At 39.6% G+C, this 54,335-nt stretch overlaps 4 protein-coding genes across 5 annotated transcripts; 3 read left to right on the top strand and 1 right to left on the bottom strand.

Annotated features, from left to right (window-relative positions):
• Window positions 1-8,265: 8,265 nt before the first annotated feature.
• FGG (fibrinogen gamma chain) lies at window positions 8,266-13,375 on the top strand. Its single transcript, XM_059844427.1, has 10 exons — window positions 8,266-8,405; window positions 8,501-8,545; window positions 8,971-9,154; window positions 9,261-9,354; window positions 10,314-10,444; window positions 10,855-10,988; window positions 11,147-11,331; window positions 11,974-12,251; window positions 12,593-12,762; window positions 13,145-13,375. Exons 1-10 carry the CDS (start codon window positions 8,334-8,336, stop codon window positions 13,157-13,159), a joined length of 1,308 nt encoding a protein of 435 aa, XP_059700410.1. The 5' UTR covers window positions 8,266-8,333; the 3' UTR covers window positions 13,160-13,375.
• Window positions 13,376-17,862: 4,487 nt separating this feature from the next.
• FGA (fibrinogen alpha chain) lies at window positions 17,863-24,295 on the top strand. The gene is made up of 6 exons (XM_059844426.1): window positions 17,863-17,971; window positions 19,761-19,889; window positions 20,750-20,933; window positions 21,218-21,363; window positions 22,038-23,076; window positions 23,438-24,295. The coding sequence occupies exons 1-6, from the start codon at window positions 17,921-17,923 to the stop codon at window positions 24,145-24,147; spliced, it is 2,259 nt and encodes a 752-aa protein (XP_059700409.1). The 5' UTR covers window positions 17,863-17,920; the 3' UTR covers window positions 24,148-24,295.
• Window positions 24,296-26,028: 1,733 nt separating this feature from the next.
• On the bottom strand, window positions 26,029-32,912 carry FGB (fibrinogen beta chain). Of its 2 annotated transcripts, none has more exons than XM_059844425.1 (8): window positions 32,762-32,912; window positions 31,001-31,204; window positions 30,074-30,257; window positions 29,268-29,495; window positions 28,548-28,661; window positions 27,899-28,021; window positions 27,429-27,714; window positions 26,029-26,542 (listed from the first exon to the last, which is right to left on the bottom strand). In XM_059844425.1, the coding sequence occupies exons 1-8, from the start codon at window positions 32,810-32,812 to the stop codon at window positions 26,314-26,316; spliced, it is 1,419 nt and encodes a 472-aa protein (XP_059700408.1). In that variant the 5' UTR covers window positions 32,813-32,912; the 3' UTR covers window positions 26,029-26,313. The 2 variants fall into 2 exon arrangements, with proteins under 2 accessions (XP_059700408.1, XP_059700407.1); XM_059844424.1 differs by having other exon boundaries at window positions 32,738-32,869.
• Window positions 32,913-38,183: 5,271 nt separating this feature from the next.
• Window positions 38,184-51,207, top strand: PLRG1 (pleiotropic regulator 1). Its single transcript, XM_059844421.1, has 15 exons — window positions 38,184-38,319; window positions 40,058-40,164; window positions 40,394-40,536; window positions 41,584-41,637; window positions 42,867-42,960; window positions 43,346-43,436; window positions 43,633-43,734; window positions 44,609-44,701; window positions 45,052-45,201; window positions 45,308-45,409; window positions 45,914-46,016; window positions 46,586-46,694; window positions 48,190-48,329; window positions 49,822-50,015; window positions 51,002-51,207. The coding sequence occupies exons 1-15, from the start codon at window positions 38,311-38,313 to the stop codon at window positions 51,059-51,061; spliced, it is 1,551 nt and encodes a 516-aa protein (XP_059700404.1). The 5' UTR covers window positions 38,184-38,310; the 3' UTR covers window positions 51,062-51,207.
• The last annotated feature ends 3,128 nt before the right edge of the window (window positions 51,208-54,335 follow it).

Below are 54,335 nucleotides of genomic sequence, written 5' to 3'. Positions count from 1 at the left end.
TGTGATCTCAGAATTTGGTTCCTTATTTAGCAAGGTACAATGTTTTCCTATTGCAAAGAAGGGCTATAAAACACCACATTATGTTCTCAGTGCCAGAGTGATGAACAATTCCTGTCCTAATCTATTAAACAGGCAGAACCAAGGAGGCCATGATGAAAATTTGGTTCCCTATACAGGTTTTTATTATTACACTATGAAAGTATTTCATTATTATGTTGAGAATTTGCAGGGTTTGAATCCCTATAAACTAGTAAACATGCAAATAATCACAGTAGGGAGAAAAACCACCAGGTAATTTATACATATTTGCCTCCAGAGAGCTTTGTCCTAAATATATATTTACTGTAGCTCCTTAAAGTCACCTTCGAAGCAAGAATCAGAGCACTGTCTGGTACAAAATACATGGCTATCCGTATAAACAGAAAGCCATGCTTTCTGTGAATGAACTTTAAAGTGTTTTTCACATGTGTTTTGCTGTGGAATGTATTGCAGTCACATGCCAACATATTGTAGCATGGCAGGAGATGTGGCTAATCCTCTGCTCTCGGAACCCAGGACATTCCTCTGGCTGCCCTGGAGGACTAGAAACCCTGCCAAGGGGCTCAGAGACCTTGGCACAGAGCCCAAGACCCCTGAGCCTTTGATCTTGACCCATGGCAAAAACAATTACTAACCTTTATATGAAGAATTACAAGTCAAGAGAGTTTAAGTAGAATGATAGTGAATTTATCAAAGGTTGAAAATGTAGAATTTTGGGGTTTTTTAGAATGGGGGTTCAGGAGGCAAGGTGGAGGAATCTGGGCATGTTCTGTCTTTCTCCTTCTTCTTGGCCTCTATCTTCTGCTGTGATGGTGGCACTTTTGGATTGGTTTAGAGTAGAAGCTCACTGTCTAACGTAGGTGATAGGTGTTGAGAAGTTATGGTAAATAATGTACACGTAGTTTTTAGTATAAAAAGATAACACTGCCCTGGGGGCAGCGAGTGTGCCTCTGTCTGACCTGCTGAGCAGACCTTGGCAGGCCAGAGAAAGAATTTTATAGATAAGATACAATAAACAACCTTGAGACCGAGAACTGAAGAGTTCTGACTCCTTCTTCGACCGCCAGGCTGGGAAAAGGGGTATCTTTGGGTCACTGACCAGCAGAAGTCCCGAGACTCTGTGAGTCATGCAACCCTCTCAAGTCCTGGGGTGAAATTCAAGTGTGGTTCGCCTTGGCTGGAACACTATTACCGACGTGCTGCAGTCCTTCCTTCTGTGCTTGAACCTATCCAGAATAAATGCCAATCCCTGATAAAGAGAATCGCTGATAACCCATGGGTGCAAGTCAAAGTTCCACTGGAATGGGTTGGGCCACATTTTCGTGCTGCAAAGCTGAACTCTGGGCGTGAGAAGAGCGGGCTGCTGAGGCCAAGGGCCCTGAGGCCGGTAGGTGGCTGTGTCTCACTGCTGTCTGCACCCTCCTCACATGCAAAACAATCCCTGACCCCAGAAACAGCCACCTGCTCCCTGCAGCATCCTCTGCGCCTTTCTGTGTCTCCAGATGAACCGGGCATTTCATCTACGCTAAGAAATAAACATTCACATGCACGTGTGTACATTGGTGAAACCTCCTTGGGATCTACAAGGTGCTTTATTCTTTCATCTTCTCTCAGGTATATTCATAGCATGGATTTTGACAGCCACTGCTCATGGTTCAGGGGAAGGACTTTGTCAGAAACCATTTCAAGGTCCTTATGGAACCTTAAATACAATTTTAGCAGATTTGTATATGGATGTTGACAGCTGTGTGAGACAAATAATATCCAACATATATTTAATATTAAGACACACCCATTAGTTGATCTCCCAAAAACACAAGGAAAGGGTTTAGGATCGTTTCCATTATTTGTAATGGTGCAGTGAAGTGATAAAGGGATCAAAGCCTGTATTCTGTTGGTTACCCCAGCATGGAGGGGTTGGACAGCTGGCTTGCAAGCAAACTGAGTAAATAGAAGAAATAACAAATGATGATTTTTGAATAGATCTATAGTAAAGAAGAAGTAACGAGGCTGTTAGCATAGAAACAGATTAGAAAAAAACATGAATTTTTTTGTAAATTAAATTACGTGTATAAGTAAATGTGTATACGTGCCTTATTAAATTTCTGTAAAACTTTTGCCAATTATATTAACACTAATCTCTTTGCACCAATAAATATAATAAATTATTATAATATAATTAATGACTTAAAATCACACTTTGTTAAAAATATATAAGCTAGAAAACACACAGAATAAAAACTTTTTTCTTCACCCTAATCACGTGTATGTATGGCACATCCAACCTACCTATAACACCCCAGCGAATGGGTTTCTTACTCAATTTGTACTTGTCCATAAATAAGTACACTGTTTAATAAGCTTATAGAAATCCCAGCAAAGTCATCCATTTTTTTGAGAAAGTAATTTATTCACTACCTCCATCCCCTCCATTTCACAATTTATTTTCTTAAAATATACTTAATTTTCATTACCATCAGCATTCCATCGTGAGCAGTAATGATTAGCTCAGAGCCCATTATTTTATACCTGAGGTAAGGGTTGTTTGAATGAAAACACAGGCAAATTATATAGTGGTTCTTTTCCAGGTAGCCTTGGGAAGCAATGCTCTGTGATGGTCAAGTCTTAATTTTGAGATTTTTTTTTGAGATGATTTAAGAGATTTTAGGAACAGTTTATTGCTCTTTGAGGACACCAGATGGCACTGTGTGGTTGTGAGTGAAGCCCAAAAGAAACCACAATGAGTAACAAGGCTGTGTGGAATTTATAGACAGGAGCTGCTAGTAAAGAGACTATTTGTGACCTGTGTAGGGGATTTGGGCCAACTATAAAATCTTTCACGACTCATTCACGTGATAGGAACCCATTGCTAAATGTAAAATTTTTAAGAATAAGCCAAAATTCCTCTCATAATTCGTGAGAAGAATGCAAGAGAAAGAAAAATCTTCTGGCTTTATTTTTTATGCCAGAAAAAGAAAAAGACTACAGATTAAAACAAGAACAATAAAGAAGACTTTTTTTTTCTGCTCATGATTTACTTGTAGATAAATCTGAGCTTCTCTTTCCTTGAGTGACCCTAAATATTTATATTTACATTTAATCAGCTAGTGCTATTAATGTTTCAAACATAAGCCTGTGCTTCTCTTCCTGTAAACAGATTCATGCACCAGCATGGAGCACAGATAATGTGTAAGAGAACTGTGGAATTCATTCTTCTACTTCCATCATCCTGAATCAATGGCATTCAAGACTAATCCTGTAAGTCAGGGAGGACAATACAGAGTGCATTTTTCCAAAACAAATATACTTTCCATTATATTTCTAGGATTTCTCTGACAGTCAGCCTTCCTCTGATTGCTTAAAAAAGTATAAACAAAGTATTTCCCAGTCCAGAGGTTTATTGTGAAATACATTACATTTTTGCTGTATTTCCTTTAATGTTATTGTCAATAAATTCCTGTCCAAACTAATAATATCAGCCTATATGTTTGATTATTGAAGTAGACTCTGTTTAGTTTATTGAGGCTCTGTCCTCTCAACTAATTACAAAATACTCAGCAAATATTTGAATTTACTACTTATCTCATTCCCACAAAATAGTGCATCTCTCTGTTTAACAAATAAGTTCACTGTTCTTGCCCTCAAGGTAAAGTATACATTGCAATCTCTCCTCTGCAGACTGTCTGAATACCAACCTTTTCTAAGTGAATCAACAGTTGAAACTGGTTTCTGTTGATCAGTGAAGGCAGAGAATTTACTATGTTGCATCGAATACCCCTAAGTAAGGCACAAACAACTCAAAGCTCAATAGTGATGTTTCACTGGACATTGTTTAGGGCTTTGTAGGAGGTTTTAAGAATTTCAAGGTATAACATCATGTACTACAGGACTCAGAAAGACCTCAGCTATGACAAAACCACAGAATGAGTTATCTTCTGAATCATCTTGACTCCATTTTTTTATATCACATTCCTTTTTTCAGGTATAAGATCACTACTAATACCTTAAGACTTGAAAGAAGTTTAAATAAAATCTTTAATGCATAAAATTAGGCAAGCAGAACTAACTAAACAGAAACACAATAGGATTTTTCAAAAATAAGATAATAGCTCATTCAATCCATCAAACACCAGGCTTAGGCATATGAGGTGTCTTCACATCTTCTTATGATGATGAAGTGTCTTGATTTTGATGATTTAATTTTTACATATTTATTTAAATTTGTTTGCAGTGATAGTTTAAGTCAAAATAAGGGCTATGTATTTAAGCAATAACCCTTGATTATTTGCAGAAAACAAAGCATCTTTTATGTTATTAAAAGTGCTGACATGAAGAGTCGTGAATCATTGTCACTTCCATGTTTTGATTTAAGAAAATACATTAGCCTATAAGTATTAAAGAACGCACTCTAAAGGGTGTATTCCCAGTGTGGAGGCAGTAAAATATCCCATAATTTCTTTCCAAAATGAAAGGTTATGGCTGTCATGAAGTACATACATTTCTTACTGTTCTTCACTCAGTTTTCAAAGAAACAACTATTTCCAGCCAGTATTTGAGCTGAAGCACAGCAAGTACCTGGACTGGTGTCACAAGTGTAAAGAAATTAAAGGCTCTCCCTTGCACAGCAACTGATTTTTGTTGACTCATTTCACTTCAGGAAGGATGAGGAAGAAATGTGCTGCACAGAGTGGACTATGCAATTGGAAAAAAATGTTGTTATTTACCTTTCGCCCACGTTTTGAGAATTGAAAGAGAAAGATAAGTTACAAAACTTTTTTTTCATTTTCACTTTAGTGCACTTGGCTTTCTCACCCACCATTGGTACAGCTTTGCTACTAGGCAGCTTTTTACTTGTCTCTAGTTCTCATCCTAATTATCACACTTATTGATTGACCTAGTGAAGGGGATTTTGCCCACTAATCTGTTTAGTAATGCAAGCAGGGTGATACATATTGATGATAGATAGCAAAGCATTGTAGGGATTTTTTTTCATAATTTACAATTTGGTATTTTTCAGTATTTATTTATTTTTAAATAGGAAAATTATATTCTGGAGCATCTAAAAAAATGCAAGTTCATTTCAAGTCCTCTGAACACTTTCAGTTAATAGCAATAAAAGCCCATTGGAAATCTTAAAACTCATTACTAAACATTTCTAAAATATTGTAGACTGATTTCTCAGGTTAGATTCTTAAAGCAAATAAGTATAAGCTAAAAAAACAGATGTTTTTCCAAGGCAGCCATAAGGATATGCTGATATTCAGGAAATAATTTACAGACACAAATGTGTTTCCTCTAGTTTGTTTTTCTGAGGAAAGGTTTTCTATGAATGATGGGCAGGTGTTGGCTAGTGTCCCAATGGCTGACAAAAAATACTAATCAATACTGAGTTGAAGAAAGCTCTTTCAAACAAATAATGATCTTTACTCTCTCCTCAAAAATAAATTGCAGGAAAAGAGTACACTGAATTTGAGAACTCTTCCTTCCACCTGTGCTATCGGGAATTGTTCCTCATCTGTTACCAAACCAGCAAACAGACTTACTGGAAAGAAAACACTGGCCAGAAAACCAACGTGGCTAAATTAGGCTGGACACATCTGAGGGTACAATTAGGTCTCTAGCACACTGGTTTGGTAAGTGGGTCAGCTGTTTTGCAGCCAGGACCCACCAAGACCAAATGGTATGTAGGAGAGGAAAACTACCACATAGTGATTCCACTAAGAATATGTATTGCTTTCAACTTAATTAAAAGTAGGACTAAGATCTTTCTAAGTAATGAAAGGTGTAATAACAGAAGAAAAGGAAAAAGAAGCACATATGTGAAATGATTAATTATTCATGACCATGTAATCGGTAAAGCAAACAAAAATTTCCTGAGGTTTAAATATTTACATCTTCTGCTGAGAAGTACCGCAGTTGTAACCACAAATTCAGCTAAGCAACACTTATAATTGCAGTGTGCAAATATTTGGTAATCATTGAGGCAATGTTGAAAATTGACTCCTTCATGAATGTAAATATGATAATTTTCTGTAACATAAGCATCTGCCTGAAAATTCAGGTTTCCTATTCCTAACCCATTTGTAAGGAAAATGATCCTTTTGTTTTTCCCACCAATTAAACATTTACCTTGAATGTTTAAACTCTATTTATATAATGTTATTATGTCATTATAGCCATTCTCATACTTTAATTATAAAATCTTGGGGCTTTTAACTCAAGATGTGAACTAGGCTTTTACTGCTAGAGTTCACTGTTGTGATCTTCTCTGACTCCTGAAATTCTTGCCTAGGAACACGAGACTTTTTTTTTTTTTTTCATTTTCTGCTACCAAATAGTCTTCTGATAGAGTTTCAAGCCTATATGTACTACTTCTAGCGACAAAAGGGAAAGATGTGTTCTTTATTCTGTCAGAGGATGAGGGATACCTGAACTGTGCTCCGGGGTTCACCTATTGCATCACGAACAGTACGTGCCCATCTGTACTCTGCAGTGTACATCTGTGTTAAAGCTGTTACTTAACAAAGTTCGTACCAGCAACCCACTCGTGCTATCTTGTCATATCTAAGGGAATCCTGCTGGTGCAGAGCCCCTGGAATGGTATCTCTAGGACCCTTTGGACCCTTGTGTCATGAGCTGCAGAGACGAAGCAAAGCAGGCTTGGTGTATGAGCAGCAGTGACAAGGAGGTTCAGCCATGGCTTCCTCAGTCCATGTTAAAGCACCAGTGAAGCAACAGTAAAAAATACAACAGCAGATAGACTTCTACCCAGTCCTATTTACTTTATTTTCACACTTTAGGAAACAGAAGTAACTCTGTAAAAGGTGGAAACGTCCTATTTGTATCAGTAAGGTCAACAAGAGCACATTCTGCACATAGCTCTTGAAGGTAATTAATACCAGATTTGGAAAGACAAACCTTTAGTGTCGGTCATCCTTTGGAAAAGACTTTTGGCAGCCTGGCAACTAACTCACTGGTCATCAGTACAGTTACTGGAAAGCTGACTCTCCCAGGAACAATGCTTCAGCCTCACTTAAGTGTCACATCAGATTGATTTTTAGCATCTTAAACGCTCACATTTCCTTCTGGCAATATGTGGGTAGATCACTGAACATGATGGGAGGCTTCTGTTTGATTTGATTTGACCAGATTAAAAGAGGATATACAGGTCAGGAACTCTCCATGTTTCTGGGCATAATCATATTTAATTTTCTAATAATCTAGTTCCTATAGAATGTTTTTCTCCCATTTTTAAAATCCCTATTTAGCCAAGCTGAAACATTGATCCTGCTGTACAGAGACGAAGTCATTTGCCTGAAATCACAAAGCTGACCCCAGTAACAACAGATTTATCCCTGAGTCCCATTCTCACTGTTCTTCTCATCATCTGGTCAAACATGTAATGAAGTCAAAAGCCTCATTCAACACTGCCTTATCAGACATCGTGCTGTACAGGCACAAAATCAGACTTTCTCTGCAGAAGCTGTAGTTCACACACCAGATCTAGGTCATGAGTGGAAAGGTGTTAATGCTCCCAATAGAGAGCCTGCAAAAGGACATACTGAAGTAATTTGCTGGAACAAAGCCCATGGCAGAAGACAGGGCTTGTTAGCACTCTTGTAGCAGTATTGAATAAGGCAGATTCCAACAACATTGGTTCCCCAGCAAGGAAGCATTGACCAAAGTAATTGGAATGGACTCACTGAGTTGAAAGATAGGGAACATTCATTGCCTGTGAGAAGTACCACAGACTTCTTTTCCAGATACGCCACTGCCCAATGACTTCACACCTTTCTCTGCCTCGGTTTTGTCATCCACAGAATAGGGAAAATGGTGTTGTCTCTTTGCAAAATATGTAGAGATCTGTGGCAGGAAATAATCCTAAAATATCATTTGTTGTTAGGCAATTGATAGCTGGTACAGATAATTGAGATTGCTACTGTGGCTTTTCCCTGTGCTATTAGAGTGAAACTTCTGCCAGCCCCCGTTACGAAGCGATGTGTGAGTTTGATTATGCTTGTGACTGGGTGTAGCGCCTTGTCTCACCTTCCTGCCTCCCCTGAGACCTGGCTGGGGCAGAGATCAGGCGACTAAGTGCAAAGCAGGTTCTGAAAATGGGAGGAGTGTATGTGCAAATTCTGGGAATCAACCTCAGATCCCTACCCCACCTCTTCCCACCACCTCCCAGTGCCCGCCCCCAGCTTCAGCCTGCTGCCTTAAACTGCTGCCACCCTGCGTTGGGTTGAACATTCTCGGCTGCTGACTGCACAAGTGCACCTGGTGGGACAGACGTGATGGGGCTGAGGCTGTGCAGCTGGGCTCCCCTGGGGTCTCTCCTCTCCCTGCTCTTTTCTACCAGCGTGGCGGTAAGTGAAGAGACAGCCTTTAGGAAACTGCGTGCTAGCGCAGAAAGTGGTCTTGGAGAAAATCCACTAAAACCAGCCCTCTTTCTTCTCTTCAGTACATTGCTACCAGAGAAAACTGCTGCATATTGGATGACAGATTTGTAAGTACCTGAACAATTTTCTTTTATCTTAAGAATGTAGCTAAAGCTTTTCTATGGTGATTATTAACTAGCGTTATCATTTGAACCTCATCGTTGTTTTCAGTACTTATTAAGTGCGCTTTGCTTAAACCTGTCATTTACTGATAGCAGGATATACTTGATAAGAGTGTATGGGAGGCTGCACCAGCAGATGCTACAATATTGGCATGCACTGTTTTCTTGCTGTGTGCATGTAGTACGACAGTAAACTGCCTCTGAAATTTCAGATACAAAGTCTGCTGCGAATGCCTGCCCTTTTTTATCCTTTATCATTTGTGTCAGCAGTGACTGAAAGTTCCTCTGCCCAAACATTCTGCTCTGCTTGCTTTGCCCCTGAAACATGAGGGGCAAACTGTGTTTGCCAACTGTGTTTCTTTACTCCTTAGGGTAGCTTCTGCCCAACAACTTGTGGCATTGCAGATTTCTTTAGTAAATACCAATCCACTGTGGATAGTGACCTGCTGGAAATGGAGAGTCTTTTGCAGCGGATTTCTAATGCCACAGTAACATCAGGCCATCTGATCCAACACATCCAAGACCTCTATCCTTCAGAAAAGCAGACATTACCAAGTGAGCATATAAAAATAAGTACACAACTGAAAAATATTATTTATGTGGTTTTCTTTTTTTTTAATTTGCCTAACTACAATTGTTTTGTACCTTTTCTGTTTTACAGATTCAATTGATGATTTCACTCAAAAGTCCAGGAAAATAATTGAAGAAATTACTAGATATGAAAACACTATATTGTCTCATGAAACTACTATACAGTAGGTATCTTTCACTTCTTTTGTCAGTGACAATACAAATTGTTTTCTTTCTGTTCTTTTGTCAAGTGCCAAAAAGCCTTTCTCAGAAAGGTTTTTTGTGCTCTTGCGGACAGTTCTGCCCGCACTGCCATTAGCAGCTGCCTAGGAAGACACAAAAGGATCATGAGGATCTGATACTGAATTCTCTGCTCACCTGGATAAACTGTAAATTGTGCAAGAATTGCAAGATAAGAATGCCATGAAGCCTGGAAATATTTTTATTTATATTTCTCCTGCTGTGCCAGCTATCCCTAAATTTTTTTTCATGACCTTTGGAGGTCATGGGTTTTTGCTGTAAAGCAGAGCATGTGGAATGTTTGTGCAATCATTTACTCTGGCCAATTTTCCTGCATACATCCATAAAATTAGCTCAATTAGCTAATTGGCTTAATTACCTAGTTCTAAATCATAAGTAACTATAAACTTAGTGATAGTCTTTTATAAATTGACATTGGAAATAAAATTGAAAACATCATTAATGTTACTAAATCGTAAGGATATGTTTTTTGACAGATCTCCACTTCTATGGCATTATGTCAAATATTATTTAGTCATTCTGACACTTACAGCGGTTTATTTAGAGCACTTATGTTTTACAAATACATCCATAATTGAAGAGGAGTTTATCCTTTACATCAGGAGAGCAAAGTAAAACTTTCCATAGAGTTGTATTAATACATTAATTACTGGTTAGAGTTTTGCTGATTAGAGTCAAGTTTTGCATATGGTGAGGTTTTGCATGAGGTTAAGCCTGTGCTTTCCCGTTTTGCCTGTCCTTAACTCTGAATACCAGTGCTGAGAGAGGCACGTGCATGTAGCAGCACGTTAGATCCATGAGGCATGTGTCCAGGGAAATGAATGAGTATTACCCATTCCCAAACAGCAGATACAACAACCCATTTTTGTGTCTCTCTGTCCAGACAGTTGACAGACGCGCACATAATGAACGGCAACAGGATCACAGAGCTGAAACAGAAGATTGCCCAGCTTGAGTCCCTCTGCCAGGAGCCGTGCAAGGACCGGACTGAAATTCTGGAGACAACTGGAAGAGGTGTGCAGAATGTTTCCTGTATGGTGGAGGGTTAATTCACCTAGGAGTGCTGCCGCTTGGCATCACAGCAATGATTTACTTGGAATCCTATGGGTCATGGACTACTGCAAAGATACATAAAATTGCACATTATAGAACTAGTCAGTACGAGTTAGGTGCTCTTCAGGCAAGGATTCAGGTGGAACTTAGTACTTGCTTGGTGTTTTTGGCCAAAATGCGATTATCCCAAAATATGTGTGACCCTCAGCAGGGTTTTTTATGGCAATGACATTGAAGTATGTGGACTAAATAGCAACAATGGTATTTAGATAGGTTGCATTCCTTGCACTAAGAAAGTTACAATATGAAATAAATGTAAGGATAGAATTGTAACTAGGTTGAAAATGATCTTTGGAATATCTTTACTTCAGATTGTCAAGACATTGCAAATAAGGGTGCAAGGAAAAGTGGACTGTACTTTATCAAGCCTCAAAGAGCCAAGCAGTCATTCCTAGTCTACTGTGAGATTGATTCATATGGCAATGGCTGGACAGTACTACAAAGGGTATGTCACTTATGTATTATGGCTATAAACAAACTTTTTGCATGAGCACTGTTTTTATTTACCTACATATGATACATATCTTTTTGACTGAGGTTTTTATTTTTATTTTTATTTTTATTTTTATTTTTGTTTTTGGTGTTCTTGTTTTTTTCCCCCAGAGACTGGATGGGAGTGAAGACTTCAGTAAAAATTGGGTTCAGTACAAGGAAGGATTTGGACATCTGTCTCCAGATGACACCACTGAGTTCTGGCTGGGCAATGAAAAGATGCATTTAATAACTACACAGTCCACTCTGCCATACACCTTACGAATAGAGCTGGAGGACTGGAGTGGCAAAAAAAGGTATTTGCTTATGATGCTTTTGAAAATGACAGCTTAAAACCTCCTGCTCCCACTGCTGCATCAGTTTGTGCTGATAAAAGGTCGCTCCTAAAAAATTATGAACCCTTAGATAAAGTGTGCATGAAACTACTTTGGCTCCTGAACTTACAGCAGTCACTGGATGTTACTTTTTGCCAGGTACACGTGCCTGTCAGAAGGCCACATGCTGTCAGCACTCACTTATTAGGATAAGGAATCTGTTTCTTCTCTTCAAGTTTCTTTGTCTTTGGACTACGTGATTATTATAGGTCTGGTCTACACTGTTCTGTTCTATTATTTTATTTTTTATTTCTATTTTTATTATGAACCTGGGAGATTTTATATATATATGTGTGTGTGTGTGTCTGTGTGTGTGTTGATAATGTAGATATTTCATACATCACTAAAGACTGGTAGTCAGAAAGTAGGTCTGGTATTGGAGCACAAAAGTTGGTTGGATGTGTGTCACTGAACTGAGGCCCAAAGTCACATAAAAATAATTCCTTCTAAAATGCTACGATGCAATAAATGCCTTTTCTGCTGTTTTAGCACTGATGCATTTTTCACTTGTGCATGTTCTGGGAATGCAGCATGCTCATGTTCAGCCCTGCCCTCTGTTCCCAGCACTGCTGACTACGCTGTATTCAGAGTGGGGAGTGAAGAGGACAAGTACCGCCTGACTTACGCCTACTTCATCGGGGGGGACGCCGGGGATGCCTTTGATGGATTCGATTTTGGGGATGACCCGAGTGATAAATCCTACACCTACCACAATGGCATGCGGTTCAGTACCCACGACAATGACAACGATAACTATGAAGGCAACTGTGCTGAGCAGGACGGATCTGGCTGGTGGATGAATAGATGTCATGCTGGCCACCTCAATGGCAAATATTATATAGGTAAGGTGTCTTCTAAGTGCTTCTATCCAGGACACCACGTTTCAGTGACAAGGGAAAATGAGTCACATATGTAGAGTACACTTTGCCTTCTGGATTTTCCAAAGCTGGCATGGTCCATTCTTTGCAATTGCTAACACCAGTAGTAGGAATTTGCGACTGCTCTCCATTCTAAAGTGGGAGAATCAATCCTTAGAGAAACAAAATAGGGAGAGAAAGGGAGTGAACAGGGTCTGTTAGGACACCCAGGGGTGCCATGGAGGTGTCAGGACCATAAAAATGTATGGGCACAGTAAATATTTTAGAAAGCAACCGACTGTTTTGCTCCACCTGGTGTTTCCTAGGTGGTGTGTACACATCAGAAGATGCTGGTCCATCTGGATTTGACAATGGCATTATCTGGGCAACCTGGCGTGACCGGTGGTACTCCATGAAGAAATCTGCTATGAAAATCATCCCATTCAACAGACTGTCAGTAGATGGACAGCAGCACAACTTGGGCAATGTCAAACAGGTTCGACCACAGGGCCAAGGAGATATTTAAAATGAACACAGAACATTTCAATAATAATTGAAACATTTCAGTAATAATTTCAGCTGAAGTTAAGCCCACTGCCTCTTAGAGAAGTTAGCTTTGTTTATCATTTTGTCACAGTAGTAGTAGTCACATTAGTACTTTAATTTTAGTGCACCTTCTACATTACTGTTTCCTTTAATGGATAGATAAATGGATAGTCTCATGATCAAGAATAATCCCTTGCCTTTGTGTATTTTAACTGCTGCACTTTTAATTCCCAACTAATATAACTATTTATGAACACTATCAATGTGATCATAGCCTTATGTACTTCTTTCATTGGAAGGACATTAAAATACTCTCTTTTTTTCTGTTTTAGATTGGAGACGCATAAAGAATGATTTGAAAAAGACCAGTCTGAACAGGAAAAACAAATCTTTTCTTAAACACTGAACTTAGCAAACATTACACAGTTCAGTTTTGACTATAAAGCAACATTGACTGTAAGATACCCAAACCTTTTCCCTGAGCAGTGCATACCTCTGTTGATGGTTGGGTTTTTTTTTTTTTTTCTGTACATTCTCAATAAATTTTTGATTATTACAAAAAAGGCCTGAGTTTGTTATCTGTGGTCTACAGCTGGCCAAACAAGACAATGAAAACTTTTGATAGTTGGATCAAACCTGCTTGATTCAGTCATTCCTGAATTTCACACCAGCAGTTCCTGCTCTTTGTTTAGAGGCATGTGTTTGACCTATTTCTCCATAAATGTGCTAGTATCCATAAGTTTTCAAGTTTTCTAATAAAGTTGTTTGGTGACATAGATCAAAGTACACAGCAAGTTGAAAGTAGCCTACTTTACTGCTTAAGACTGTTTAACTTAGCTTACCACAAAGTAATGAATCCATTTTCAGTTGGGATGTGCTAGATAGTATCAATGACCAAGAACAGGTATTTTACTCCAGACCATACATATTAACAAGTTTGTCAAATTTTACTCAGAATAATTTTCATTTGCTATATGACACATGGTAGTGCACTGTACAGCTATTATTCTCACATACCCCTCTTTTTCTCCCCCGAAATATTTAAAAATTACTTCAACATATTCAGTGCCATGCAACCAAAAAATGTTAAAATTTGCAGCAGAAATTGATTGCATGTTACTTGCATTTTCTTTCTCTGGATCTGATAATAATTTCCCACATAAACAAATCCACATAAACAAATCCGCAGTACAGATCATGACCAGCAAAGAGTCTGCAATTCTGTCTGAATGTATCTCCTCAAAATCTGATGAGAGCATTTGAGGGGCGTGTTAGCAAACCAAATTAGGTTTTTCGATAAATTGCTCAAGAAAAGATACACCCAGAGCTAGAAACTATCACTAACTCAAGCTGATGCATTAAGAAGTAAAATAGGAAGTGTATCCTGGTCTTTATATTTTTAGCTACTTATGAAAGACCAGAAGTTTGCCTGGTATCTCTAAATAGCACATTCAAGTGCTTTATTTTAGAGACAGGAGGACATTGCAGTGATAAAAGAGACCTTACAGTCAGTGCGTGCTGCCTCAGCAGTTTTCCAGTTTTGATGCCCAGGCACCTCATGAGGCTGGTGCTGAGCATCTTCCCTGGATCTGAGTCTCCACATCACAATAAACTGCCAGCTCTCTCTCATTTTTATTAAGATTTTGACATAGTTGAATTTTTACTCTTGGGCCAAAATCTAAGAGGAAGACAGGTTTCTCAGGAGAGAAGAAGGCATCATTAGCTAGGGTCAGGTGAGGTTAACAATGGCTTGAGAGGAGGGATGACCCCTTCACACCACTGAGCTGGTATATTTGCACAACTCTGTTGCACCCGTGCAACCAGCCATGATGCACAGCACCCTGCCAGCCTTGACACTCGATTCCTCACCAAGCAAAGCGGTTTTCCTGAACATTTTGTGCTGTAAGGCCTCTCCTGTGGCTCCATGGAGCTGAAGCAGTGTGTGTAGAGAGGCAGGAGAGAACGATGCAAGGGAAGGGTTGGCAAGACAAGTCTCCTCCTTGTTCTGCAAACGGCCACTTGAGTAGCATTGGTTGAGTCCCCTCCACTTTCTGTTCACAATTTATGCCACCTAGGACATGACTTTAGGTTGATATTATGTATATATTTGCAACATGGATTTAAAAAATATTCCTTTCACTTCTGTCACTTTGATATCTGTATTTACACTCTGCTAGGTCACAATTGTTATTGCCTCTCCTGGTTTAGATTTTGGCTGCAATTTGATGGCCATCTGCTGTAATTACACACATTTCATGGATATGAGTTGGCATTTTATGGATTGCTCACCATAACTAAGATCAGCTTATTCTTCCAGTTGGTTTGCTGATGGGTGTCTTTAAGTTTTCAAAAATCATTTTAATCTCTGAAGAGGAGCATTTGCTCCAGTGGTCAGAAGGTCAGAATCAGCAAATCCAAGAAGCCTGATCTTTCAATGAATTCCTATGCCACAGTTAATCAGTGAGTCTTCAGGGTCCCAGCCCACTGTTGTGTTCCCTGGGCCCTGAAAGAAATCTGGCAACACTCATGCCTCTGGAAGCTCCTTGCTAAGGTATCCAATACCATATTTATCAGAAAGAGGCTGGAAAAGACCTGTTTTTTTCTAACTCTTAAAAATAGAATCATACTCTCAGTATTATATTTTGCAAACAAGTACATTGCAATTGAACTTACTGCCCCTATTTTGTGTGCTGAGACCTGAGCATATTTCTCTTTTCTAAATCATTTTTTATTGTACATGACCCTCAGACTGTAGCCTATAGTAAAAGTTATCTGTATTTAGAAAAGTCGGTACCTCTCACTTTATACAAATTTATTAAAGGATTTGATGGCCTTTGTTTCACACCTTGAGCTCGCAGTGATTCTTCCAAAGACCACTGGAGCACAGAAAAGAAGAATCTCACTCCAAAGGCAAGGGAAAAAAAGACCAAATTGAATGAGGAAGAGGAAGAAAGAATCAAATAAAGTGGATGGACTGCAGGACTTCTGGGTTCCTCATTGGGAAAATGTGGGACAAAGTGCTGGGACTGACTAGTAATGATTTCGGAAGGGTTCGGTAGTCTGAGGAGCATATGAAGAGAAAGTGAAGAGAGTTGAGTCTGAAGGAGAATGAAGTCTAAGGCAAAGCATCCATAGGCAGGTCATGAATGAGCAGGCACCACTTGGAAGCTGGTGGTAGGGCAGGAGACACAGAGGGCGCTGGGCAAACAAGGTGAGGCTCACATCTAGGGCACACAAACCACCTCTAAATCCCAGACTCCCCGACTGTTACTGTGGCATTCAGCCAAAAGCAGGACAGATGAAGTGGTGAGCTGCTCTTCTGTCCTTTGATCCTGAATTAAAGTTAAATCCAAAGTTTGTCTAGCTCTTGGCCTCCAGCCTTTCAAACAAACACCAGCAGAAGTGACTGAATGATTGCAACATGAAAGCAGAGGTACAGGCTGAAGGTCAGGCACACAGATTCAGCCCCTGACTGTAAAGCCTGAGAAGTTCCTCCTTCACCCCAGCTTCCCCCAGCAGTTGCCTTCGCAGCAAGCAGGAAACCCCTCTTAGCTTACCTAATGCTTATGATCAGATATCAACTTTTTTTCCAGTCCCTCTAGCCTTGGTGGCTGAGTTTTACTTGGACCAGAGTTAAGTTCACTGTGTTTGAGTGTCACCAGAGAGCTGTGCCATCCCTCAGGGTCAGAAGAGGTCTGGAACATGCTACTTGCCATGTCCCCTGTTACCTTGGTGACCAGTGCCTGGAACATCACCTAGCAAATTGTAACATCCTCTGTTAGCGTGGTTGAAAGGCAGAAATTCTTCTGGCTTATGTGCTCATACTACTATTGATTTTTAAGGCCCATTAAATTACAAATATAATGTTAAGTTATTATTGATGATCACAAAATCAAGCATTGGCAAACTGGGAAAAGTTAGAACCCAGGTGACATATCACATCTGCATTAAGAAGGATGCTTTAGTTGTTGCATAGATTGTAACACATCTGGTTAGCAGGACAGGGTGGTGCACAGTGGTGACTTACTCACAGCTGATACCCTGCAGAATTAGGTGCAGTTCCTGCCCTGATCACCCAGTTCCTATGGGACCAGAGGCAAGATATTTCTCAGAGCTGGCTGCCAGCTGTTCCCCCTGAGCCCCACGGTGCTGGCACAGAGAGGCAGCTGCCAGCAATAGGATCTGCACTTAGGGTGTGCTCTGAAGGCTTCAGGCTATCAAAATGTATCCTAAAAATTAATATCTACTTTTTGACTTAACCTTCTCACCTGGTTTCTACAACTGTGAAAAGGGGAAAGTCATGGCCAGGGAATGAATGTAATGTACAACAGGAGAATCCTTGAAGCTTTAAGCAGCCTGCAGAGCATCACCCTACAATGAAAAGAGTGTACAGCTCTGGGCAGATGCTTCCTGTGGAGCACCATCCCCATGCTCAGTGTGAGGCAGAAGGGGTTCAGTGGAAGAAATATCAGATGTGATCCCGTGGTAAAGCACAGTCCATGACTGTATGCCCAAGGAGAACCCACAAAGATTGCACCTGCAATTCCTGTGCTCCTGAGCATGAAGGTCACTAGCTCATGATTTTTCACTAGACTTTTGTGTCTATTATAGAGTTAAAAACTGAGCTTTTTTGGGTTTAACTGGGAGATTCTCCATGGACCTCAGTATATTTTGTTCAACACCAACATGCAGGTAAAGCAATGACTTTCTTTTTCAAGTATCAGCTCTTTGTTTATGCTGCTAAATGCCCATCATGCTGAGTGTGTGTTTTCCAGCCAGTAAGCACTGCTGGATTCCACTAGTTCTGACATACATCTTGGTTGACGGTCCAGTTACCAGAAACAGTTTTAGACAGAATTTTTTCCTGGAATTCTTGGTGTTGCCTGCATGTTGGCGTTGAACAAACTTACCTGGAGCAAATAACACCAGAAACTTGTGCAAGAGGCCTTAAGTAATCAATGAAGGGGGAGGGGGGGCATGTGGTGTGTTTTTTCCACAAACAGAAGGGAGCATAATGATTAATCTCAGCTTCACATTCAGGTTTAAATTGCACCAAAAGACTGGCAAAAAGCATCCTTTCAGTCAGAGTTCTTGCTCTTCTCCTGAAGATGATACCTGTGAGGATCCTCTGTGTGCTCCTGTGCCTCAGCATAGCCTGGGTATGAATTCACTTACTTGATTCTTTTTGTATCTTTCTGCTTTGAAGAGTAAGCATTTATTTAATGTTCATTCATGAGATAGATAAATTTTGTCTATCACCTAGCTTGTAAAATTCAGTGCACACACATATGCAGCAGCTTAGTGTAACCACTTCACTGATGAAGTTTCATCACTGCTTTTGGAGTAACTAGCCCTCTATAGTTTTGCTTAACCCAGTTTTGCTGAATCTGCCAGGCTTCAAGAGCAGCCAAGCAAATCCATTTACATTAATTCAGATATTCATAGGTGATGCTCTAAGTCTTAAACATAACTGGCTGGATGCTAGTAGCTCCAGCCATTCAGGAATTTTCATGTTTATTGGGATGAATTGTGCTTTCCTTTGGACAGTATTTCTGCAGGATTTTCTACCTACAAACAACACACAAGGCCTTTATTATGAAAGACACATTTAAAAACAGGGATTCTTGTAGCAAAAACATCAGCTTAAGCTACAGCTAAGTAAGAATAAAATTTTTGAAAAGGAAGGAGATTAACTTGATTTTCAACTGTGCTAACATAACCTTTTTTTTTTTTCGCATTGAGGACTCAGTCCATAATCTTATGTCATATTCTTTACATTTTTCTTTGTGACTGTTGGTTTGTCTTTATTTTTTTAATAAAATGTCTGTTTTAATAAATGACAGAAATTATATGAAGCAGCTGGGACAAAACAGAAGCAGTCATATTGGAGTTGTTAATGCCTAAAGGGCATTGTTGGATATATGTGCTACTTTTAGGAGGCACTTGGGCCAGATCAAATCATTAATTAATCAAACTAATGAATTTGAATCTGCTGATTTTAATAAAAACATTCCAGTTCCTCAGAGTGGTTCTGACCCTGGAGATTAGAATCAAGAACACTTTCTCAGCTTCAGAATTAATCATCAATCATAATAAGAAGTAGTCATTAATATTTTCAAGCATTAATTATAATGTTTGAAAAAAAAGCACAAAAGGTGCACAGAGGTTTCCAATCAGACCTAATTACATCTTAAACACAGGTTTCTTTAATGAAAAAAAAAGGGGGGAAAATGGTCTTTTCCTAAGTGATAACACTTCAAGAATCTTTATGTGTTTTGGCCTGGAATTAGCTTCTATATAACTTTTTCTTCTCAGGTTTGAAGAAAACCTCAGTGTATTTATTTTTCTTCTTTCCATTAACACAGTGAAATCCATCCATCACTGAAATTGTTTTTTTAATTGTGTTAGTAGCTTTCTTGCTCTTTTTGTCAGGCAAAACCCTGTTACAAGCTTCCAGTTAGCAACTGTGATTAAAATCAGAAACCCTAGTGGAAAAATTAATACATCTGTAAGTTACTTTTGTGGAGACTGAAGGTGGTAAAGTGACAATAAGAATTTTAGAGTACTGCAGCTAATGGGAATAGTATTTTTAAAATATTTTTTTTTATTTTTCCAGTTTCAGTCTAATTTCAACTTAATTTTATATTTACACACAGGACAAAATATTTATGTGAAATGATATTATCATAATATATCCTGAGCATCACTAGCTCTCTACAAGAAAGCATTAATTTTAAGAGATGTAAAGCTTTATTCTGACAAAACAAACAACATACTATCTTAGAAGAAACATTGGAATAGCATCCTTGCACTGTTGGGTGTGATGCTTACCAGATGGCTGCGATTGCCACCCACCAGCTGTGTGAGGACATCAGCTTTGTGTTTCTGCTTCCTTGACACCTGTTCACTGAACCTTGGTTTCACTTTTCCCCTTTTTCCTCCTGGCAGGCACAAGATGGAAAGACTGCCTTTGAGCAGGGGGGTGCAGGAGTGCGTGGTCCCAGGATTGTGGAGCACAAGTCCCCGTCCAGCTGCCAGTCTGAGAAGAGCTGGCCCTTCTGTTCGGATGATGACTGGGTGAGCCATTGGCACTGGGGGAAAGGGGGACCTCAGCTGGATCAGCAGCTGGATCAGCAGCTGGATCACTACATCAGGGGCCACAGGCCAGCACGGGGTTCAGCATTAGGGCTGAGGTGACACTTCAGGTTGGGGCAGCCTGTGGGAAACAAAGGAAAAGAGGGGAAAATGAAGACAAAATAAACAGGGAGAAGTTTGCAGTGGTGCGGACGGAGAAGTTAAAGTAGGTCTGGAAAAGACAGATTAATTAAACAAAGGCTCAACATAGAAAAATGTAAGAACTCTTTCTTTTCAGAATTTTGGTATTGCCACTTTTGGAGTTCATAAAATAAAGGCACCAGAAAGAGAATTGTGAGAAAAAGAAAAGAAGTAGCTAGAAATCACATACTCACAATCACTCACTAGTTAATTTTTAGGAAGTCAGATTACAAGATGCTCCATAAATGTTTCACAATAATTGACCAGTTGTTTTTCTATATAAACTATGATTTTCTCTCTTTTTTGCCTCTTGCATCTCAGTCCTTTTCCATGCTACATTTATTTGATGACTTCTTGGCAAAGAGCTTAAGTCTGTCAGAACATTAAGCTTTTCTGAGGAAAACTTTGCTTAAAAATGCTAGCCTCTAACATCCTCCCTCAAACTGGATGACAGACTTCTTACAGCAGACCCTTAGGGATTATATATGTAGCTACAAAAAAATCTCACCCATGAGGAACAGAGGAGAGGGGAAACTAAAGGTTTACTTGTTCCACACCCCACAGTTACAGCAGGTTTCTGAGTATGTTCTTCACAAATTCCATTGTACAAGATGTTTACTCTTGAGGATTTTAGCACAGTTATTTCCCTCTTTCAATTCTAGGGTGCCAAATGTCCATCAGGATGCAGAATGCAAGGACTGATTGAAGAAAAGGACCAGGAGTTCAGTCAAAGAATAGAAAAAATCAAGAAACTGCTCTCAGATAATCAAAACAACTATAAGCAGTCCAATGAGTTAATTGTGGAAACTGTAAATGCACTAAAACCAAACCTGGACAGTGCTCAGGGTGAGTATCTCATGCCCAGTTTTATTATCCATCACTGAATTACTGTTTTTTTGTGAATAAGCCACATGTAGTGAAAGTACAGGCTGCACTGGATATTATTATCAGGAAACAGAACAATCATATTAACAGACTCTTAACTAGTTAGCAAAAATTAATTTAATCTGCTCAGTACTATGAGAAACATGTTCTCAATTATGTGTTTAATTACATATTTTAAAATATGATACATATTTAGGAAAGAAAAGCACATGGGCATAGCTGACTGTGAGGCATTTTTGTTTCAGAGCTTGATGAGACTTACGGTCGCCTGTCAGGAGAACTGAGACGGAGAATTTTGACATTAAAGCAGAGAGTTGTCACTCAGGTGAACAGAATTAAAGCTCTGCAGAGCAGCATCCAGGAGCAAGTGGTGGAGATGAAGCGCTTAGAGGTAGGTGTCTGCTATGCACTTCCCATTCTCTCCAGGGCTTAGCTACAGAAAGGGGATCTGTCCATTATGGTGAGCAGCACTCCAGCTGGGAGAAAACATGGTACAACTCTCACAGGACCTGACTTGCTGAGACAAATCCCCAAATGAGTTGCTACCTATCCATCCTGATTTCCTATTTCTGCTCTGTAGGAACCAGCATGAGTTCCGTGAGTTTTTAGTCCCATCTGCTGCTTCTCTCTCAGGCCACAAGGATGCTCCCTCTGCTGATAACTGCTCCTGTATGAGGTGCTTCTCCTCCTGCAAGGAGTTGCTGAGTAGTTAGAAAGGGGACATGCTCTGTCAATCCCCAGTGCTGCCATTGCTGCCCACAGCTAGGGTTGGCATGAGAACCTGTGTTCCCAGGTTGCACCCAGTTCTTCTGATGGTAATGCAAGGAAAAGTCATGGTACAAACAGTGGTTTTGCTCAAAGGTCCATTTTGATTCCTAGATCAGAAATCCATCATTTAGATCATTTGAGAAAGCAATGGTAACCCCGTGACAGAATCTTCCCCTCTCAGCTGTAGGTGGGAGGTACTAGGGCAGCTCTCATCTTTCCCCTGTTCAGTAGAAGTTAACCTTGCTTGAGAAAGTTGGGAAAGCTCCCTAACCAAATTACTTCTCTCTGGTTATGTAGGTGGACATTGATATTAAGATACGAGCTTGCAAAGGAACCTGTTCTAGAAGCTTTGATTACATGTTGGACAAAGAAAGCTACGAAAACATCCAGAAGCAGCTTGTCCAAGCGAACTCCATCAACTTGCACCCAGAGCTTCAAACATCCACCCTGAGCACACTGAAAATGAGGCCACTTAAGGACTCTAATGTTCCTGATCATTTTAAGCATAAGCCTCTCCCAGAAATGCAAGCTCTGAACATAATTAATGACATCAAGCAGATGGAAGTGGTATTAGAAAGACCAGAAGCAGACACGAAACCCTCCCGAGGCGACAGCTCGCATCGCACGGCAGAAGCAAGGGGGGATGCATCTTCATACCCCAGCAAATTAGTTATTCCTGCTCGTGGGGGAGAAACCCCTAGTCTGGAAGACAAAACCTTCTCCGCTGTTCGTAGATGCACCAAAACTACCACCAGAAAAGTCGTCTCTGGGCCTGATGGCCCTAGAGAAGAAGTATTTGAGAAAACAGTCTCTTCCGATGGCTCAGACTGTGCCTATTTACCTGGAAATGTTGGAGGGGAAGGGAGCACCTACCATTTTAGTGGTGCAGATGGCTTGCACAAGCTAGAGACTGTATTCCCTGAGTTAGAGTCGTTTTTTACCCCTGACTCTCCATCCACTGCCACTAAGCGCGTTAGCGGATCTAGCAGCTTCACAACCAGCAAACGCACAGGCAGTAGCCACATAGGTACGGGAGCTTATGGGGGAAAAGACAAATTTGGAGATTTAGGAGAGGAGGAGGAAGATGACTTTGGAAGACTTCAGCCATCTGGATTCCCATCTGACAGTGCAAGTCACTCCAAGACTGTAGCGACCAGCTCTTCTAGTTTCAAGAAGGGAGGCTCTGCTTTTGAAACCAAATCAGTAAAGATCCGTGAAATAAATGAGCAGCTAGGTGGGTTGGAACATGATCAGAGTGCAGAGGATACCCCAGACTTTCAGGCACGCAGCTTCAGACCTTCAGGAGGGAAGCGAAGGACACCCAGCACTGGGAAAGGTAGTTATTGAGGTAATGGAGCCAAACTCCATCCATAACCAAACTGACACATTGATTTTAGATACTGTAGTACAACAGTGTGATGATTAAATGCAAGCACTGTGTCTGTTTGTTACCACCTCGGAAACAAAAGGGAAAATATTTCATTAATACTCGGGTATTGCATAGACGATTCACAATTTAAGAAATATGTAAAGTTTTCTTTCCTGAATTCTTTCTAATGTTGCCTGTCACTATACCTAGCATAGTCCAAGACGTGTTTAACAATTTTCCTCTGAGCTATTGGTATTTGGATTCCTCTGAACCTTGTATTAAATTTTGCTGATAACTTCTGTCAAACCAGATCAACTTTTTTTTTTAGACTGTGATGATATCCGCCAGAAACACACTTCTGGTGCCAAAAGTGGCATTTTCAAAATCAAGCCAGCGGGATCCAATAAGGTTTTGTCAGTTTATTGCGACCAAGAGACCACTTTGGGAGGATGGCTATTGATCCAACAAAGAATGGATGGATCAGTGAATTTTAACCGCACCTGGCAAGACTACAAGAAAGGTTTCGGCAGCGTGGATGGCAGGGGGAGAGGAGAGTTTTGGCTGGGCAATGAAAATCTACACTTGCTGACTCAGAATGAAACTGTGCTTCGGGTAGAGTTAGAGGACTGGGATGGGAATGCTGTGTTTGCAGAGTATCTCATGCAGGTAGGGTCTGAAGCTGAAGGGTACACCCTGGCCGTGTCCTCCTACGAGGGCACCGCCGGGGACGCCCTGGTGGCTGGCTGGCTGGAAGAGGGCACCGAGTACACATCCCATGCCCAGATGAAGTTCAGCACCTTTGACCGGGACCAGGACCACTGGGAGGAGAACTGTGCCGAGATGTATGGGGGGGGCTGGTGGTACAACAGCTGCCAGGCTGCCAACCTCAATGGCATTTACTACCCGGGCGGCCACTACGACCCCAGGTACAATGTGCCCTATGAGATCGAAAATGGCGTTGTCTGGCTGCCATTCAAAGCCTCTGATTATTCCCTAAAAACTGTTAGAATGAAAATCAGGCCCATAGAAACCCTGTAAAAAGACAGGCCTTTAATGTGTTTTATGACTACATGTTGAAAAGATTTTTTTATATATGTATGTATAATGAACCTTTACCCTGTGAATTTGAAGGCAACTGAGCACATTTGGAGATTAAAAAATAAAAAATTATTAATTATCAACAAGATTTTTTTGACTTTATTTTTAACTGACAAGGAAATATCGATTTAACAGCCCTTTTGATATGAACTTTTCCATGTCTTTGGTAGCTCACACATTGACTTGAGATAAAAAAAAATAATTTTAATTATTTACTTTGTTTTAGGGGTGTTAAAGAAGTAAAAATATTTAGAAGTAAGTTCAGAATGAAATCCTGCCTCCACTGACGTGGACTGTGAAAGTCTAACCAAGTTCAACATTCACACTCTCATTTCCATTTCAAGGGGAGCACAACAGCAGTGGTAGTCAGCTCTCAGACAGAACCAAGGGTGGTGTGGGTTCTCACTTTTCCCACACACCCAACATGGAGTACACTTTGATAGAGAATGCATGCATTTTAGGACTGACTTGTAAGAATCTCCTAAGCTTTGTTTTATAAATATGGACACAGACCTTCCATCCCATTGATGAATCCTAGATAGCTTAACATGCATACTGGTAGCTTCAAAATAAGACAACTCCATGATAATGCATCAAAATGCAACTCCCAAAACAGGCTATTATTTTCTGGCAACCACTAAAAGGTTATGACCAACCAGAACAAGCAAGATGAGGAACTACCTGAATGTTTCTCAGTAGATATGCAAAACAAGAATTCTCCTAAGGGTAAGGGGTTTAAATCAGCTTGCTGACAGTGTGTGGTAAGGATCTTCTAGAAAAAAAACAGCTGCATGGAATATCAGTTATATTGGTCACACAATTACAGAAGACCACATTGTATTTACCTTTATAGGTTATGGCATAAAATTATACATTGTATTTACACTGAGTAATATTTCTGCACTTCTAGAAAGAGGCATGAGCAAACTTCATTACCTCTAATCTCACTGACATGTTGCATACAATTTAACAAGATCATCAAATACTGGTAAAGCAGCTCGCTTTTAACCTTTTTTTCAGTGCTTCTCAAATACAACCACTGTCTAATCTTTTCAGAAAGATTGCTGGAGAGCAAAGACATCTTTACACTCATATGTGAGAAGGGGGTGTGTGCTTTTGGAAAACAGGGCTCCACTTGCACATTAAGTTTTTGTTCCTTAGCCTCAGTGGAAGCCTGCCCGTGTGAATGCTGAACATCCATGTGCTCCTCTAGTGGAAGTTGCCATTCTGTCTCCTTGTCCTCCTGGGCTTCACAGATTAAATAAACACTAAAGGTATCAGGTGGGATCCATCTACCCCTAGTGATCTGGGTCCCTTCCTTTGTGGAGGAAGGCAGACCCCTTTGAGAGATGTTCATCCTGTCTGCCAGGTTGGGCAGTCTTTGTCTGCTCAAGGGAGCATAGACTACTAGGTTTGATGGAATACTCAACCTCCACTACTCTGTGACTGGAGACACTAATTACTCCAGTCCCATGATAGGGCTTGTATGAAGCTTATGTGTGAAAGCAAGTATGTGACCAGGTCCAGGAAAGGACATATTTTATCCAGCAACAGGACTGGAGCCAAGGGACCAGTGACCTACTCATTTGTTCAATACTCTTTTCACTTTTATTCCTTCTCAACTTGTTACACAGGTAGCTACTGTTACTTTTATAATACAAAAGAAGATAACTGCCTCTTATTTAGTGGAATGCATTTCCTTCTCCCCAGATTATGCATGAATACTTAAGAATAATATGAAGAATACTTTAAAGATTTCATTACTTTTTAGAAAACACTTAGAAATAATCCTCCCCCTCTTTAAAAAAGATACAAAAGACCTTTGTAAAAGAGTGAAACATGTTGGTTTTATTTTATCAGTGTTATTCTATAATAGTTAATTCTGTCTTATGCACAAATGAAAAATGGGAAAAATACACTGGTGAGTTATTTTCATTGGACAGATTTAGATTTATATTTGACACAGCTTTTCACTTTAGGTCACAATATGGTTGTACATACAGATTGGGTTCTCATATGTAAAGATAAAACTGAATAGCATGCTAAAAAGACAACCACATACAAATACTAAAGGAAACCCCCTGATTCTGTACATTCTGATAATGGTTAATGTGGAAAGTATGGCCGGATTTTCATGCTCATCTTCTTCATTGAATACCACGACCCTTTCCAGTTCATCCATACGACACCATCATCTGTCCCATGTTTTGCCATGTCCCAGCTGTAGGACCCTCCCCAGTAGTATCTGCCATTGGGGTTGGCTGAGTGGCAGCGGTTGTACCACCATCCACCACCATCTTGTTTGGAGCACTGTTTTCTTGGATCTAGAGTTAACCTGATGAGGGGAAAAAAAATAAAAAGGCATTGAGAGTGACATCTGTAATACAGGCTAACAGATCAACAAAGTACATATACCTGCCAGTGTACTGAAATTTTCAAACCATAATAAACTATTTAAGTCCTCTCTGAACTTTCTACAAAGGATTGACCATCACAAGCGTGTGCTACACAGTGCACTCAGAAGATAAAGGAGCTAAGGAAAACAAATCAAATTTTAATTGCACCTCTTGGGGAATATCATTTTAGTTTACTGATTGATAACTGTGGTTATTTGAAGTTCATAATGATAACTACAATAGCAATGAAATTAAAAGGTAGAAAGCAATGAGAAATGTATGTCTTCCCCAACCTAAACAATTCCTTTATTTGTGAATATGTAATCAGGTATTAAGCACAGGTTAGAGATATTGTGCTCTATTATGTACTATTACAACAGAGCTCCTGTCTTCTGCGTAAGCAGAACATTGCTTTTTTAATGGATGTGCTACCTGCTGTTTTCTTCAGGATCCATTATATTTTACTGGAGTTAGTACCAATATTCCTGCTTAGTGTCCTCAGCACTCACTGCTGCTGTCAGTCTCTGACTATGAATATACTGCATCCAGATTTGCTGCTTTGCTTTTTTTTTTTTTTTTTTTTTTTGCTGGTAAGTCATTCAGCATGCTTGCTTCTTACTTGGTTGTGGACTGTCACTAACCTAACATATAGTTTTACCTGTCCCTGGCTATGCCAAGAGAACTCCATAGACATTTAGCTAGTAACTTGCAGGGACATTACATATTTTGACATGTTACAAAATGCTGTGAAAACTAATGGCAAATTACAGAAATATTACATATTCAGCTCTATTTTTATTTTAAATGTCTAGTGCAAGTACATACCATCCATCATTGTCTCTGTCATAAGTACTGAAGTACATGCCATTGTGAATTGTCATTGTCCTGTTTTCTCCATGCAATTGGGAAGCTCCTTCCATCAGCGCATTGCCTGCAGTGCCTTTGTAGTTACTAACTGAAAGCTGATACTTGTTTCCTTCATTCTGTATGGTGAAACCTCCATAATGAGCTGATACTTTATCACCATTCCAGTCCTCCATTTCAATTAGAACTTCAGTGGGCCCTATTTTGGTAAGCTGGCTGATCTTGTCATTTCCAAGCCAATATTCACCTGAGAAGCAACAAGTGAGAGCTCTGTGAAACAGACTTCACAATATACTTCAAGGCAACTTTATTATTTGCTAAAGGTCTGCTGGAGCAGATTAGTTAATTTTGAAAAATCTAAGAGCTTCAAAAAATAGGAGAAAATTGTTTCAGTAAGAACAGCTCTTTGCATTTTGTGCTCTGTGTTTTACCTGGTGTATCACAGTAGTTCTTCCCTCCACTCTTTGCAACATTTCCAAATCCTTTTTTATACTGATCCCATACTCTTCCGAAATTAACACTGCCGTCCTGGCGGTTCTGAATCAAAGTCCAGCCTGCAGAAGCAAGAGTATTTAGATTAAATTACCAGTACAAAAGGAGCATCTGACATTAAGATACAGCCCTTTTAACTTTACCTCAGGAGCAGAGGAGCATTTGGCTTCCTTGCAGGTCCTTTCACCTCTTTTGAGCTCAGCTTTGAGCTCACACTTAAGTAGAACCTTGCTTCATAAGGAAAGGTGGGAAAAGCAGAACTTGAAGGACAGCCCTGGTCTTTTGTCAAGTGACAGGGTAAGAAATAAGTCAGGCTGTGCTTGTTTGCCCACCTATGCACCATCCATGATGGTCATAGTAAGATACATACACAATTTATTTCCAGTTTCACTATGGAAGTACCCTATTATGTATCAGCAGATGACCTCAACAAGACTTCCCTGAATGAGATTTAATTATATTTAATTATCAAGTAATTACAAAAGGTAAAATTTTCATTTGTCTTTGTATAAAATACAAATTACTAATTTGATTTTTTGGCAGCATTGATAAATTAATATTATGAGAACATAGTTAATTCACACTAACCTCCATTGTCTGTTTCCATGTCACAGTACACTCTGTATGGCTTGACGAAAGGATCTGGCTGGATGAGGTACATTTCGGATGTCTCGCCTCCCTTTCTGATGATATCCTCACATTCTGCAAGAATAAAACAGAGACTAGTACTGAAAGATCTGTGAACTTGAACAGTTTTCTTATCTTTTGGTTTGCTGTTATTTGGGAACATTTTTAAATAACTATAGATAATGTTTTGCTTTCATTTTGATTTCTGTAATACATCAAGTGAAAGAATAATGGAAGAAAGAATACTGCACTGTGCAGCTTTTCCAAAGAGGAATTTCTGAATCTTCAAACTAAGTGATGCAACACTGTATACCTTACAATGACTTCCTGAACTAGACCAGCTTTTGAAAGAAGAACTTTCTTGACCAAAAATATCAAGAGTACAACTATGATAGTCACAAAATTATCACTTCCAACTTACAAAGACCCTAAAGCACACATTTCTTTAAAATCCAACTGGTCACTTATGAAGACTGATATTGGATAAGTGGATCTTTGATCTGACCAATATAGTGATCCAGAAAAGAAATATAGTGATCCAGAAAAGATTTTTTTTTTTTTTAAATCTAGGATTTCCATCTTTCCTAATACCCTAATCAATTGTACAGGCTTCAGATGCATCTATCAATTTGCACAGTGACATAAATTGGAGAAAAGATGTCATTAGAGTTGAATGAGTACCTTTGCCTGAAACCACAGGAATATTACAGGAAACAGTACATGGGGAACGGCAGTAGTCCACCTGGGTTGCAATGGCATTTTCCAGTTTCTGTATCTTTTTATGTAAGGTATCCACAACTGCACGAAGAACCCTGAGGCTAGATGGGATGTTATTGTCCAGATTATCCTTTATATAACTATACTGCAATTCCACTTCTGTGTTGTACTGAGAAGCTAAATCATCATTGTCTAGAAGAGCAAAGAGATGAAAAGCAGATTAGTTGTCAACATATTTCCCAGTTAGGAAATGATGAAGAGCAGTTTATAAGTACAGTTTGAGATGCCACTAGGAAGGAAGGCAGGAACAGCATTTCTTTTGCTTACTTTTCCTCAGTGTGCAAAAACTATGCAGATACTCTCAGGGAAGTGGTATATGTGCACTGTTGTTTCTTTGCTAGCCAATAGGTTTATCAGTGGTGCTTTACTCTGCCAAAGAGCAGTAATTCCCTTCTTTCTGGAGAGCCATGGTGCCAATCCAGAGGCTGGTCATAAATAGATTGGATGGACATAGGAAAACAGGTAAGGGGAATACGCGAATGATGTACATTTAGAGGCCTCATATGAATCTTGCCTTAGCATGAAATCCATTCCTTCGCCTCTCAAAGGATGTTTTTTAAGATTTAAGAGGTCACAGTCAAAGAATCCTGCTTTGCTAGATAGTCCATGGTATTTTTATTTTTTTTAAGAAGTGCCACTAAAAAGTAACTGTAGGAATGCCAATAAAACTTCAATACCATTTACACTAGTAGTTCATAGAAGTAGCTTACCTTTTCTTTGTTTTTGCCTCTTTACCAGTTTATCATCTAGAACAGTCACATATTCGTAGAAAGTTGAGGAGCTCTCCGAAAGAGTGTTCACTTTAACTTTTAGATCATTAATAACTGGTTTCATTGATTTTTCCTGTTTAAGCAGTAGAGTTTGCAGCTCACATCCAGTCGGACACAGCACTCCCTTAAAAGAAGGAAAAAGGGCTGTGAATAAAAGTAAAGAACTTCTAGTCCCATCAGTGAACAGCCATACCTTTGAACACAACGAAGAGTTTGTAATGGGAGAACAGGTATTTCAGCATCTAGATAAGCTTTAACAAACTTCATTTGTTGGGAACCTCCACACTCAAACTTGTGCTCAGTCACTAAGTCGCCTCTCAGCATTGCTACAGCTTGCATTTTCCAGCAGGGATCATGGCAGAGACAGTGTGATAGGCTGCTGCAAGACAGCAAGGAGTGTGCTGGGTGTCAAGTATGCTTGTATGCAGTAAGTGCTGCAGCAGTGACTGAGGGTAGAGAAGAACTACATTTTGAAACTAATTTTAAGAAAGACATGGGAGGATGGGGTTTTTTTGGTTCCTAGAGTTCCTTAAGATTGTCTGAAACTGAATCCAGCACTTCTGCAGAGGTTTTTCCTGTCCTGACCTATGCAAAACCAGGCGGAAGGCACAGGCTAACCCACAGATACCTCATTTCCTGAACTCCCATCCCCCCATCTTTGCTGTAGGCCGACTCTGCTACTAATCCCTTGGACTCTGACACATCACCCTTCTGAATGCAGTCCTAGCAAACCCAAGCAAAGCGAAGAAAAGCTGGACTGCTTTAAACGAATGGCCGTCCTTTATTTGGCAAGGGAAACTCCCGTGCTGGGTGCACGAGAAGGAAAGGACAGTATGTCACCAGCTGCCTCAGCAGCCAGACACCCACCAGCTCGTCCAGCGCACGCTGGCAGCCTCCGGCATCAGGATAGACGGTCCGTTCCTTCTTGTCAGGCGTCTTCCCCGCCTTCGGAGGCCGGGGCCGGTAGCCGGCCCCGCTGATGGGAGGTGCCACGGGGCGGAGAGCGGGCGCCGCTTCCACCCTTTTGTCCACGGGCCGGTGGCCGCGAATGTTAACCACGGGGCTCTCATCCTGCACAGCCAAGGGGAGACAAAACTCTCTGAATGTGGGATTGCTACTGCAAAACGGGCTGCACAGGGTGGAGGCATCCATTCAGCACTCTTTAGTATTTTAAACAGCAAGAAAAACCAGGGAATGGAATGAAAAAGCCATAAAGGAAATGTTATACTGACATTATGTAAAACTCACTGCCATCCCCTCCCTTGTAAGACTAGTCACATTCTCCATACCTAGATTTAGATAAACTAAAAAGTCTTCAAACCAAAGTAAAACAAAATTTCAATTGCCAATTTTGACCAATGAATAAATATTACATAGTTCAGAGCTACTAAGCGCCATGAAACTTGAAGTAGTAGGCTACAAAAAAAAAGTACTTAGATATCCTTGGTACTAAGAAGTGTATTCAGCAGCACATTTTCAGTATCCCAGTTTTTTATTGGGCTACAGGAATATTTGTAAGGTCTCAGAAAATCAGGCCACAGTCAAATACATCATCAGGTCTCGAGCCACATACCAGCCATTAACTGGGGAAGTTAGGAAAACCATTTAATAACGTCTCTCAAAATAGGTTTGTAGAGCTCTCTGATTATACATTCTCCATAGCTGCCAGAAACAGAAAAGCCTAAGAGGATGAGCAAGGAAAACAGGCCTGGTCCCTAAGCATTTTTTTAAACAAAACTATTTGAATTTATAGTTCTTTGAGCTACTGAATCAAAACCTACAGCCATTTCCAATCCCACTGAGACTTAGCTCCAAATAACAAACATTTCAAAGGATCCAGCATCAGAGGCTTCAAGTAGTTTCAAAACCAAACAGCATACAAAACACAAAATTGCTGAAAATTATTAAACACATTAGTGTTATTCAGTAGTCTATGTGCAAACACAAGAGCTCAGATTGTTAGAAAGTCTGACCAATTTTTACAGGGATTTTCAAACAATAAAAAAGTGCACCAAAATTCTAAATTGTGTTTCCCACTGAAATATTTTACTTAAACAAAAATATATATTAAACCATTATTTTACGTTGATTGTCATTGCTTTTCCTTCTGTTTTGCAATCGTTACCTCTGAAATTCCAGTGTTAAGCTGTAATAACTGGTAGTTTGTTTAGTTTCAGTTTTTCTTAACATCTACTGACTCTGCAGAAAAGATTTTACTGTCTTTGAGACAGGACATGATTTATTACACACTTCTACTCCTTTATACCTAATACTAGTTGTCTGTAACATCATATGTCAACATTGTTAAATTAATATCCTTAGATAAATTCAGCTAAATAACTAATCTTACCATCAAACATTCTTCACTCCCTACAGAAAAAGAAATAGGAAGAAAATATCTCCAAACTCAGAAAATAACTATTGTGGAGTTACATTTAAAAAGTTAATTTTTTGAACAATTCAATCAGAAAAAGAATAAGCACTGGATTATCTTTTCCCACAGCTTCCAATTTAGCTAACTCATGTAAGCTGAGGAAGTCACGCACGCAATTAAATTAAAATAATTATTAATAACTAATTATTAATCAATATCAGTATTACAACCTCTTCGTCATACTCAAGAGAGACCTGGGACTGAACGAAGGAAATACAGAGCAGGAACAGCAGGAGCAGTTTCATGGTGCTGGCTTGCTTGAGCAGCTCAGTGATCTTCTCTTTTCATCAGCTCTGACAGGGAGAGGTCACCTCTGTTCTTTTATATATATGCAGCAGCACCAATTTCCAGCTTCCAGCAATCAAAGTTTCTCTGTTAATATTCAACTCTTCACTCTGTGCCTAAATACATCAGTTGTTGAGCAATTCCTCTGGAAAACTCTTATCTGTATGTCCCAGAGACCTCTGTTGATGCTGGCATCAAATACATGTTCAGATCCCTAAAAGCACCTCCTGCTCAGATTACACAAGGTTATCATTTTCTCAAAAATCACATGTGTTTTAAAACAGCTGGAAAAGGGAATGGCCAAAGGAAAAAAAATTATTAGATGTCATGTTGTGATGGCTCCTTTTTTTTCCCTTCTGAAAATGTGAATGTTTCAGAAATATTGTAAAATGTGAAGACAACTCACATCATATGGATTTCTAAATAGCTTGATAGTGCCTGATAGGTATGCAAATCTTTGGGTCTTTTAACATGAAAGTGAAAAAAAAAGGTATATTATATTCATTACATTAATAATTTTAAATAAAAGCAATGTTTGGATTTATTAAATATCAGATAAACACTGTAAGCATAAGCCAATATTATTCTGTTGATATAGCCTTGTGATATTGTAAATGAACTAAAATAATTCAATTTTACATATTAATTTGCTGGTTTCCTTTTTTAATAAAAAAATTACATCTTTCAAATATTATTTGAATATTTAAAATAATCTTTTAAGAGAATACAGCATGAAGTTACTTGAAGTCATAGTGAAATACTCAAAGATACTTTCTAATGTTTTATAGGAAGTTGGGTATCACTGCTCTCATATTAGCAGAATTTTAACATTTCATTGTGTTTATATCCTATGATTTTCTCAGGCATTATAAATGACCATAATGTACTGAATTAAATTAAATTAAATTAAAGTGGGAGCCAGTACACTTTTCTGAAGTCATTCATATCAATGTCTGAACCAATGAAGGGATGCAAACTGTGGTCTGAGCTTCCATTTCAAAGACTAACTTGATGGAGGGGAGGATTTTATGGGAGGCAAAATTAAGAACAGCTAAAATTTATTGGTTTAGGCTTTTTCCTGTATTCGTGCTGTTGTCAGAATTCTAGTAAACTATGGAGATCCACAAAATATGAAAACTGTTTAACCTGACTGGTTTAATTATTAAACAGTTTGGCCCCAAATCGGCCATGGCTCAAGGAGCTGAAACTCCACTGAATTGGATCTCCTGCATGAGGACACCACCAACAGTATTAGATTTGGAGGAACACAAACTTCTCCCTACAGACATTAAGAAATCTCTCTAAGGCCAAAACTGACAACATCAACAAGTTATTTCCACTTGGATGCTAGCCAAGATGTTATCATTGATTTTGGGAATATCCTAATTTTTAATACAGTTTTCCCTCCATGTACTTCTGAGGGAAGTTCAGCCACCCTCATCTTACAGATGGAAGGGACATAGCCCTTGAACCTTTACCCACGGCTTACGAGTAGCCCATTGTACAATGGAACTAAAATTAAGTCTCACTGTTCCTGAGCTAGAAACCCAAATTATCCCAGCTCAGTTCACAAAAATCTTAATTAAACATTAATAATATCAAGTGATATTTGTGCTAAATCTGATTTGAAGCGATCAGCATATTCTGCAGTAATTTATGGTGTCCTCCTTCAGGCATTAATCTCTTTTTAGCTCCTGATGGAGAGCCCTGGTTGTGTTTTTGCAGAGGCTGCGGAGACTGGATGACAAGGGTTGGTTCAGGAGCTGCCAAGCCAAAGGCAGAGCCCCATCATGGGAAACCCCAGGCTTCAGATGGGATTTCCCCTTTGAAACTCAGCCTTTGACCCTCCCAGCTCCAGTACCTTTCATTGGCTTCCCCTGGAGAGTTGGGTGGTGGTGTCTCCATGAGGACTCTCCATGAGCAACACGTGCATGTCACACTCCAGCAGGCTGGCGGCTTCGCGCCAAATGACCAGATGCCTCAGGGCAGGGATCGTGGGACTGTCCATCTGGTAAGCAAGGGCCTTGTCTGCACTGCAGAGGTTGTGCCTGGAGACTTTTATCAACAAAAACGGTCCACATTTGGACTGGCATACAGAGGAGACTATCCTGGCAAACATACACACATACATGTAAGCGTTTTGGCAGCAGAAGTTAATCTCCATTAGCATCTTGGTTATGAGATGTGATTTTACTCTCACGGTCGCAACCATTTACAGTCAGGCTGCCACTTTATAAGGATTGAATAAAGCCTTATGAAGAACCAAAACTATAGCTTAAATTTCTTCTAAAAATGGCACCAAAGAAGCGTTCTCTTCAAAAACAGAACAACCTCTCTTCCTTCATACTCCCTCCTCCAATTCACGTGGTTAATGAGAACCAGAGCTAATGTGGTACTGACACCACAGCATGTCTGCTAGAAACTGCAGTAATACTCCATGGACCTGTTGGTGTTCCAGGACACCCCTGTGTACAGCATCTTTTACTGAAAAGGCACTTACTGGCAGAGGTGGGTGTGTGTTTTGAGGAACGACTGTTTGCTCGGTACCCTGGTGTTTGTAGTGCTGGCCAGTGATGCAACCCTCTTTACACAACCCCCCCGACCCAGGAGAGTCATGATCACCAGATCACGGCTCTTTGGAGCTGGATGGATCCCCAGAAGAGGTCTTGGGGAACAGAACCTTCTTGGCTTACACTGAGCCATAGTGTTTCCATTTAAAAATAGCTGTTGATTTAGAAATGTCCTTTTAAGCCAGTAGTGTTGTAACAGTGTCATCCTATGAAAAGAATATCATGAACTTAAATGTTCAGCTCTGCTGAGATGAATATCCTTTTTTCTTATTTGCTTTTACTGGTAGCAAATATTACTTCAAAGGTTTCTTGTAAATGATAATGAATGCTATCTCCATGTTCTGGGAGCAATATTAATGACTGGGCTATTCCCTTTGGCTTTAATAGAACACTAAAAGTTCATCCGATTTACTAGTCACCTTCTATGAAATAGTGCTTATAAAAAATACATAGCCAGCTATTTCCAGAATTGCAGCTGTAGCTGACACGCAAGAACACATCAAGAAGCCATATGTAACAAAAAAAAAAAAAAAAAAAAATTAATGAAGTGCATATTCTTATTAATATTACTGACATGATTTATTGATGTTCCAGGACTAAATTTCACCCTAGACTAAACTTTCTAGCAAAAAAACAAATTTAAAAATTTGTCCTCTAACTGCATTCTGAAATCTCTGAAAAGATTAATTTGTCCTCTGACTTTCTGAAGCATTACAAGGATAACAGGAAACAAGTTCAGATTATAAATTGCTGAGGGGAACATTTATGTGTAAAAAAAATTAGAAAACTACAGCCATGTGAATACTACTATTAACAGTAACAACAACCACCGACAAGTTTTCTTGCTAAATATTTTTTTTAAATTTTGCTACCAGAGTGCATATTTCAAATTTGGTTTCCCTTCAAAAGGTAGTGGAAATAAGTTTGATTTCTTTCAACAGAAAGTAGGAAGGTGACAACTCTATAGACAGCCAGAGACTAGCCTTTAAACCATTTCCACACATCAAATCCTGCTTGATCAAGCAGGCACATGCTACTCTGTGTGCAACCTTAAAAAAGAAAGATAAACCTGTTTGAAATTCCTAGCTCTCCCCAAGTTTCCTTTCAAATGTTGTGCATCTTCAGTCTAACCTCATCAGCCCAAGAGGATGTGAGACTTGCCCCATTTTGACACAGTGCCCTGTGGAGTTTGCACTCTAGGTTGCCCTTTAAGCAAGGACAGACCATGCTCCCCCTCCACTGTTGTGATGATCTTTATGGGATGTGATGAGATGCTGTGCTGGTCTTTATGGGAAGCTCTGAAATCCAACAGGGACTGCCAGCCACACCAGAGGGACTACCAAAATAGGCTGACATGTTAAACATGAAACCTGCCTGCCTTGGCTTAAAGCTGAGCTGGCAATAGTTCTCCACCGCTACTGACACAATGTAATTGGCATATCTTCCCCAGCTCTACCTAGAACAGGAGCTGGGGCTCAAAGCCACTTCAAGCACGCTTCCATCACTGTATCCTAAATTACTAAATACAAACCACCAGCACAGCCACCCATCAACTGCAGAAAAGACACAATATTTATGTCGAGCAGGCAAGTTGTGTGCCAGAAGTAATCCCAGGCTAACGCTGTCCTGTAGCCAGTAAAGACAGCAGGTTGGAACCAACTATGTTGCACTGAATTACTTCTAGCTCAGATTGTTTTGTAAACTGTTCACAGCTCAGGCAGGCAGGCAAGCAGACAGAGTGAGTGGTAAAGAAGAGCATCATGAAGGAGTGGCTGCAAAAGATGAGCTGGCCAAATCCAGCTACTGCTAAGGAGGACAAGACTTCCTAGAATTAAGAGCAGATGAGTGTATCTGGAGAAGGTAGGTGCCTATTTGAAATTTACACAGATGCATTTGGTTATTCTGCTTACGAAGTGAAATGTCAGGTAGAGTACCAGGGTACATTTGGAAGAGATTTACAGCCTCTGCCCTTTCACAGCCAACACTTTGCCATGAAGTGCGGGGGTTGCCAGCTCATTCAGACGCTTCATTCTCCATGGAGCCAAACTAAAGACACTCTTCCCAAAAGATAGGCTGTAATGGCTAACTTCCAATACCACCGCGCTTCAACACTGTATGACTTTACCCTTGAGAACTCACGAGGAAAGCAATACACGAAACCTGTAGCCCCACACATTTGCAAAGTCCGGTAGTCCAGACCCAAGCGGGACGGCCCAGCTCAGACTCGATCCCTCACGCTGAGGGGGCGGCGCTCGGGCCCCGCTGCAGGCCGGGAGCGCGGCAGCGCCGGCGCCTCTCCCGCAGCGCCACAGCGCCCTCTGCCGGCCGCTACCCGCGCCGCGCCCGCCGCAGGGGACACCGCGCCCCCGGGATGGCTCAGGCTGGAGGGAGCGCAGTGACTGGGGTCCCCGGGTCACACCTGCCGGATCAAGCAGGGCCATCCCAGAGCATGCGGCACAGGGCTGTGTCCAGAGAGTTCCTAACTATCTCCGGTGAGGGAGACTCTGCAAACTCTCTGTGCCGCTGCACCATCATCTGCACAGTAAAGAAGCTCTTCCTCATGTTCAGGTGGAACTTCCTGTGCATCCGTTTCTGCCCACTGCCTCTTGTCCTGTTGCTTGGCAGCACCAAGCAGAGCCTGGCTCCATCCTCTTTATATATTTGTACACATTGATGAAGTGACTCGCACCGCCTGCTCCCCCCCCGCAGAGCCAGCGGGGCTCGAACCCGCGATCCACCGTACACCGAGCGGACGGGTCGCCATAAGCCCCGGCTCTCCATTTCGGCACTCGGTCCATTTCCCTCGTTATGCGTCTCTTCCGGTCCGGCGCGGGAAGGCGCCGGAAGTGGCTCCATAGCGGCCGCGGCGGGGGGAGTTCGGCGGCGCCATGGCGGAGGTGAGGGACGGGGGAGGGCCCCGCGCGTTCACACTGTCGTGCCCTTGAGGCGCTCTGGGCGAGACCAGGGAGCGGGAGTGGGAGTGGGTTGGGGCCGGGTGAGAGAAACGCCGCCCCGCACCCGCCACCCTCGCTGTCCCCCGGGAGGGAGAGGCCGCTGTGGGGATGGTCCGTGGCGGCCCCTCCATCTGCGCGGCCCCCGCCCGGCTCGGCCCGGGGACAGCGAGGTGCCCGCCGAACGTAGCGGGTGCGGGTCATCGGAGTGTGCGTGTCTGGCCCGGGAGTGAGCAGCGGGCAGCGGGTTTGCTTTGCCAGACTTGTGCCGAATGCGGAATTGGTGCTGGCGAGCATCAGGCGCAGCATCGCCATCCTATCAAGAGAAGGGGTTGTCCCGCTCCGCTCTGTTCTGGGGCGGCCTCACCTCAAGTGCTGGGTATTGTTTTGGGTATCACAATATCAGAAAAAAGGTATAAAGGATATGGAGATGAATGGTCTAGAGAGAAAACTTTATGAGGAATGGATGAGGTCACTTGCCATATTCAAACTGGAGAAGAGGGTGAAGGGAAACCTCATTTCAGTGTACAGCTTCCTCATGAGGGGGGAGCAGAGGAGCAGGCTCTGATCTGATCTCTGTGGTGACCAGTGACAGGATCCAAGGGAATGGCCTGAAGTTGTGTCAGGGGAGGTTTATGTTGGATATTAGGAAAAGGTTTTTCACCCACAGGTGGTTGGGTGCTTGAACAGGCTCCCCAGAGAAGTGGTCACAGCAGCAAGGCTGACAGAGTTCAATGAACATTTGGACAATGCTCTTGTGCACAGGGTGTGCCTCTTGGGGTGTCCTGTGCAGGGCCAGGACTCGATGATCCTTGTGAGCCACTTCCAGCTCAGCACATTCTGTGATTGTGGGGAACTGATGCTGGGGTGTTTTACCACCAGAGAGCTACTGACTCTGCTAGCCCATAAGGACAACCTCAGGGTTTTTTTGTGAGGGCTTGGGAGAACATCTGTGGAGAAGGCCACTGGTTTTATAGGTTGTAGACTCTTTACTGGGGGGTGAATTTCATGCACTTCTGAAGGCACGTGGTGCTGTCAGGGCTATAGAAGAAGGTGCAACGACTGTTGCCTGATGAAACAATATGAGCTGTTTTTTTACAGAAAAGCATCTGTCAAAAATTACTTGCAGAAGTTTCTTCCATGTTGAGGAGACGTGGTGTTACCTACTCCTCCATTTGTGGTGTCAGTAGTTGCTGTTGTTGAGTGGTGATTAGCCACGTTAGCATGAAGTGGTACTGTGCACAGAAATTCATGATTGCTCATGTTCTTTTTACGGTGGTAGTGAAGGAAACTTAAAAGTTTTTGGTTTTTTTTTCAGAATTGACTTCTTTATTGCCCACATATAAAAACAGAACTGGGGAGGACGTGGGATAAAACATTTATACTCATGGATTTGTCGTGTAGATAACAGTGCAGAAAGTTTGATAAAAGTTTTTGGCTTGCTTTTCAAAGTCTTCTATGTTTTTAAGGACTAGAATATAGTTCTGAATAAACACTGAAGTAAAACAACTATCATAATAACCTAGCTTTTTAGTTTCCAAGATTAGCGTCTTCTGTGAACCCAATGGTTGCATGTCATAGAACTGAGATTTGTAATTGCTGCTCAGTTCAATTTATGTTTCAGTGTTCAGTTTTTCATTAAAATCTGTTCAAACTTATTTAAATGTTCTTTCCTTTATTTTAGGAAGTCCAAAAGCATTCTGTGCACACACTTGTGTTCAGGTCTTTGAAGAGAACCCATGACATGTTTGTAGCTGATAATGCCAAGCCTATCCCATTGGATGAAGAAAGGTAAGTGCTGCTGCATTCAGTGAAGTTTTAAACTCTGTCAATGATTGTCAATTTCTGACTCAAGTCAGAAATTCAGATGTTTGTATACTGTCAGCAGTCAAATCTTGAGAGGAGAGAAATATTAGAGTTGTAGAGTAAGCTTTATGACATCCTCTGTACAATATTTCAAAAGTTAGTAACAGTTCAGAAGCTGGGGTTCAGTGAGGGTTTTGCTTTCCTCTTGCCACAGCCACAAGGTGAAGATGGCCGTCAAGCTGCGCACGGAGTACGGCTCAGTGCTGCACATGCCCACGCTCAAAGAGAACCTGAGGGAGAAAGGAGGCCCCAACACTGGGGATCCCTATGGACACAAACAGTACTCTGGAAATCAAGGTTAGTGTGCTCTTAGTGCTGTGTTTGTCCTTCCTTTTGTCACAGTCTCACTGATGTAAAATCTGCAGAATGCAGTCCAGTGTTAATCCACTGGAGATAAATACAGATATCAAAACAAACCTTTTTTGATTTTTTTTTTTTTTTTTTTTTTTGCTAGGGTCCACAGGAGGTAAGTGATTTAGAAAAAGGGGAAAGATGGTTTTAACAAAGGAGTTATTGGGTGCTGTGAATTTTTTATAGTGATTAGTTTGGTAATTTTAGTGTATAATGTACTTAGGTATTAAGAGTTGAGTAATGTATTTCTTATGTTGGCAAGTTCATGATGATTAAGGACATGTTCTTTTGTTGACTTTTGTTTGTTTTGGCATTTTTGCTGTTTTTTGTTTGGGGTGGTTGTTTTGTTATTTTAGTTTTGTTTCATAGTATATTTGCAGTTTTTTAGCTGTGCAGTTTTTAAACCAGTAAACACTTCATTTCAAATCTGTAGAGTTTTTTTCAATATACATTTTTTGATGTATAAAACATGTATGTATTAGTTAGATCTTGTATGAAAGTTTCTTTTCTAAAATGCTCTCTCGTTTTAGTTGAGGTAGTTGATACTCAGTTGATACTGAGATTCTGCTCAAGATGCTTTATTTGGAAGTATTGTGAAAGTGAAGCATATTGAGAGAGAATGAAAAATCTTTTAAGAAGAATCTGACAGCACAGACAACCAACTGACTAGCTTACATTTCAGACACCCATACTCCTTGTATACATGATATCTGCTTCAAAGGCAGTATGAAGATTTTTTCTTGAGTCCTCTTGATAACTGAATGGTAGCTTCACCATTCAAATTAATTTTTTTTTACAGTTTTCTAAAACTGAGATAACCCGAACAAATTAAATTAATGAAAATGCGAGAAATGTTGAAGTACATTGGAGGTGATTACCGGTTTCTTCTGCTATGTATGATTTGCTCTCTTTTCCTCTGTTTGCTGTTTGAGTGCATTGTTTGCAGTGCAGTATGAAATGTAATAATTAATATAACATTCTCTTGCTCTTTAGGACAAGAAGTTGAGTATATGGTAACTGGTACACACCCATACCCATCTGGGCCTGGTAAGTAAAGTAAAATTTTGCAAGTGTTTAAATGGATTTTTTGGCTTCCTGTATGAATAAGATATCCTTCCTCCTAGCAGGAGCAGGCTTCCTCTTGATGTGAGTCCATAATTAATAGTAGTGGAATGTTTCCTGCTTTTCATCACCAGAGCAGAAAGGTGCAGGTTTCACCACCTTGCTCTGGGGAAGAGACTTGAGGGTGTAATAATTTTAATGCTTGTAAGGGTTATGTTTCTATGTTGTTACATTGGCCATTGCTCATTGCCACTGCTACTGACTGATCCTGCTCTGTTCTTGTAAGAACTTAGTTTTAGCTGTTGATCTTTTATTGTGCTGAAGTTTATTATGAGTATAGTGGAAAATCTGTTGTCTTGATTTATAGCTTAACAGATGTGAGTGTTCAGTGAACCCTCAACCATTAAAAACCTGGCATAGTTGCTTCTAACTATGGGGACAAGAATTGCTCACAGTGGCTTTCTTAAGTTTAGTGTTCTTTTAATAGAATCATTTATATCAGGGTTGAAAATCAGATTTCTTGCTTTGCTGTTTCTTGTTTTAACCTGAATATTTTGCCCAAATACTGAATTTATTGTCAACTGACAGAAGTTTGGTTAGGAAAAGAAATAAAGCGATGAGTTAAATTCACCAGCCTGCACCAAAACTGTACTTTACAAAGAGTTTTTAATTTTTTTTTGACAATATCTGCTGTTCTTGAGATAAGGTAAAAATCTGCATATGTAGCCTGAAATTCTCACTTCAGTAGGACTAAACCTTTTGTAGTTCTGGCACCACTGTGTGATGCCAAACACCACATAGGGATGGATTATAATGTGCTAAAGGGCTTAAATTAGCAAATGTTTCACAAGATCATGTTTATTTCTGTGGTGTTTGGATTTCCATAGCAGTTAAAGCTGGATATAAAATGGATGCTGCTCCTAGTTAAACTTTTTTTTTTGTTTACACTGACATACTGTTTTATACTCTAGAAATTTTATGCTCACATATGTAGTAGATCAAGATGGGAAAGATGTGTGCCAAAATAAAGATTACAGTAGATTTGAATTGGATGTGAAAATGTTATTGAAGGATGAGAGTTTATATTACAGGTGTGTCAAGCCCTCGTTTGCAGGTGTATGTGTATATAAATATATATGTTTGTATAATACACTTTTGAGTTCTTGTTTAAAGGAGTTGTCTTTGTTTCTGATGTGGGTTTTTTTTTTTCCAAGGTGTGGCTTTGACAGCAGATACGAAGGTCCAGAGGATGCCAAGTGAATCTGCAGCACAGTCCTTAGCTGTAGCACTTCCTGCTTCCCAGTCCAGGTACTGTTATGTTACCTCATTGACACTGTTATCTGTGGGAATTGCAAGGCAAATCACAGAAGCTGGGATAAGAGCTGCTTGGAGTAATTAGAATGTTTTTAAATATAATTGTGGACAGGCCTTGTTTTTCTGTATGCTTTTTATTTTGTTTTGTTATTAGAGGCAGTGGGTGGAAGTTGGGACAAGGGAAACTTTGTTTAGTTAGAAGAGAAGAACGTGAAGCTTTGTGGTATCTGTACCTTGGTGTGGTCAGGTCCTGGACAGGGTGCCAGGAGAGGTTCTGGACTCTCCATCCTGAGAGGTGTACAGCACTCAGCTGGGTGCAGCCTTGTGATGCCTTATCACTTAGCAGGAGAAAGTCATGAACCATTTTCACTCCCCCCAGGCTGGATGCAAACCGGACAGCTGCTGGTGTGGGTGACATTTACAGGCATGCTGGAATGTCTGAGCGTTCCCAACCTCCTGGGATGTCTGTGGTGAGTCTGTTGCACATCTAACTTGAACAGTACCTGATGACCAGGTTGCTTCTGGATCCATGTGTGTGTTGTCTGGAGATCTCCTGACCGACTAAATTTAATCAGTATTGAGAAGGCAGAATGAGAAAGTTTTAGGCTTTGGACAAAGAGATAAGCTACAAACCAGTAGAAGAGTAACCCTTCTTTTAACTTACAGGCTATGGTGGAAGCTGGTGGAAACAAAAATTCTGCATTAATGCCAAAGAAGGCTCCAACCATGCCCAAACCTCAGTGGCATCCACCTTGGAAACTGTATAGGGTAAGTTAGAAATTACATGACACGAATGTGCATATAAAAGTAAACATACTCTATGTAAGATCTCAAATCATAATTTTTGTTCTCATTCACAAAAATATAATCAAATATGATTTAAAAATGTGATCAAAAAGTGATCACAACAAAGTTATGTATACACACAGTCTCTCTTTGAACCTCTCTTTTACTCTCGTAGCTGTGTTATGATAAATTTGGTGGAAGGTTTGCTGTATTTCTGCCTAAGAAGCTTCATTGTGTTTTAAATCTTTTGAAATGACCTGTATGACAGTACCTGAAACATGACATCCAGTGAAACTGGATGAGGTTTGGTTTTAGCAGTCTGACTTTGGAAAATTTAGAGAAACAGGTTGCTGAAAGCAAAGCATATTTTGGCGGAGTATTCCTTGTGAGATCAGGCTGCATTATTTTATTATTGGAAAGTGTCCAACTCTCATATTACCCCTGTTTTGGGGAAAAGAAGGCGATTGTGTGCTTTAAGAAATGTGATTTAATAGCCAATGTTTTTATAATTGTTCTTTGTATAAGCACGGTACAGCAGCAGAAGGAATCTGTGCTCAAATACAGTCTTTCTCTGCAAAGCTTCAAGTGTTGAGCCACAGTGTTATGGACTCTCAAAGGATGTGAAAAAGTTGCTTATACAAATAAGGTCTTTACATATTGCAGCTTCCCCAAGTCTGGTGTATGTAAATTTCTAGTTTTCTCTTTAACTGAAGTAGAAATCAAGCTGTCTTCAGATCTGATTTCACATTTGACTTTTCTTGGTAAATACTAGCTAATTTCAGTGTTGGAGAAGGAAAATTACATCAGAAGGTGTTGTATAATTTCTGATATAATTTTTTTTTTATTCTTTCTGAAGGTTATCAGTGGTCATCTGGGCTGGGTGAGATGTATTGCAGTAGAACCAGGAAATCAGTGGTTTGTTACTGGCTCTGCTGACAGAACCATAAAGGTAAGAAGTTGGAAGAAATGACTGACAGAGTTTGCAGGGGGTGGGGGTTTTTGGTGCCCTTTTTATTTAAAAATGTTTCCCGCCCTTGGAAACAATTTCTTGTTTACTGTTTGCAGAATAATGAACTGCAGAACTTTTTTCTTTTGTTACCTTGTCATAAAAGATTTGTGGAGTAGCTGCTGTTCTTTTTTTGAGGTTTCATTGATTACATGATAGTATCTGTAGTGCAAGTGTTTATGTGACTGTATTTTTAACTTACATTGCAGCAGGATCAGTTACATCTGGGCTGTTTACCCAGATTCACTGTGTAGCTTTTTCCTGTCCACCTTAAAATACCTATTTTGGTGCAGATTTGGGACCTTGCTAGTGGCAAATTGAAATTGTCTTTGACGGGACACATCAGTACTGTACGCGGGGTGATAGTAAGTGCAAGAAGTCCGTACCTCTTTTCTTGTGGAGAAGACAAACAAGTGAAATGCTGGGATCTTGAATACAATAAGGTAAGCTGCAGTTTGTTTATTGAGGAATTAGCAGTAACAAATACAAAAATCAAAGTATTTAGAATATTCTTTCAATTATTGGTTTGCATGGTTTTTATTCATCTAGGTTATCAGACATTACCACGGTCATCTAAGTGCTGTTTATGGCTTAGACTTGCATCCAACAATAGATGTGCTGGTGACATGCAGCAGGGATTCAACAGCACGAGTAAGTATAGCATTGTTGTGTTTAAACATCTTGATGTGTGTATTTCAGTATCTTCATTTGTAAAAATGAGCACTTAGCAAAAGTTGTCATCAATTTAAATGAGATACTAAGATGATTGTGTTAGCTTTGTCTTTTATTGTTGATAAAATTGAAGCTCAAATGCACGAACGTGCCTTGTCACTTCAGGATAATGTTTTATTTCCTAATTTAGCAGGTAGACCACATAGTATATGTAGGATTGCTTAGTATTTAGAAGGTGGTATGGGATTATGGTGGCTTGAATTATCCATATGTCTGGAAGGTCACTGGTAGGTTCCTGCTCTCCTTGAAATTTCCCAGCTGAGGCAGTTCTGTAATAAATGGTTGGGTGAAAAACACCACCTAAATACCATTCTTTAATCTGTAGGACTATGGCAAGGAAATTATGTAATCAATGACAGTGCCTAAAATACATTGAATATGCACCTGTTGCTGACCTCTGACATATTTGTTGTGATTTCATAGATTTGGGATGTAAGGACAAAAGCCAGTGTGCACACACTGTCAGGACACACAAATGCAGTAGCAACTGTGAAGTGCCAAGCTGCAGAACCACAAATTATTACAGGTATAGTAGGTGTAGTTTCATGAGTAACGTGATTGAAAATCCTAATGGTGAATGTGTTCAGTAATTGTGTGATGTTCATAATGTTATCGTGGTTAATTTGCTCAAATCTTGTACTAGTTTCTGTTGAAAATGGGCCGTGCAGTGGTTGTTACGTACTATTAATGGTATGTTTAAACAAATATGGCTGTGCATTGTTTGAATGCTTTTCTGCGCTTCCTTTTTTTCTGGTGTTTTCATTTGTGTTATAATATGTATTGAGGCTTGCATTTTCTGTGATATTTCAGTTAAGGAGTGTCCAGTACTGTGGTTAAGTGTTCATCTTCATTCCCATTATGTCAAAATCCAGCTTTGCAGTGTAACTTCTTAATTCTTGGATTTAAGACTGAGTAAAAATCCAAATATTTTCCAAACTGCAGATCTTTTGCAATCTGGCATCATCTTCATCTGAGGTGGCATTCGTACAATACTTATGTCTCTCTCACATCAGTCTGGGTGCCTTAACAAAGTAATAATTAGGATAAAATCAAGGTGGTTTCTACTGGTTTTTTTAAATTTTTTTCTCATTGCAGGCAGTCATGATACTACCATACGGCTCTGGGACTTGGTGGCAGGAAAAACTCGTGTTACTTTAACAAATCACAAGAAATCTGTAAGAGCAGTAGTGCTGCATCCAAGACAGTAAGTTTTCTTTATTTTGTTACACTTTCATTTCATAGTTTTTTGAGAATTGAAGAGAGTCAATGTGAGTGATGATCTAGAATGGTACAGCATAATAATGTGAGAAACTAATGCACTTAGGATGATGCAAAAATGTCCATGTCAATTATCAAATATATTTTACTGCACTGATTGTGCTTCCCTAGTATTGGCATTGGTGTACATTAGCAATCTTGAGAATGCCTTGTATCCCACAGAGTTGCTTATGTGTGTGCCTTTTATTCAGTCCTTAAAACTCGGTGATACAGTGCTCATAAGGCTAATAATAAACTGAATGGTTGTGGGCAGGAATTGCAGCAGTTTTGTAATGGGCCAATGCACACATGTGATTAATGCTGAAGGAGACAGTGATCAATAGAATGGTCTTTCTTTTGAATATGTGGTTCACTGCGCAAGGCATTTCAAACTAACTGGCCTTAAAAAAAACCTCAGTGTGAGAATTGAAGCTTTGAAGCAGATGTTCTTGGAAGTGCTCTGAATTTAGATGCTGTATTTTGATGCATAACAGTTGCCTGTTTAGATCCCCATTAAAACAGTGGAGAAAAGGAGTTCACATAGAACTTCTGCGCCTTTAATATTTTAAAATTACATTCCATCGTTTCTATCAAAAGTTCAGAATCTTTGGTATGAATCAACTGTGTTCCAGTGTGTGGCTGAAAAATTGTGTCGCCTGTTAGCTATAGAAAAGGCCTCTATTTTACTTACATTCTGAAAAAAAAAAAATTCAGGGTTTAGCTTCATCAATTACACCTTTCTGAAAATAAACTTGAAGTGTTCTTGTCAAACAGTAGCAACTGTCAGCCTATAGTTCAGTATTTCTATTTTTTTTAATGTTGTGGTATTTTCTCGTACTCAACTCTCGTATACTCAACTTTTTTATTTGTGGTATCTTTTAAATAGATAGCAAATTCCCTGGACATTGTGGCAAATGAAAGTATTCCTACAGGCTAGCCAAATAACCATGTAACTGCTTGCACATTTTAAAATAAAGGACATTTTTATTTTGGGGTAACTCAGTGGAAGAGTTTATCTTTTGTAGTTACGTTTTTGCCGGGCTTTTTCCTTGCTTATGTAACTTTGGAAGACTAGGCATTAGCCTATGCTTGGGGTTTGTTACCTTTTTATCGTGTTACTTTTGCTGGTGATGTCCTGATACCTGAAAATTTGCCAGAATAACAACTGAAGAGAACTTAATGTGCATTTTAAATATTTGTTTGCATATTAAATCCTACAGCATACAGGATGTTATGAAGTTTAGTTTATGAAGTAGAAAGAAAACAGTAGGAGTAGGTAATTCACGACTTCATAAAATTGCTTAATTTCATGTGAAGTAAACAAAAGCAGTTTTAATATTAAGTAATTTTGCAACTAGCGTTTAGCAATAGTTTTAATGAAGGACATTTGCTTTCACTACAGCTATTTTGAGCTTTAATATACTGTGTTTATTTTCTTTCAGTTACACATTTGCATCTGGTTCTCCAGATAATATTAAGCAGTGGAAATTCCCAGATGGAAACTTCATCCAGAATCTCTCTGGTCACAATGCTATTATAAACACACTGGCTGTAAATTCCGATGGTGTTCTGGTCTCAGGAGGTAAAAACAAGAAATACACATTCCTCTCCTCTCCCCCATGTACATATGGCTGGAGGTCCTTAGGCAGAGATTCTCATGGAGCTCTGCTTAACCTAGGCCTGTCAGACTGCTGCAGGACACCATTTCATTTTGTAGTGAGTCGGGCCACTTTCATGACCTTGGATGTTTCTGAGCTGCATGCAAGTAAAATAAATTTGAAGGACTTCTAATGTGCTGCATGGAAAAGGTTTCCTCATCTCATCTGGCTGCTGATGCAAAGCTCCAGAGTCCATCTTTTATGATCTGCTGGACAGTAGTGGCTCCTCTAGAGTTAGCTGCATGTTGAGGCAGTGAGACTGGATAGTGGATGTAGAAGCATCTTGCTAAAGCTAAATGGGAATAAGGCACTTGGTCCAATGTGCCCTTGGTCCTGTAGGCTAGGGATGTGGGGTAAGATGAAAATGTGCTAAGCAGGAATTGGGAAAGAGCCAATAACATTGTCACCTTACTCTGGTTATGTTTCCAGCTATGTGTAAAAGGGGCCCTTGATTTTAAAATTTGGATAAAGCTGTGTTTAACAAATGGCTCATCCCCAGTAAGAACAAGAACTTCACAAAATACTGGAATGGACTTATATGTAATTTTTATTATTTGAAGACACTTTCAGAACATCCTTTTAAGACTTTTTTATGTTAGTAGTAGCTGAGTCTTAAAAAACAACTTCTCCACATAAAAAAACCTATTATCATTTTACTGATATTAATTGTGATTTTTAAAAAGTTAAAATTTGAGTATCAATTCTCCCCTTTACATTCTAATGCTATCTATAGCAGCTTCAGAGAAGGTGATGCTGAATCAAAATAAGTTGATTTTACCTTGTAGTTTTATACTGTAGAAACACCCTTCTTGAAACATCTGAATTTCTAGTCTAGCTGGCAGCTGTGGAGAAATTTAATTTTTAATAGATCTGTTTTGGCTAGATAATGCTTTTGAAGGCTGTTGGGTTTTGTAACTGAAAAATTTTCTTGAGAGCATCCTTCTGAATAGAGAGTTCAGATTTCTGTGAATGCCCTGTAGCAACAATACTGGAGGTGGTTTAAACTGAATTTGGAATAAAATCTCTGCAAACATTACACCTACTTTGCATTAAGTCCTTAATGTCCTAATCTCTATGGGAGGATGATGCCTCCTTATTCAACTTCAGTGGAGCTACTGAGCAGGGAGCTTGATATTCAGAATGCCAGTCCTTACTGTGCCTCCAAAGCAACTTGCTGCAATTGCCCTGTGATATAGTCTGTCATCTCTCTGGGTTATCTGCTAAAAATCTGGATGAGATTCTGAGGAAGGAAACAGCAGAAAATAGGAAAATTTATAGGGTGTACTGAGCTATTCTACATGAATGTTGTGTGATGTATTCCTGATCTACTATTTGTTCATGATGCTGTTTTTAGAAAACAGATAGAAATTAACTGGTCAAAATACTAAATTTGCTTGTTTCTTTGTTTGTTTGTAGCTGATAATGGCACTATGCACCTTTGGGACTGGAGAACTGGATACAATTTCCAGAGAGTACATGCAGCTGTACAGCCGGGTTCTTTGGACAGTGAATCAGGAATATTTGCTTGTGTTTTTGACCAGTCAGAAAGCAGATTGCTTACGGCTGAAGCTGATAAAACAATTAAAGTATACAAAGAAGATGATACTGCGGTATGTCAAAGTGTCATTTTAAAGTATTTTCATAAAATCAGAAAAATTCAGACAAATGTTACACATATCTGTAGGGGACATGTTCATACTTACATAATCCATTTTGTTGAAGTTTGAAAGAAATCTCTGTATTAGCATTAACAGGACAGGAGCTAATTTCTGCATTCTTAATTATTGTTGTATGCTGTAGTACAAATAAGTGTCAGGTCTGTGAACTCTTCTGTAAAAGGCCTTTCTTGTGAAGTTTGGAGAAATCTGAATACAATCATGTACGCTGGGTTTTGAACTCAGTGGGGAACTGTGTGGGGTTGTATTGATAAAAACATGGGAATTAGCAATAGGATTGCACTTTTAAGGTTTATTATACTTATTTGTATGATCTGGACTAGTTATTGGCCTTGACAGATTTTAGAGTCAAGAGCTTATTTTCAAACTGTTATTCTAAAATATTAATTGATTTACCAGTGGAGAAGACAACAGATGACTGTATCGTTTATCAGTGTATGTCTTCAATCTAAAGAAGATAAGAATTTTTATTAAACCTTGGAATTTTGCACTGAATCAGACTAGGAGTAACTCTTAGAATCAGGAATTTTTTATCAGTTTTGAAGTTGTTGTGCAAAATACACTCCATGACATGTGCCCATACTGATGTTGATATGTCTGGAAGGCCTGTCACTGGCAACTCCTGCTCATGTGCTTTGATAACCACAGTGTTGTTTTGGAAATGCTGCTGGCCACTTGATAATTTTCCTTGCTCGAAAAAAAAAAAGACAAGTACAGAACAAGTATTGCTATGTACTTCAGACAGATGATAGAAGATTTAATGTGGATAAATTAGTTACATTGTAGATTAGGTATTAATAATACTACACATGAAATAGAGTACATATACTTCATAAATAGTATTTTAAACTAAACCTCAATTATAGGTGAGTTTCAAGTTTAAAATAATCCTTATGAGATTTTTTTTTTTTCCCCTTTAGACTGAAGAAACCCATCCTGTCAGCTGGAAACCAGAAATTATCAAGAGAAAGCGATTTTAGTGTGGCAACATACTACTTCTGTAATTTTGTTTTGGCTTTCCTGAGAGCATTCAGTCAGATTTTGTTCTGCCTAGAACAGCAGGGCAAGAAGTCAGCTAAGTCATTGCTATTACAACATGTTTTATAATAAATTTTATTTCTCTTTCCTTTCGTCTTTTTTTGTTGCAATTCCAGCAGACCAGTTGAATCTTAACTTTGTGGAGCAGGTATGGTTCATGAAAAAGATAGGTGTGCAGGCGGTTATTTTTTTAGGCTTACACTCAATAAATTCTTATAAAAATATTTTGATGAGCTAGGTTGTCTGAAACACCCTTGCTTGACCTCAAAAGTTAATCACAAATTTATGCATAGAAGTCATCTTCTGGAAGTTCCTTGGGGACACTCTCAGATTTTAGACCTATATTGTTTATGTACATAGGCTAAGTCTATACTAAATTAGAGTTACTGAGTAATTTACAAACAAGCAGGACAACACAATAATAAGGTAGTTTGCTTTATAAACATGGCCACTGAGCATTGCTGGTGCTGTGTTATTGAATGAAATGGATCTTCAGAGTGTATCTTTCCCCAGGGGAGTGATCAAATGGAAGCAGTCATCTTCACTTAGTTATATCAGAGTGGGCCTTCTGTAGCAAGGACTGCTGTCGAATCACTTTGTTTGCAGGACCAGTTGACTTTCTTTGTAGATGAGCTGTTTGCTTTTTCCAGTTATCTAAAGCATATATGACAGTAGAATGCAGTGAACTCTTAAAACTCAGCTAGAGGAAAAGCTCTTAAGTCATTTAAGCCTTATTTTACAGGTTGCTGTCTTCCCATGATCTTAGGAAGGAATTTAAAATAAACTGTTACTGAAAGGTAGTTTGTACTTCTGAAGGGACAAATCTTTCATTGGCTCTACAAATGGTCACATAACAAGCAGTAAAAATGTAAACTTTGCTACTCTGTGATGTCTGTGCTGCTCTAAAGTGCTTCCTTTTCAACAGGGCAGTGGAGAAAATCGTTGTCATCTGGCCATTCCGTTATTGGCAAATTTGCTAGCAGTGTTAATAGCTGCATTGGCTAGAGAATTAGTCTGTGGCCTCGCTGATATCAAGCATTGATGTCAAGCAGTTCACAATAATTATTTCTACTCTCTAGCAGTTTGACTTCTTTCAAATCTAGGATTTGTGTTAGAGAAGTGAGTTATTTGCAATGTAATTTACAAAAAGCTAGTAAACTTATGTGTTGTTTATATTATGACAATTTTTGTCTTTTTTATGATACATAGGAGGTCTTGTATTTATGATCTGAATGTTAGACAATGTCATTTTAAGGGAGTCCATGCTGCATAAATAACTGAATAAGCTACTATTGGAAGCAACTTCTTCACAAAATAGGAAGGGGAATATTTGGTATTTACCAGTTGGATTAAGCGTCTTTTATTTGAGTGGTAATTTTAATTTTTCTGGATCTTGATTACAGTTCTTTCCATGTTAACTAATATAACAGTTCAAAATCCAGATTGTGGCTTATGCATGTTGTATACGGCTACTATAATGCTTCATTCCAGAAATCAGTGAATTATTGGTGTTATACAGAATTTTTTTGCTCACAGTGAAATCCTATTTAGGAAAACAGAACAGAGAGAAACAACTTAACTTGAAAAGACATGGGATTGCTGAGAATTTTTTTTGTTTCATTTTATTTTGGGTTTTTTTTAAGAAGTGTATTTTTTTTTTTTTTTTGATTGGAATGAGGAAGGAGAAATTACATCTCTAGCTATGGGCAACAGTTCTAGCATGTCTTTTCTGTACTGGCACTTTACTTTAGAAACTGCACGTATTTTGCTCTTTATCATTTTGAAGAGAAATCAGAAAGTCTCGTTAAGAACCTGCATTCCTTCTCTGGACTTCTTCAGGAATCTGGTCTCTTGGGGCAGTGGTTACCAAAGCATTTCTTTTTTGTGCCCTCAGTAAAGATTTTGTTTATACATTAAAGGCCATGCACTATTACTTGGGATAATAATGTTTCCTTTTTGGCCCTAGGATAGGCTGCCCCACTTCTAAGTGTGAAATTTTTTTTAAGTGTATTCTTGAACATTTGATTGACTTGTTCGTTTCCTTCACAGCAGTTTTTTCTTCCCCTTGACAGTAATGTGAATATCATCACGTGTTTTTATGTAAGTATTGTTTATTGTCCATCAAGATTATCAGATTTCATCAAAGTAATTCTCTGGTGCTGAGTAAGCCTGCACAGTCAGCTGTGACACATGTAGGCTTGATCATGTAGGATACACAGTGACATTAGATTTGTCCATGTCAGTCATAAGGTGAAGCAAAAGAGGAGGATCTGATTTACTGGATGGATTATCCATGCTTCTAGAAAGGGTCACAGTGCAATGTCAGTTTAAGTAATCTTGAATGGGAGTCTAATTGCAGAAAGTAATTACTGTACTTAATTACATAAAATATGATTTTGTCTTTTGTATAGGCTCAAATAATTTCTACCACAAACCCTGAGATTTGTTTTATACTGTGTATAAAATTGCAGAGAAGTGAGGAAATTAGTTTTGTTTGCAAAATAAAAAGGTGTAACTGGTAAAAGTGATGAATTTTCAGATGACTCTTTGCTTAATACTGAGGCATACAGTGTAAGCTGTGCAGCTACAACGCTGTTGTGTTGCTGGCAGCATGAGAGTTGTGCAGAACAATATGTATTTGGCAGCTGAAAGGCTTACAGAAACAAGTGTCTAACAGCAGCTTCTTTTTAGTTTTGTTGGATTGGAATGAATGCTATACCTGATGTAAGTGACAGCAATTTAGCAATCAATAAAACCTTCCATACAATATGAATTCCTGTTTTTTTTTTCCATTAAGGTTTTTATAGTAAGAAGAGCAAAAAACAACTGTATTGAAATGAAAGTGATTCAGTATCAACATGGACTGTTTCCATAGCACAGTAACAAATATTTTTGTACATCAGCTGTAATGGGAAGTGAGAAACTATTGATTGCTGTTTTATGCAGAGCTTCCTGTCTGCATGGAGGGATTAGCAAAACAGATACAGAATTGTTCATGCATTTTCTCTAGTGTGTTTTTATAAAACACAGAAACACCTCTGGAGTTAAGTACAAGGTCTGGGTGAGAGTTTTGTGGCAGGATCATCCCTTAGGTGTTACTTACTGTCTTCCTATTGCTGCTTGTCTTGAAACTGTGGGATAGGCTTTGTAACACTTAATCATGTTACTTAAGTAACATGTTAACTTCTTTCAGGTGCATGTTGGCACCAGGGTTTT

This window comes from Haemorhous mexicanus, chromosome 4, assembly GCF_027477595.1.
Source record: "Haemorhous mexicanus isolate bHaeMex1 chromosome 4, bHaeMex1.pri, whole genome shotgun sequence".
In the NCBI taxonomy this organism is placed as follows: Eukaryota; Metazoa; Chordata; class Aves; order Passeriformes; family Fringillidae; genus Haemorhous; species Haemorhous mexicanus.
This window is presented reverse-complemented; position numbering and strand designations above follow the sequence as displayed.

Excerpts from the sequence above, each read along its gene's own strand:
- FGG (XM_059844427.1), top strand. The coding sequence starts at position 8,334 with ATGGGGCTGAGGCTGTGCAGCTGGGCTCCCCTGGGGTCTCTCCTCTCC. Across the intron at positions 8,546-8,970 it reads GCATATTGGATGACAGATTT|GGTAGCTTCTGCCCAACAAC; the intron begins GTAAGTACCTGA and ends TTTACTCCTTAG. Across the intron at positions 11,332-11,973 it reads GACTGGAGTGGCAAAAAAAG|CACTGCTGACTACGCTGTAT; the intron begins GTATTTGCTTAT and ends CTCTGTTCCCAG.
- FGA (XM_059844426.1), top strand. The coding sequence starts at position 17,921 with ATGATACCTGTGAGGATCCTCTGTGTGCTCCTGTGCCTCAGCATAGCC. Across the intron at positions 19,890-20,749 it reads TCTGTTCGGATGATGACTGG|GGTGCCAAATGTCCATCAGG; the intron begins GTGAGCCATTGG and ends TTTCAATTCTAG. Across the intron at positions 23,077-23,437 it reads GACACCCAGCACTGGGAAAG|ACTGTGATGATATCCGCCAG; the intron begins GTAGTTATTGAG and ends TTTTTTTTTTAG.
- FGB (XM_059844424.1), bottom strand. The coding sequence starts at position 32,812 with ATGAAACTGCTCCTGCTGTTCCTGCTCTGTATTTCCTTCGTTCAGTCC. Across the intron at positions 31,205-32,737 it reads CTCTTGAGTATGACGAAGAG|GATGAGAGCCCCGTGGTTAA; the intron begins GTTGTAATACTG and ends TTGGCTGTGCAG. Across the intron at positions 28,022-28,547 it reads CATGGAAACAGACAATGGAG|GCTGGACTTTGATTCAGAAC; the intron begins GTTAGTGTGAAT and ends TTGCTTCTGCAG.
- PLRG1 (XM_059844421.1), top strand. Across the intron at positions 44,702-45,051 it reads CTGCTGACAGAACCATAAAG|ATTTGGGACCTTGCTAGTGG; the intron begins GTAAGAAGTTGG and ends ATTTTGGTGCAG. Across the intron at positions 48,330-49,821 it reads TGGTGTTCTGGTCTCAGGAG|CTGATAATGGCACTATGCAC; the intron begins GTAAAAACAAGA and ends GTTTGTTTGTAG.